This window comes from Uloborus diversus, chromosome 8 (genome assembly GCF_026930045.1).
Source record: "Uloborus diversus isolate 005 chromosome 8, Udiv.v.3.1, whole genome shotgun sequence".
Taxonomy (NCBI): domain Eukaryota; kingdom Metazoa; phylum Arthropoda; class Arachnida; order Araneae; family Uloboridae; genus Uloborus; species Uloborus diversus.
In genome coordinates this window covers 38,598,672-38,670,760 of record NC_072738.1, presented here as the reverse complement: position 1 = coordinate 38,670,760, position 72,089 = coordinate 38,598,672, and the positions used below count along the sequence as shown (strand labels likewise).

Below are 72,089 nucleotides of genomic sequence, written 5' to 3'. Positions count from 1 at the left end.
CCGTTATTGGGAGGTGTCCGCTATTAGGAGGAACTACTTAATTTACCTTTTTCAAAATGGGCTGTTGTTCCCTTTGTAGAACACAATCAAAACAATTGCGAAAGGTTTACTACATTTTACGTCAAGTGTAATTAATCTGTTTTTTTTTAAATAAAGGTATACTGACAGCACACACTTGTCTTAAAAAGCATTTAATCAATTAAAGTAACCAGTTAAAACAATTTGACATCTCTTTTCTGCATTACCAACGGCGGCGATTCGGCGAAGCAACCCCCCTCCCCCCCCACACACTTTTTATGGTTAATTTATTTTATCTCAAGTATCACTATTGCATGATTGACAGTTGGCAATATGACCTTGAATATGGGCAAATCTTTTTCATGTATAAAAATTAAACAACCCAACGAAACCACTGCGCCGTAAAGCCAACTACTACCGGCGCAGGGTCTGCTCAATTGCATCTCCGGAGAGCCCCAGTTAGAAAAAGCGCCCAGTTTCCTCTTTTTTATCTTAACTTTTAAATAGTTATTGTGTACTAAATTCATTAAAATCTTAAGAAAAACGTACGTTAATTGTTTGACTGACATCAGTTTCCACGTATCTGCTTCAATACTTTCAAAACTAGCCGTTACAAAATTATGACTTTTTTTTTCCTTTTTCATTTTTTGCTGCCCGCAAAAAGTACCATGCCTTTTAGTTCTTTTTTTTTTCTGCCCCCAACTTTTAAGACCCAATCGCTGCCTCTGCCCATTACCACTCTTTTAATTCCAAGAAACAATGATAAGGAAATGACGGGGGGGGGGGATATCAGTTGTGGAGGATGAAAAGCTTTGTAAGTAAGGCAAGCAGTTACTAAGATATTCTGTGAAAAGAAAAAAAAAACGGAAGTGCTACGATTGCAAGGGAATTTTTTTGTGAAATAACTGTCCGTTATTCGGAGTGTTCGTTATTCTGAGTGAATTACATGGAATGTCCTATATTGAGAGACTGGGACTTGCAAAAATCTCCGTTAATTAGAGGTGTCTGTTATTCGGGAGTGTCCGTTAAGGGAGGTTTCACTGTAGTTATTTTCTAGCAAGAATTTTCATTTTATTAACATGTTTCTTTTTCATACAGATCGGGATACTAATGTATGGAATCTTGCCAAGAAAGCGCAAGTAGAATATGATGCAGAAACAACAGTTTAATATTATATGTGTTTTATTTTATATATATTTCCTATTGCTTTCTGTGATCTTAGGTGTGCATGACTAGCTTTTATTATTGTAATATTTAATTTCATAGCATTTTTAAAATATGATTTATTTAATTTGTTAATGTTACTTAATTTTTTTTAATATTTGTACTAAGTACAGAATCTCATTTTGCCAAAAATGTTATAGAAAGTATTTTTCTTGTCAAATTTATGAATAAAATTTTCTTTTATACACAAACTTCTTTGTTCAAGGTTCCTCAATTACATACGGACACCAGGGCTGGAAGGTGTAGGAATTTCTACATACTTTTATTTGCTTGTTTAAATTTTACAAATTACCTACGAGATATAAAACTATGTATTATGCCAGATTATGGCCGTAACCAGACTTTTTGTTTGGGGGGTTTTACCAAGCACATTTCTTGTGGAATTGATATTATCAATCAAAGTTGGTTTCCATTCCTGCATTTAATTTGCTATTTTTCTTTCAATAGAGTATTTAAATGAGGGGAGATATTTCTGCTTTAGGGCATTAAGATGAGCAAATGTAGCCGATGGTGATTATTTTGAATGGATATAAAAACAAATACACTTTATGAAAATTAAGAAACCACACTCAGAGTCTCCTCATTTTGCAAAATGATGAATGAGTCACAGTTAGGGGGGGGGGGGGAAGGTCAGCAATGGAAAATTTTGTGCTTTTGTTAAAATTTAGATGTTCTTCTGACGATTTGGAAAACAAAAACTTCTTAAGTCCACTTCAGAAAATGTACATTGTGCAAATTCATTAATTACAAAAATCATTTAATTTATATTTGTGAAAATAGCAATAAGGAAAAATTAAAAAGAAAATGCTGTTTCACAATGATGGCTGATGCCAATTATGGCAACTGCCCATATCTCTAAATGAAGATACAGATACAGCAATAGTTTATATATGAGTTTTCAATAGCAATAATTTCATTTTTTAAATAAAAATAAAAATTTTAATAATATTCTGTTCAGGTTTTTTTTTAAAAAAAATAGTTATGAAAAATTTTGGAGGGGATTTGAACCTTAAAAACCAGGGCTGTGGAGTCGGACTGGTTCTGGGATAAAGTTGTTGAGATAAAACATTCCTATCCCAAGCTTCTTTTCTTCTTAAATTAAAGGGCTACTAATAAGAAAATAACTGCCATTGGCAACCAGTTGACTTGATTGTTTATCAAATTTTCTGTAGCCGTCCCCTAGTTCGCTTGTTTTATAACTTTAAGACTGTCCCATTTTATGAAAAAAACTTCCTTTACCCAATAGATGGCGCAAAATGTTGCACCCTGGTTGTGACGAAAGCATCATGCTCGTTGTACGTTTTAGCCGCAAACTAGTTTTACAACTGACAGGATTTACGCGACATCCAGAAAAGGGGACAAACCGGAATTTGTGTGGAGGAGATATTGTTCTTCAGAGGAGTCAGTGAGGAATGTCTTTCATTGTTCGAAACACACCCCTCAAGTGCCTTCAGGCATTGACAGCGCGAAGGAATCGGAAAAGCAAACAAAACCGCTGCAGAGAAATGAGATGAGAGCATTTTTGCTTCGATTTGAAGTTTAGATCAGAAATGATTTCGTTATACTAAGGGTTCATCTTTTTAACCGCGGAAACTTCGGTAAATTTATCGCAACATATTTTAGAAATGTCTTCTTTTTGGCTATTAAATCTACTAATAAAAGTTGTCAATCTAATGTATTTTTTTTTTTTTAAATATTAATCTTTAGAAGCTTTGTTTCCTTCATGCTGCATTTATAGAAATTGCTAAATAGTAATAGAAAAGACTGGAAAGTTTGTTAAATCAGACTTGGACAGTTTAAAAGAAAATTGTGTTTGAAAGGTCACATTTTTTTAATCTTTACGAGGAATTTTACCTTTTGTTCATGACAAAGGTCCACAAAAATTACCATGGAATTACAGAGAAAACTTGGTGGTACGAATCTTTTAAAATTTTGAAGAAGAAAACATAGTTTTTTACGGCATTTAACAGGGCCCAGTCGTGCAAAGAGGGGGAGGAACAGCCCCCGCCCCCCCGAGATCGATCTTAGTTTTCGCCTAACTTGGAAATAGTCGGGGGGCTACGGAGGAAGAAACTGCAAATTGTGATAAAATTATGAAACTCGGCATGCTTGTAGACATTGTATAAACAAAAATTTTACAAAGGGGAGGCATTTCAAAATCCCCCCCCCCCCCTGGCTGCCATTTTTGGTCCAGAACCAAAAACGGCGATTCTTTTTAAATTTTCGTTATTATAATTTTTTTAATCATTGGTTTGTGTCATTCCATGGATGTTTATTACATTTTTTATTATTTAAAACTCCAAAAAAAATCTAATTTCAGAAATAACTTCACAAAAAATGGTTTTTTAAAAATAAAATCAACATTTTTAAATTATGAGTTCTCTGAAGTGAATTTTTCCCCCATAACAGAATTACAGGTTTCTGAGTTTGAAGATACATTACATTTGTGTTATATCAAAGTAGGATTCCAGTTATCCAAACTCTAATTGCCCGAACTGTCCAATTATCCGGTCATGATGCCCCTCGTTTTAAATGACTGAGCACGCATAATTGAAAACTATTTGAGAAGGGTATAATAGAATAAGGGACTTGAAGAAAAAAGAGAGAAAAAAAATTAATTTTCAGACAACATAATTCTAATAGAAAGAAATTTAAAGTTAATTTTAAATTTCTGTTCATTATTATTATCACTATTGTTGCTGTTTTTAATTCTCCGTCACCCAATTGATCATCAGTAAGTTTTTCTCATTTTATAATTAAAAAAAACAAAAACTCATATATATATATAAACAAATTCAAGTTTTGGAGCACCGTATCAAAGCTGGTGCTTTTAAAATTAAAGTTTATTAGATCATAGATTTCAACTAACTTTAGTAATCGTTACTGAAACTTTGAAGGAGTTGATTTTGTGTGTGTGTTATATACAAATATACGTGTACAATATACGAATTTTGTATTAACTTATCCAATTATTTAAGACATTTTTAAACACCCTTTTAACTGTTCCAGACCATTTCTTAACAATATATTACCGTTTCTTGCATAAACAGCTGAATTTTTACCGTATTTTAAAAAAAAACAGCAGTATTCAAACGATGCACAATATCAATTATCAATGGGAGAGAGAGACATGAAAAAAAAAAAAAAAAAACAGTACGGTACATATACAGTATGCAGTAATAATAAAGCACTACACTGTAATAGTACTATACAGTATTGCTGTGCTATCTTCGATCAGTGGCGGATTTACATTCTTTTCAAGGGGGGGTGGCGGTTGAAAAACGTGGAAGCCATATTTCTCCCCTCAACCCACTATGTAGGGGGGGGAGGGAATCAATTGCCCCCTTTTAGCCTGTATTTTAAATTTTAATCACCCCCTATCGCCCCTCACAAACTTATCGCTCCCCTCAAGAGTTAAATCTCCCTTTTGGTGGCTATCACCCCCAGGTTTAGAAACCACTGTTCTAAATCATAGCAAAATGTATCATCATACCAGTATAGTGTAGTCCATGGAAGAAAAAAGGTTGGAAGATACATATAGAAATATAAAAATTATTAATGTTCAAAAAAGAGGGGAGGGGCGAGCTTCGGTTTCAAATTAAAAAGTGGGTAATGCTGTCCATCTTCGACTACACTGTCTCAACTTAATTTAAAGCAAATTTGTGGAATGTACTTGATTGAAATTAATAGCGAAAGCTAGTAATTCCTTTAATTCTATATTATTTGTTTTCGAAGATGACAGTTACGGAGGGGGGCGGTCGTCTCCACCACCCCCCTGGTAAATCCGCCACTGCCTTCGAACCATTTTTTAGAGTTTCAAGCGTTCAAGAATTCCTTATCTTGTCACAAATTTTCACTTTTTCTTTCTATCTTCACAAACATAGCATGAAACAGCGTGCTTTGGTGCAGAATATTTCATCACCTTTCATATTTAGAATTTAAAATATTAAAAGAAAATTGTGGAGTTGTTATTTATACACACTAACAAAGCGATGTTTTGACTAGCGCTGGGTGGGAACTAGAGCAGTTAGTGATGCTAAAAGGATGAAAGTATATTCACGAAACTAATATTTAGTAGTAAATAGCGAAGCCGTCATTTTGCGCCACGATTCCTTTCCAAAAGTTTTCGTGTTGTGGGTGAGAAATTTGCGTTAGCTCTAACATTCGTTACTCGAGAAAAACTCGCGTTATAGGCATTTGGCGTAAGTTGAATTGCTTTGGAGCGGAAGCCGACTGTATATGAGAGATATAAATGTTCAATTTTGATTGGGGAAAATGTAAATTTATCATACATTTCACGACAGTATATTTTTGAGTATTATAGTTTAAAGTTGGTTGTATTCAAAACGTTGATCAGAATAAAACATGCGTCTTGTTTTGCCACAATGACTTGAGCAGAAAACGGACAACCAAGTTAGAAAAGTTACTTATTGGATTTAGTTCAAGCACTTCTCTGCTTCCCAAACGTGATGAAATTTTAACTAAATACTGATTTTTTTTCCTTTTGTTTTAGCAAGATTAGTGAACTCCCCCCCCACCCTTCGATGATGAGTAGTCATTTGATTGTCATCATTTTTATTTGGAGGAGAATGGAATATATACTATGACTACGAGCATTCTTCGGAAGGGCTAGAGAGGTGAAAACCAGGAAAATATGTAGCAAAAAGAGAGATCCAATGGGGTATTCCCCCAAAAATATTTTAAAAATCAATAAAACGATCCATCCTTCCTGGATTTCGTTTCAAAGTTTATTTCAGGTCCGTCATTTGGGAAATCAGGGTGAGGAGGGGCCATTGGAACCCCCTGGATTTTAGAAATATTTTTAAAAAAAGTAGTCTTTTTGTTCGTATTTTTTGTTTGTTCCTTTAAATATTAGGCAAATGTTTGGATAGGTAGCCTCTCCCCCGGAATTTTTCCGGAATTGAAGTTACCAAAACGTATTTTAATCAAGTTTTAGTGATTGGGGGGGGGGGGAGAAATGATTGGGGGTAATATGAAGGAAACTTTGGAAATTTAAGTTTCAGAAATAGAATAGTAGATTATCTTTGATGGCAAGGCGAAACGATCGGAGACCCTCACCCGGAATTTTTTTTTAAATTTAAATCCTGAAAAGGAATGTTTGTACGGTCTTTAATTATGCAAAAGGAATAGAAGGCACTCCTGTGAAATATTTCCGAAATTGAAAGCTTAAAAATCCATTTCTTTGCTATTTTTAGGGAATGGGATAGGGTTCTAGGAACTTCTCGAAATATTTCCAAAATTAAGTCCTGAAAACGCAATTACATGACATCTTTCAGGATGAGGGTTGGGGTTAAGAGACTGTCTCACAAAAAAATTCGATATTGAAGTTCCAAAAACGAACTTTCAGACAATTTTAGATAATGTTATAGGGAGGTTTTTTTCGACTCTTTCGCGGCAATTTGTAGGGATGCAAGTCCGTAAACCAAAATGTAATAATGCTGAGGGATCATCAGGCTCTTTAAATTCGCCACTACGCTCAAGTATTGATGCTTCTCTAAAATGATTTTTTTCCTCTACATATTTTAGTTTTTAAACTGTTTAATGATATGTTTTTGAATGTGTTCTCTTATAAGAAATTCTTCGCGACTCCCTTGGAAGTCACAACATGCTGGTTGGGAACCGCTGATCTGGAGCATTAGTAATTAACCAAGCTAGTCAATTAATGGTTAAAATATTTTTTTTCTCAATAAAAGTTGTACTGTACACATTCATATCTTTAGCATAAAAATGTTTGTAATTACTTTGGTATAAAGAAAAAAGCTTTAAAACTAGCATTTAACTATGTCATTACTACAGGTAGATCGTGTTTGTTAATTACTGGCGTTGAAGGCATTTTAGATCAATGCATGTAATCGACCAACCTTCAATAACAAACAGCATAAATGGATAGTTATTAAATGCATTTTTTTTCCTTCACTGAGAATAAGCATTGATCAGCATATCTCAGTAAATGAACCTGTAAAATTAAATTTAACCTAGAAAAAGGTGATTCAACATTTTATCTGATAACAATTTGCACCAGTAAGAAAAGTGACTTCCTTGAAAACTTCTAGATGTCTCTGTAAGTATATCGTACGTAACCTTCATAATGGTCAAATCAAAACCTTTGTTACAAGTTAGTTCAACTTACTGGCTGATGGTCAGTAACTCGCGGATCACACTATAATACTTCCTGTGCAATTTAAATAAACGCTTATCAATATCATGTTTACTTAATCTGTTACTTTTCCGAGTCTAAAACTTTAAAGTATAAAATTGAGATGAAGATTTACTTAATCCATTTGCACAAATTTGACATTTTTATGCTTGTATTTGCAATTTATTCCCAGAATTTTAAGCTTTGTCTTAAAATTTTGATACATTCAAATATAAAAACCATTAAACGTTACATAATATACGAAGTACCTACTTTCTAAAAAAGTTTCGTGTCTACAAGGTAATGATTTGAGCCTATTACGCGTACGCACACAATATGTAAAAACCTTTACTTTTCAAGTTCAATTTTTTTTTTTTTTTGAAAGTTCATATATTATCATACATAATACTTTGCTCTTTGTTATAAAGGACAAATATATGCACAAAGATGTCACACCTGCGCAAATGGATTGAGCAAGGTTTTTTTAATTAAATAAGAACTATTTTCAGATCATCTTTGTCCTTCGTTAACATTAGAAAATATTAATTACTTCTTGAAAAATAGTTAAAATCGTTGTTGAAATAAAATATCACGAAATTTTAATGATCTCTGTTGCGTCAATTTAGAAAGATATTCATTGCGGATTAGGAAAGATTGTGTGGCGAGCACTCGTAGGCCAACCCTCCAATTCTAGTTCACCCACCTGTTTCTAACAACACGGAAAATACACACGGGGACGTCCTCCCACCCCCCTTTCTCTTTCCTTGACTACAATCACTGCCGCCTCGAGCCCAAGCTACAAGCACTGACATCCGATACCACTGGCCATCACTTCGGGCACACGCAAGGAAAGCCTCTCTTTTTCGCAAAATCTGCAAAACTGACTGATGGCGATATTTGTCCGGCGGGATCTCCACGCGATCACGAACAATTGGTTTTAGAGAAAAAAAAATCTAGACTGATTTATGAAGAATATGAAGGAATGAAACTTGTTACAGAAAGTTTATGGTCCATATGGAATCATTTATTAGCATAAAAATGAGAAAAAAGCCGAGCTATTAATAAAATAGACCTTAATTTCACGTATCCTTACTTATTCGAGTTTTTGACGCCATCTATTGGCACTTTAGGCAACTATAAGATTAGTGGACAGAATCGAGTAAGTTTCAGAACACGTGAGCATTGAAAATTTTTTTAATGATATTTACAAAATATTTCAATTGCAATGCGTCTACATTGTTTCTATGGTTCAGAGAAAAAAATCTCGAATCTCTGTGTTTAGATGATTTTTCATGAATGTGTTTAAGAGAAATATTTCATATTTGACAAAAAGTACTTTTTAATATCATTTTGTAATAAATGTAGGTAACTCAGCAGCAATTTACTTCATGCACGTTGTTTTTTACACATTCATCTGATATAGTAAAAAGTTTCATTGCAATCCGGCGCTTAGATTTTTTTTGTCGCTGTTCCCAAAGAGTCAAGTTTAGCATGTTTTTCTACCGGAACAGCCTTAACTAATAGCAACTGTGGGCAAACAGTTTTGTTGCCTACCAAATTTTCAAGTAATCACTTTCAAATAAAAATTGTTATGTTTTTTCCTTGGATCTCAGTTATAAAATAGAGAAAGGACTGTATCCCTTGGGGGGTGTTTGGGAAATTCAAATAAGTTTTGGCACAAATCCAAAAGATCTGACGAAAAATATCTATTGTTTTTTCTTTTTTTTAAATCTAAAGACTATTTCTATAAGCTTGGTTCTCACTAAAAAGTATGAAGTAAAAGTATGATTTCTTGGTTACAACACTCGATAATTGCAGTTAATCTTAAAATCTTCATATTAAGGTTAATTCTGTAGCAGCCAATAAAAATGAAATTAAAAATTGAATGAAGAAGAAATATTGATATAGTAAAAACTATTCATACAAAGCTGTATAGGTGCCGCATTTTGTGTAAAATTTGCTCTAGATGTGCCTGTACCTGGCCTCTCCCCACAATATAGTGCCCTATGTTTGTTGAAATTTTGTAGATGAAATGTAATTTAAGATTTATTGGGGAAAATTTTAAGAATTGAGTTATTTGTATTCTTTACAAACCCTGAAATTAACTTGGGGTGTCACCTACCAGATGGGGAGTTTACAAAAACTTTTTTTCTCTCAAGTTACGCTTTGAAAAATTAAAAGCACACAATTTGATCAACATTTATTTGTTAATCATTAAAAGAGGAGAAAATTAATCCTTTTTTTAAAGGGATTTTTAAGTCATCTCACTTTAAAACTTGCAAGTATTGAAAATTTGACTTTCAAATTGAATTTCTACAATTGTATGCATCTTAGGTTTACAATAAAATACAAACACGAAAATTTCATGAAAAGGAAGTAATATTTCTACCTCTTTTTAGGGGTTTTTGCCCCTTCCGATGTGGGCGGAATATTGCAATGAATGAATAAACAAAAATGAATTTAATAAAAGTTAATAAAATTTTGTTTATACTAATTTATGCTGCTATAAAAATAGTTATGGATATTAAAATTTTAATCCAGTTTTGGTATAAAATGTTTTTCAAATTGTTTAATAACTAAAGCAATTAGTAGGGTTTTTTGATTGATAAAGAACTTTTATGTCAGGATTATGTAAACAAAGTTAACCAGAACTCAATGATTCATTATTGATTATCTAGCTTTATTCGAAGATGCTATTTTTTTCTTTTGTAGTCAACTTTTTCTGTTAAATGATATGCATATTCTTTGCTCATAAATTAGCTAATATTTGCTTGAAACGAGAAGTGTCTAAGAACTTCTGAAACTGAATCTGGGCCATGTCCTGGAATTTGCATCTCAAGTTCAGGATGTCTCAGCAAATGCATGGTTGGAAAACCAATATAGTTTTTATGTATTTCAACATCAATTGAGAGGATTTTCTCCAATTTTGGATTGATCCTTAAAAAAAATAGAAATGAACTTGACATACAGAAAGCTTTAAAACTAGCATTTTGTTACTGCATGTTTGTGGGAAAAAAGATTTAGAATGGGACTAAATAAAATTGTTAATGTTAGCTAAAAATGTTTATTTTATTTACACTGCTGCATTGATGCGTTGCCCAGCCCTAGACAACGCTATTATGCTCCAGTTCCAAATCAAATTGCATCCGACTCGCTCATTGTTGTGTGCTTGACCAGAGTTCTCAAACTTTTCCAATCACTGGCGGCACTCTTTCAAGAATTGGAATTTTTTCATGGCTCCTTAGTCTATCTCCGTTATATACATAGACATATTAAAATTCCATCTGGGGTTTGGAACCTTTTAAAACAAGTATATTACCAATGCAGCAACAACGCTAACTTTGCTGGAAAGTGAAACTGCACAAATTTTGTTTCTAAAATGTTCGATGAATGTATGGATCTTTCGTACTGTGACAGACATCATGTCTAAAGACTAATTCTTGTTTCATTCAGTGTAACATGTCACGATCAGTGGCACAGTGAAGGGGGTCGGGGAATGAAAACACACCCCAGAGCCATTGGTTTTAACATAAATGCAAATTCTAATACAGTAGTTTATGCATCTGAAGGGGCTGTTTTGATTTAAAAAAAAAAAACCTTTCAGAAGGTATTTTCTTACCAAAAAAAAACCTCTCCAGAAGGTATTTTTGATTACAAAAAAAAAAAAAAAAAAAACCCTCCAGAAGGTATTGTTCATCAGAAAAACCCCTCCAGAAGGTATTTCTAGCTGTGTTAGTGGTCACGATTAGTCTTAGAAAATGCGTTTGTGATCATCTGGCATAAAACTTGCAAATCATGTGGCTAATTGAATCATAATTCATGACTTTTGCTCTTGGCGGGTCTTCAAAATATTTGGTGGGGCGAACGCCCTTGCTCATAGAGGGGGAACCCCTGATGTTAGGTGCCTCATCCTGTAGGGAATGAACAACTATTGATTGTAACATGTTAAGTTTGTGAAAATGAATTAGTCTTAAGACTTAATATCTGTCGCGTTATGTATCGACCATTTGGGAAATGAAACTTGCCAAGTTTCTTTCCCCAGTCTAGTCAACATTGTTGCTGCACTAGTAATGTTTCTTTAATAATCTGTCCAATCCCTGGGGCTGAACTGCCGCAAAACATGGATGCTTTGCGGCACCCAGTATAACAACCCCTGTGCTATGGGATTCTGGACTATTATTGTTTTTTTATTGCGGATAACTTGCACACTCATTTTAAAAACTTAATCCACGTTAACTCAAGCCAACAGCATTCACAAAATTTAGGTTCAATTTACCCAACGTATCATTTATAAAGATTTTAGTAAAATTCAATAACTATTAAAAACGTGTAAGATGTCAATAAATTTCTGAAGTCAAAGTATCTTTTGGAAAATATGGCTGGAACAGCTGAAAATTTGAGTTACTCAATTGCAAGGAATATTTTCAGCATTTCTAAAAGTTTTTGACATTTATGTTAGTTGTATCTAAAAACACGTTTTTTACTACCTTTGGTAAGAGGGAGGAGAAGCTCGAGGGAATCCCCAGGCAATTTTTTGAAATGGAAATCCCAGAAACTCGATTGCAGAAAAAGTGTCGATGTTTTTCTAACTAAGAGAAGCAAAATTTCTAATCTTTCGATGACCGCAAAGAACTGGTTAAAATGTCGATGATGACACAATGACAAAGAAACGACATTCGGCGATATTCAAGTGGTCCCGATTTTACACCGCCGTATATCGTGCTTTAATATTGCACTGATATAATGTTGGTGCGATAGAACACGATTCATTGCCTTTCTTGCTTCTTCAAATAATCGTGGAATGGAAAGTATAGTGCCTAGAAAGAGTTTCTAGGCACTGTAATGGAAAGAGAGAAGAAACTCTTGCGAAAACAATACTTCGACATTTCAGGAACCTTATCCCTTATTATTCGGGATTCAAACGTCGAACTATCGTTCCTACGTCGATTGATATTTTTGTGCTACGTACCACTGAGATTATTCACAGTGCGAATACCAATATAGTATTTTTTTAATTTATTATCAAGAGCGGAAGGTTGTGAACAAGGAAGGGGAGGTGGAGGGTTATCGCCCCTCCCTTGAGAGACCCCACTCCGACAATTTTTCGACATTGAATTTTATAAAAGGAAATTTTAAACAAGCTTCTGATGAAGGTTTGAGGGGGTGGGATTTCCTCTCGGAATTGTTTCGGTATTCAAGTTAAAAAAAAAAACTATTGTATTCCATATTGGATAAGGTCGGGGAAGGGGAATAATGTCTTTCACCGAAAAATTTTCGAAATTTAAAATCGAAAAATTGCAATTTTAGACGATTTATGATGCCTGCTGCTGCAGTGAGTGGTCATATTTGGACTCAAGAGGTCATTTTACATAACTTTAATAGGCAAAAATGGTTTCTAGTCGTTTAAAAGTTCTTTTGCAGTGTTTTTGTATATTACCCGTAAGATACGGATTTTTGATAAAAGTACGCGATATGGAAGTACTTCTACTTTCACCTTTTTCGGCAGCCAATGAACTTTGTCGGTGAGCTGGGTAAACGTTCAGGACTTCAATCTCTCATTTTACGGTGTCTTTTAAGCTTTGCGCCATTTTGTATTTTGAGTTACCGCAAAGCGAATTAATATGGCTGACAATATAAAAATTGAAGACTATCATGAAGAGGACATGAAAAATAACAGTAGAGATGGTGGTCGCAGACGTAATGACAACAGACAAGACCGCCGACAAATGGGACATGGACCAAGACAAGGCAATGATAACTGGCCCCGGAAAGATGTCGTAAAAGAAAGACTTGAATTCATGAGTGGACCAACAACCAATCTTGTCAGCAAGGAAGGAGTTTCTGTGAAGAAATTTACTGGACGTTGTCGTCTTTTTGTTGGAAATTTACCTACTAGCATCACAGATGACGAATTCCGGAAGATGTTTCAACAGTTTGGTGAAATAGCCGAGGAGTATCTGAACAAACAGAAAGGTTATGGATTTGTCAAGTTGGTAAGCTTTTTTTGAAATTTAAAAATATTTCATGAAAACTGTCCAGCAGTTTCAAATGTTATTTCTTTTAACCATGAACTTGTCTTACAAATCAGTAATTATCTTCAGGGCGATAGGCTCGAAATAATGTCCCATGCATGACACTATTTTTCTTATTTTTTCCGGTTGACCAAAGTCTTTAAAAAATAATGCTGTTGAGGAATAATACATGATTTAATACACTATCAAAGCGTAACAGTTAATCCCATTTTAATTATTAGTTACTTGAATTAAAAAAAAAAAAAACAGGTTATGCCCGGGACATTTTTTTGAGAATCGCCCTTCAGGTTGTGAACATCGTCTTTAGTTTAAATTGGATGCAGATGTATTTTCATTAATTTGTTACGTCTTGATTTCTGTCTTGGGGACTAGGACTGTCTTGAGAGCTCAGCTTCTTCACTTCTTTTTAAAACTTAAATGAACTTTCGCAAATTTGACTTTACGTGAGTTCAGACTGTTCACTTGTGAAAATAAAATCTGAAGACTAAGTGCTCCTGCACTTTTGTTAACCAATATGAAGCCTACATCTTCTCCTGAAACAAGAATTGGATGCTTTACTGGTTTACAATCTTATTATTTAAAAAAAAATATTTTCATTGTCATGTGTATAATAGGTTAAACTGTTGTTCAAAGCTCTCTTAAAGAAAACATTTGACCCTTTGACAGTCTTAAAGTTCCAAGAAACCCTAAAGCTTGTGATATGTTCGTCAAAGTATTTTTTCCATTGTCCATACTTGCAAAAATTAGTGTTCCCGCTAAGCCGTTTTTGAAGGGCGCAGCACCCTGCCCTTTTCCACATTAGCAGATTGCGCCCTGCCCTTTTTTTAGATCGCAAAATGCGCCCTGCCCTTTAAGAAAAAAGTAAATTGTACCCAGTGGCGTAGCTAGGGAGGGGCGGTCCGCCCTGGTTCAGGGGGCGGCAATTTCATACTTTTGATGCGAAAAAATTTAACGCGTTTTCCCAATAAGTAAATCATGCTTTTGATCTTTTTCTGGAGTTGAAAAAAAAAGTCTTTGAATTCTGAGGTTGTGGTATGATTATGATAATAAAATTACTCAAATTTCAAACATGTGTTGTTCTTGTAGACATCTCAGCACTATATTGCTTGTTTTCTTCCTTCGTCTGAAGCTACAGACTGAGGGCGGTGTCACATTTTTCAGGAAGAACAGCCGAACCTTCCTACCCCTTAACGTCACCAAACGGCCCCAAAGTGCAGTTTAAGGCCTTGAGTCTCGAAACATTTCCAAGGGATAACGTCCACCCCATTCCTTTGCATCTCATCTTTTAGCTTAATATTGAGTTCTTATAATTTCAATGCCAACAAATTCCTGAGGGCGATCAAGCCCTGACCCTTCCTGTAACGTGATTAAAGATAGACTAATATGTGTATTAAGGACATCAACTTCGAAATCCCCATCGCATACAATGTCTCCAAAAATAGCTTACAGTTAGGTTTTTGAAACTTAAATTTCAGAAAGATTCTAAGGTGGGACCCCAAATGTGCACGAAATCGCCAAACGTCATCTCAGTTGGCTCCAAATTAGAAATTTCTGAGGAAAGACCTCAAAGCCTTCATTTCTCAGTGATGAAGAGCTTAAAATGAGCAACAGTTTCGAAAAAGATTTCGGGTGGGAAACCCCCTCCCAACTCGCACTCTCTTGACGTTGTCCGTGAAACAACGGCTAAAGTCGCGTTTTTAGGACGTCATTTTCAAAACGTTTCACAGGGAGATGGGAAAACCATCTGACTTCCGAAATTTTTTGGAAACATTGGAAACTTATGGAGTCAAAGATAGCCTACAATTGCGTTTTTGAAACTTCGGAATCGAAAAATTTCTAGAGAGCTCCTGAACGTTCCGTATTCTTTTTAACGTCATGGATAGACTAAAATTGATTTCAAGTTTGAAAATATTTTGGGAGGAAAATCTAATCTTTGTTGGAGTTAGGGCCACTAGATACAGCCTACATTTACGTGTTTTTAAGTTTAGTTGAAAAGCTCTCGGACAGTGCCGCTGAACCTTCCCTAATACAGGGCTCATAGTCCTCCTATATCTCCTATATTTCCTATATTTTCACAATTGTCAGATATTCTCATATTTCCTATATTTTCTCACTAACTCCTATATCTTTTTTGTTCTATGTTAAATTGTTAAATGCTACCAAAAAACGCAAAAACATTTGTTCCATTTTTTTTCTTCTTTTTCCCCTGCACTGTGCACTCTTACGTCTTTATTGTTGGCATATGTTCTAAACTTCTGTTTGATTATTTTTATGAAACATGCAAAATATAGATGGCTTTACTTGCAACTTTTTACTTGTTTTCAATTAATTCTTTTTCTTTAAATGATTTTATTTTGTAATTTTAATATTATAACATGTTAAGTTAAGTGTGCTGCTGTAAAGATTTTAAAATCTTTTAATTTTGTGCACATAATCTTACATGTAGTTCAAATGACCGGTTGTAGCTTAAACGATTTTTTTTTTTGAAAATGCTGTGTTCAGATTTTGGTACCAATTCAACTTTGAGTACTTCAGATGTTTCAAAGCTTGTAGCTCTCTGAAAAGTGCTACTATTTCGATGAAAAAAGTGTCATTTTTGTAGGATTTTGTCTGCTTTTTTCAAACATGAACTTTGTGTGTAGATTTTCCAAGATTTTCAAAAATCGGTCTTCATCTCAGAATTTTTTTTCTTTTTTTTTTTTGGCTTTTTTTCTATCTAATCAGTTACGGTTACAAATTGAAGAGGATAATGGATGGTTCTATGCACCCAGGGCTGGCAAGTTTCTGCCGAGGCGGTTAAAACCACTGGTAGAAACCGGTTAAAACCGGCATGGCAAAAACCACTTTCTGCCACTTTGCAGCAAAAACTCACAAAATGAAAAATTAATTCTTGATATACAACAGAAAATGCATGGAAAAAATAATTAATTGTTAACCAAAGTACTGTAATTTTATTACAAAATTATCGCAATTCAAAATCAAATGTAACATTGTTTGGGCCCTGCAATTGCCTCTTAGAAAAGCTGGTTTCAAAAGACTAAACAGGTTTACTACGCACAAATGAGAAATTTTAGAATATTCTCAAAACAGAAGAGCTGCTAGCAGACAATGCATCAAGGAGCAAGCAATATTTGTGAAACTTGCATCTATTGTATAACTGGTCCACCATGTAGTAACTGGGGTTGTGGTAAACATTTGACTGGAAAAATAAGTTTTGAGAAATGGGGCCAATTTGTTCTGCAAAGCTGTGACATTAGGTACAAAATTTAGTCAAGTAAAATTCTGTCACTTTCTTCTTGAAGCACATGACATGATAATTTGAATCACAAACAATTTAGAGGAAGCATATAAGTGAGCAAATCAGTAATGCCTGTTTAATTCTGTATGTCGCTCCTCTTTCCTAAGCATCACTGTATGATTTTTTGTCCTTTGTTAAATTAATACAAATACTACGAGCCTCTGCAATTGGAAAGTTCCCTCTCTGAACTAAATCAAGGGCACTAGCATGGGATTTTATTTTGCTAAATGATGAAATGATGTTTAATTTTTTAGTTCACTTAAACAGACATCATTTACTAATTACTTGAGCTATTAAAGACATTTTTAAGTTTTTGCCAGTTTCTGCCGGTTTTTACCGGTTATAACCAATTTCTGCCACTGGCACGGCAAAAACTAGTTTCTGCCGGCAAAAAGCCAACCCTGTATGCACCTCTAGGGCTCTTCTAACACTCCCTTTTGTTTGGCAGATTAGGTCAAATTTACCCTTTATACATGTGTGTACATATATATGTACGCACATTAACTGTGAGTTATGGATAATGCCGTTACAGTGAGCGCCAGGTAATTGTATTAGCCACTTTAATGAATATATTCCTCAAAAACAAAACAAAACCCAGTTTTAACATTAAAAAATTGCAGAATATTCTAATCGAACATGCCGCTCAAATAAATAAAGCGTATGAGACTGACCATTTCTCTTTCCCCCACAAACGTGATGCCTTAGTGCATGGGCGGATTTATGGGGGGCAGAGGGGGGCAATGCCCCCCCAGTTTTGGAAGGACTATGTAGTAACAACACATCTTCCAAAAATTTAATATATATATATATATATATATATATATATATATATTTTTTTTTTTTGTTTTTTCTTTTTTGAATAGTTCAGAAGGACATGGGTGGATTTATAGAGGGGGAATAGGGGGCAATTCCCTCCAGTTTTGGGGGACTTTATGTAGTAACAACACATCTTCCAAAATCTTAAAACAAAAAATCACGACTTTTTCTTTTTTGAATGGTTTAATGAAAATGAAGAGAAAAGCAAATGTCCTTTTCTGATGGGAGAAAATAAAAGGAAAAAAAAACGAACATTAAATACAAATAGTACAGCTGTCACTGGGGTGCTGAAAATCGGTCTAAATTCACTATTTTGGACTGAAAACCATTTGGGCAAGTATATGAATGAAAATATAGGCTAAACGAGCTATACATTAAGCTGCAATACTTATAATAATTGACGATTATTTTAACAAGTTAGAACCTAAAGCAAAGGGGAAAAACTCCCCCCCCTCCCTCATTCGCGCTAAAAGAAGGATCTATTCGTTATGATGTGTCCACATTTCAAGTATATTTGTGCATAATATTTATTATGTTCTTAGCATATTAATTGGCCTTTTGAGAAAGTCTAAAAAACATAAGTTTTTTTCCTTCTCTCTTTTTTAAGAGAGAGAGAGAATAAATATTATCGCAAACTGAATAAATTTCAGTTATCTGAGTGTTCTGATTAAATGAATCTTTTTAGTTAGAAGGAGAGTACAATTTTACTTACTTTATAAATACTGTTTAAAAAGTAAGGTAAGTCATAATCATCTAAGTCTAAGTGAGTCAGTCCTTGTCATTATTGAAATCTAAATAATTGAGTCATCAAAAGTTTTGGAAAAATTTGCTGAAATTTAATAAAAGTCTATAAAACCTAACAAAGATTGGTAAAATCGTAAAAATCCTTTAACCGTAAAAAGTGACGAATTTTCGTAAAAATTACAAAAAATCAAGCAAAAATTTACAGGTAAGAGTAGAGTTAATTACAAACAGGGTCGAATTTGCCTATAAGATAAACAAGCTGTTTCTTAGGATGAAGCTCTTTGCTGCAAGCTTTGAAGTGGGTCCCTAACTCCCAAAAGAAATTCATGATTTGTTCCTTAAAAAATGGAAATTGCTTGAAAAAACTAATTTCATCTTTAAGTGCTTGAAAACCTTGAATATTTGGAAAGGTGTGGCTTGGCTACAAACCTTGAACTTTAAAATTTCTAACAAATGGAGAGGGGGAGGAATGCCAACATATGTCAAATTCAGCTCCTTGCCACATCCTGCATTAAAAATGTAAAAATCATGGTTCTCACGTTTGTAACATATTATTTGAAATAAATTTTTGTGACTCACATGTTTGATATCTTGCTATTTATTCAATCCTGAATGCAGTATTTTGGAAATTCTTGTGTATTGATTGCTTTTATCTTACTTCTTCTGCATATTGTCTATCTGTTTAGCACGGAAAAAAAAATACACACTACTTCTATTCCTTTTCGTTTTATGCCCCACTTGCAACTGATGAAAAGTTGTTGTCATGAGAAGTCTATGGTTTCTTTTTTCTCTTAAAGTTAAAATAGCTATTTCTCCCAAAGTTAGAACAGGACTGCAAAAATTTACAATCAAGTACTAAAATACTAGAGACTGGAAAGTACAAATAAAGTGCGTTAAATAATTTTATTTATTCTAGAGTCCTTGAAAATAATTAGATAAGTCTTTGAAAATCCTAAGCAAAGTAAGCTCCAATTACTTCTACTGCATATTGTTAATATGTTTAGCCAGGAAAAGAAATGATACACTACCTCTATTCCTTTTCGTTTTCTGCACTACTTATAATTAAAAAAAGGTTGTTGTAATGAGAAATCTAGTTTATTTTTTCTTTCAAACTTAAAATGGCTGTTTCTTGCAAAGTTTGAACAATACTGTACAACTGTATAATCTACGAGGCGTATTTTTAAAGTAAGTTCCGTTTTGATATAAAAAAAAGAACGAGTACAGATAGAGCATAGAAATTTATTGCACAAAAATCTACCATCCTTACGCTATTTTTTGACATTGCTCCCGTGATTTTCCAAACATTTGTCATAGCGTGGTACAGGTTTTTGTATACCTATTCATAGAAAATTGCTGCCTGTGTAGTCAGCCATGGGATAAATGTTCTCTGAGCTCATTATTGCTGTTGTGCCACAGACCACCTTGGAAAGACTTTAGATGCCGAAACAAATGAAAGATGCTGCGAGCGAGGTGAGGGCAGACCAGAGGATGTTCAAAAACGCCCCAGCCAAAGCCCTGTAAGAGTCCTCATGGTTGACTAAACGGGCGGTAACTTTGTACGAATAGGTATACAAAAACCTGTACCACGCTATGACAAATGCTTGGAAAATCACGGGAGCAATGTCGAAAAATAGCGCAAGGGTGGTAGATTTTTGTGCACTAAATTACTTAGCTCTATCTGTACTCGTTCCTTTTTTATATAAAAACGGAACTTACTTTAAAAACACGCCTCGTAGTTATCAATTTCTATGTCTATCCAATTAACCTTTATAAGGCTTCAAAATGCAGAATTTTATATCCATTTTACGAAATTTCCTCCGGGGGAGAAACCCCCGACCCCTAAAATTGGAGATATTCTATTTCCCACTTAAAAGGGCGCCCTGCGTCACTCTCTTGATACCAGCTCCCTCTCTTAAGGTAAATTCAAAAAGCACAGCATGAAAACACACATTAATGAAAACGACACACAAAAAAGTAAAGCATGGCCTTATGCATCACAGGAAACAGACAAAAACATAGAAGTGGGGGGCAATAAAAATGTTGCTAAAAAAAAAAAAATCCTGCCCTCCCAGGAACTCAGTCCTAAATCCGCCTATGCCTTAGTGCAGTCGTTTTTTCTTTACCTTCCTTTAGTAAAATATTTTTTTTTCTGTAAATAGTGAAACGAAGGTGAGGCAGAGTGTTGCACACTTTTTGTAAAGATTTTCTCATATGTCGAACAAAACCAGTGAGACGAGAGAGACATGGAGTCGACGGGACTTTTCATTGTTATAGTGTTAGCATTAAAACTATAAGATACCAATACCAAGGACTAAAGGTAGATTTGACATTGAAAAAAGAATGTCCAAATTAATTTTTACCTAGTTTTAGCAATCAAAAAGAGGTGCGTTTTTCGAAGCACATAAGACGAAATATGAATTTTGTAATTGCTTTTTCATACTGTTTTGTGATAAAATTATTTAAATAATCAGAGAATGGATATTTTTAGTTTGCTGTATATTTTTAAAGATATCTAATTTGATCAAAAGTTTAATAAAGTTCTCTGAAATTGTATGTAGAATGTTTTTCACGTTTAAAAAAAAAAGAAAAACATGCACTCATAATTTTGTTTAATTGAATCAAAATTGTCTTAAACAAATTTGATTCATATAAGCGACCATGGGTACAAAGATTCATTTGCTCTCACATCTGAGACTCTTCACATTGAAATGACTTCATACATTGTAGAATTGTATTGATATTGGCACTTTGTGTGTGTGTGTGGTTTTTTTTTTTTTTTGGTACAGTGCTCCAAACATACTAGATGCTATACTTTTTCAAAATTGCCATATATTTTCCTACTAAACTCCTATCTTTTTCCCTTAAACTCCTATATATTTTGCTATCAAACTTCTATATTTTTTCCTGTTAAACTCGTATATATTTTGCTATTAAACTCCTATATATTTTGCTATCAAACTCCTATATTTTTCCTTTTAAACTCCTATATATTTTCTTCCACTTGCTATGAGCCCTGTTAATATCTTCACGTATGCAAAGATAGCCTAAAAATGCTCCTTTAAGATTTCAATTTTACCAAATGTCCTTGAGAAGTCCCAACCCTGTAATGTCACCAAAGAAAGCATAAAACTGATTTTAATTTTAAAAGAAAAAATCTGGAGGGAGCTCAAAGCCTTTTCTCTAAGTGTTATCAAAAATTGCTTAAAATTCAAAATTTTGGTTAAACTTTTGGAATTTTTTGGTGGGGCTCTGAATTCTTTTTTTTTTCTTTTGTAAGAAAAATAAGAAGGGAAAAATTATTTTATTTTCTTCTTTACTAAAATCTAAGTAAAACACTTTTAACTCTTTATTGTATTAACTATTTCCCATTAAAAGGGCGGGGGCGGATTTTACTTGTCCAGCTCTTGGGTGATTTTCAAATTTAAGGCATTTTTAAAATTTAAGTGGTTTAAAAAAATATTAAAAAATTACACATTTTTGGTATTTAATATCAGTTCTTGGAAATGTCTTGAACATGTTTTCATAGCCAGCACCGATATTAACTTAAAATTTAGACTTGCAGGTCCCCTCTAACTTACTTAGAAACTAAAAAATGTCAGGTCTGTTACCGGACAAATATTTGAAGTTTTTATATGAAATAACCATTTTTTGAATTAGTAAATCATCCTAAATATAGAAAACTTGTCTCAAATAGGAAATTATTTCCTTGTTTTGCAAAAGGACAATATTTAATATTAATAAAAATATTTACAATGTCAGGTCTGTTACTTCAATTTAATATTAATGCATTAACTTTTGTCTCAAATGTATAAAAAATAATGCTGTGCTGTATACACTAAAATAATATCCAGAATAGGTTTCATAATTATCAGTTGCACACACATTGCAATTTTTAGTCAAGTATTTTGTTTTTAGCAGACATCTTTTTACAAGGTAACAGACCTGACTTAGGGTAACAGACTTGACATTGAGTAACAGATTTGACATGATGTGAGATCAGATGTTATATAAAAGATAACTAAAAATATTAAACTCTTCTACATGTGTTTCTAAAGCACACCAAACAATTATAATTTTTCACTAAAATATGCACAAGAATATATTGAATAACTCAGATACTAAAAAATGTTTGAAATTACTACATTAAAACTTAAAACAAGGCAATAATTAAATATTCATAAACAAGAAACAAACATAAAATGTATATATTAAACAAATTTATTATCTTCTAATGATGAAATTTTAATTTTACAAGTTATATTTTAGGAAATCACAAGAAAAATAGAGGCGCTCCCTTCGATCCATGTTTGGACATGGGAGTTTTAAAACTATGTCCTCAATATCAATGATACTGATATCGTCAACTTTTGGCCATGAGAATTTTTTTGTTCCCTTATCATATTTTAAGAACTTGACAGATATGGCTTCTGTATTTGTGTCAGTTGAAGCCTGTACCTGTCCCAAAAAGTGCTTAATGGTGCATTTCGTTGTAAATGCAACAAGAACATAAGATCCAGCTGAAATTTCTGGATCTTTCTCTGGTGGTTTGGAAAAATTATCAATATTTTCATCAGAACTGGTTGTATCATCAGAGTCTGATGATGATGTGTAAATTTGTGTCCTTGTTAAATTTACTTTTTTGAGCTCTGTAAAAAATGTTTTGGGAACAAAACACTTACAAAACCCTCTCTTCCCAGTTGATGAACAGAAACAGCTAACGTTTCTGTACATAAGCAAATTTTTCTTCTCTATTGCTATTTGGTGCATTTTTCGAGTTTCTGGCAACTGCGGAATGCAGTTGGTGCTTGGAAGGTTTTCTTCGATGAGTTTTATCTGATCTTTGTCAATGAAAAACAAATCAATGCTAGTACGGCACTTGAGTTTATGAAAAAAAGATTCAGCATCAGGTATATCTGTGCCTCGGGCAACTAAATCATCAGCACCTCGCTTTAATGCTGCACCAATGCCATCAGCAGCCCCCTTTCCATGGCCACTCTCAAAGAAGTTCCAAGTTCCTTTGGTGAAACCATGCTTGAACAATTGCTCGTTAAATAGGTAGAAATTTTTTTTCTGCCGATATTGTGAGCTAGGGCCGTCTGAAAAAATATGAAGCACATTTATGCGTGGACTCTTATTTTTGAGTATTTCAATTATTGGCTGTAAATGTGCCCATATTGCTGGTGGACTATGGTCGTTTATAGGCGAAATGGAGCAAAATGAAGTTGGCTTAACTTCATTGGCCATATATATCAAACCAGTGTGCAACGTCACCTGGTTTCGTGAGCTTCCAAAGTGAAAAGACTGAACTTCTTTAGAAAACTTACAAGAATAATTTTGGGAAAAATCAATGTGCACTGCTGCTTCATTAGACTTTAAATTATCTTTGCACATGTTAAATGCTTTGTATTGCTGTTTTATATTAAAAAAATGGATTTTAAAATTTTTCAATTCATCATTGAACTCATTAATTAAATTTTCAGCCTTCCCTTCTTTTCTTGTTTTAACAATTTTATACTGTATTTTGTTTTCAGATTGTGCATTCAAAGAATTATCTGCCTTTTCTATCTTTTTTCTTTCCCACATCCACCATTCTGTATTCATCTCTGAAGAAAAATCGCCTGCTACTTTGAAGTTGACGCATTTTTTGCATTTGTTGTACATGCATTTTAGAGAATTTATATCGCATGCTACTGTTTCCACTAAGTCACTCAAACTACTAGGTTTTAAAATTTTTAAACTAACAAGTCTCTGAAATTTTAGTATCAGATTAGAATGAACGATACACATGCAAGTATCCCTTTCCTTTACCATTGGACTTAACACATAAAATGGACGAAGACGAGTGAAAACAGTGTAAGATATTTTAAAGGTTGGATTCTCAATCAAAAACTTCTTGTGCAAATTCTTCATTGTATCTAGAAGATAGCGCTTTTGGTGTTTTACTTTCCTCCTTGTAATAGTCTCTTTTTTACCAGCTGTGGCTCGACTGACATCATCTCTCTTGAAAAAGATTGATACGAGTTTCCATTTGAGGAAAAAACTTTTACTATCCTTTTTCTGGCATATATTTTTTTTGAATCCTCCATAACATAATTTCTGACTTTTCTGGAGGAGTTTATATTTTTTAAGTTTTTCTTCTGGCACTATGTTTCTTATTATTCTTTTTTTCTCCTTTGAAGCATTTGTATACTGCTTATTCAGGGATTGAACAATCGAATTTTGAATGACTAATTTTTGTATGAGCGGGGATTTTTTAGGAGTCAGTGGCTCTCGAAAGTACTTGGATAGGGTTTGCTTAACCTTTGATTCAGGCGTCTGTGGCAAATAACATTCGATTTTATCGAGTTTCCTTCGGTGTTGTTTTCTTATCAGATTAACTTTCCTTTGCAGTTTTACTACCTGTTTTTTCAATTTTGCATTTTCCCTCACAACTTTGCTTCTGTCGCGTCTAACTTTCTTACGGCCTACTTTTGCAGCTGCATGGGTCTTCATAGGCTCTGGAATTACAGGTAATTCATGGGATGCTGGTGGGATTTGGCCTGGTGTATTTCTTTTTGCTCTCGACTTTTGTTGATCTTTCCTCCAGATAAGTCTCTGACGTCGTTGTGCTCTGGGTGTCAATTCCTTAACACTTTTCCGTGATGCCTTTCTCCTGAAAAATGTAGTTAATGTTAGAAATAAATAAATAAATAAATTTTTTGTCAACTGTAAGTCGTATAAACTTATTAAAAAGAGTTTAAATGTAAAATACCTTTCTCGGTCTTTCCTTTTGTTTTCTGCTTCTTTATCTGGGTCAGTCTTTCTTCTCTCTCTATAACGTCTCTGTTTTTCAGCAGCTGATAGTTTTGCCATATCTTTTATAAATCTAAAACATAGATAAAAAGGTGTCATTTAGAAATAAAGAAAGAATAGAAAATTTAGAAATATTTGGTCATTAAGAGAAATCAGGGTTTCGAATTAAAAACTTTTTTTTAAGTAAAGAGTTTTTAAAACTATTCAAGTATTTAGTTTTGAAGTTTCTTACAATGCTATTCTTTATTATTATAATTCTCAATTTTTGTTATTTACATATGCATATGACATCTTAAGATTGTTTATGAAAACATTTTAAATGTTTTATTATTTTTAAAAAATTATGTCAGGTCTGTTACCTTTACCAGGTAACAGACCTGACAAGTAACAGACCTGACAATTTTACACAATTGCTTTTTTTTTCATACCATGTGCTAAAAATTTCAGGCTTAAGCTATCATATCTCAAATATAATTCACTAAGTTACTTTGTTTATGGCAAGCAATTAATAAGACTACATTAATTTACTCTAAAAAGTTGGTAACAGATCTGACAGCAGAAAAAAATACTCACCTTGTGAAAATCCAAAAGTCCTTAAAAGTATCCTTTCAAGCCAAGATGAGCATTCAAGATGGTTCCTTCCTCATACTGAACTATGAAACCAATGTATAAATATGGTGGAGCCATCTACTGGATTTTTTTTTAATGTTTAACCTTGGTAACAGACCTGATAGTAACAGACCTGACATTTCTCTGGGACAACTCAAAACAATTTATATTAACTAAAAATATTTTAAAGAATTCAATGATATTTCATATATTTGTTCACTAATATATTTTTAAAAATATATAAGTTCTTTTAAGTTATTTTAAATTTTAGAAATAGATAAAATATTAAGCAGAAATTTCACTTTAGCATTTGGGACAGTCAATTTTTTAGGATTGTTCTTCATTAAATAGTTATACAAAAAAAAGTTTAAGACATATTCTTATAATATTGTGCATCATAACTCTTGATGGTATGTATTCCTTAAAAAAGAATGCAGTTAACCATATTGGTAATTCAATTTTGAAATAAAAAATAGTCTTTTGTTGGACATCAAAAATGCCTCAAATTTGAAAATCACCCTCTTATCATTATTCCCAGAATTTCACCCTGAAAACGGCCCCATAAATGAAGGGGGAAGCAAACACCAAGGCAAAGAGGGGAAGGGGATGAGATTCTAGGAATTCTAACAGGCTTATCAGTAGGAAACAAAGGCATGATTCAAAATTATTGCACTTAAAAAGGCAATAGTGGGTAACACAAAGGGTTAGACATTTTTTTGCAGGCAAGAAGTCATTTATGCCAGGACAGTGGAAAAAATAGCAAAAACAGAATTAGAGAAAGTTGAATAGAGTTCTGTTAACTTAACAAAGATGAAATTTTTTAGCTATCAATTTTATTATTTATTATATTTATTTATAATTTGCAAAATTTGTGTTTAATGTTAAAAGTAATCCCTTTAAACCTCTACCACAGCATGTTGCAATATAATGCAGTAAAATTTTTCTATGAACCTAATTCTTTTAAACATAAAATTTCAGAGAAGTAAATTTTTAAAAAAAAAATTAGGTTTGGCACATTTCTGCCAAAGGTAGGAAAAAGAAAAATTCTAAAAGTGTCTTGGCAAAACTATTTTTTGCCCATATTTGCCAAAGTGGCAAAACTAGATTTGCTTCATTTATGGGGATTGGATATAACGTGTTTAGTATCATAGTAATTTTAACTGCATTCTAATAATTTTCCTGTTTTTGTGCCTAAAATATTAAATTGCATCAGTGGAACAGTAATCCATTATTTTAGTCAAATGCTTTCCTTTTTTATTTTATGAATACAGAAAGTGGAGAGTAAAAAAATAAAATAAAAATCAACTCACTGACTTTGGTATAAAATATTAAACTGTCCTAACTATTAAATAAGAAATTCTCATCTTTTAATTTTTAGCAGGGAAGTAGTGCAAATTTTGCAATGCCAACAGAGTAATAAAAATTATAAGAGGTCAACTATGATTATATAGTGTGAAATATAAATGTGATAAAAATGTACAATTCATACTAAATGAAATTTTATTATTGACAATTACTCCTAAAAATAGTCAAACCTCATTCAAATTCAGTTGGATCCGGTATATCAGGATATTTTTTTAAACATTGCATCGCAATATGCAAGTTTTAGATCATTATCTATTTCCCCTAGTATACTTTAAATTGTTTTAATTATACATTTATATAAATGAAGAACCTAGTCTTAGTCTGCTTTAATTTAAGTTTCAATTGGATTCAGGGCCCGATCAAGACAAACTGGTGCCCATGTCCTGAGTAAAAATTGGTGCCCCCCCCCCCTGCGAAAATCAGCACAATTTCAAAGTCAATGTTTTATACTAGAAACCTAATACACTAGAAACCTACACATTACTGCAGAAACCTGGGATTTGAATACCAAACACTTGATAGTCACCAGTGTTCGCGCTCAACTATCCGTAACCTGGGTCCCAGGGACCCATTAATGAAATAGATTTGGGTCCTTTGGTGGAAAAAATGAGTCCCTTAAATTTTAAACAGGAAATCTTAGCTTATAAACGAATAATATACAACTATTTATACTTAGGGAAAAGAAACTATCCACATAGTTATTTAAAGGTATGAAATAAATTAAATTGGTTAATTTTGTCCTTTTTTCTGTGATTATCATATTTTCAAATAATACACTTGCAAGACTTAGTTATTTGAGAAACTATTTAATCAATTACAAAAAGATAAACTCAAAATTTACTTTAAAGTTGGATTTTACCATGAAACAAAAAACAAATGCCCTTGATTGATCAAGCAGAAAGCACTCCCTTAACCTTTGCTTTTATAAAAAAAATCCTAGGTGTAAAAAAGCGAACAGCCCCCCCCCCCTCCATGAATTATCAAATATCATTGGCAATTTCATAGAAATAGAAAAAATTTGCAAGCGAATTAACCCAACGCAAAAATCGTGATCGCAAAAACGAAACATTTTCTGACATGAGTATGAAAATTGCTCATTTGCAATCTTAAATTAGTATATTTGACTTCATTTTGACTATTTCAAAACATCTGTGTTGGCTTTCGTGTTATTTTTAAAATTTCGCCATTTTCAAAATGGTGTGATTTTAATTGAAAATTTGCAAGTCCAAATAAAAATAGCCCATCAGAAATAGGTGAATTACTAGAAAGTGAACATGATCCAAGTGCTTTTGTGTAAAATTCAAGTATTCATAAGCAATTTCACAAGAAAAATGTGAAGTTCAGAACTTTGTGTTTAGCGCGATCGGGAAAATGTTCGCCATTTTTTTTCACCCCTGCTTTTATTGAGGATGCAAGATAATGATTTTCAAAAGTCATTCTGGTTAGATGAATGCAAAATATCCAAGCGTTAACTTTAGAGTTGTCCTGTATTAATCCTGAAGATTGCATTGAAACCACTCTTACGTTTAGTCTTTATTGCTGTTTTTAGGAATTTCCCAAGATAAAAGTTGAGGGAGAACTTATTCTTAGAATACAGTACAATGGGCTATTTATGAACATGCAATATTTTGCTCCCTGAGCTCTGCCCAGGAGGTCACTGTAAGCTCCAGTCTTATCACTAAAATTCCATTGACTGATCAACAGTAGGGGGTGTGTTTGAATAGCTGATAAAGGAATAGGGTCATTTTAATCCTTTTCTATTGATTCTCCTGGTTGTTTAAAAGCATTCACTAGATAGATCTTCAGCATTTTCCCCATTTTTTTTCTCTTCTGGCTTTTATCTTTTGGGTGTTCTGGGTCCCCAGGACCCGAATTTTCGCGGAAGTTGCGTCCGTTTCCCGCAATTTTGCGTAAAAAACCCGCTATAGCGCGTAAACGCGAACCCTGGTCACCATACTAATCATAGTTAAATTGCCGTACCTTAAGGTAACAATGAATTAAAAAACAATTTAAAACTGCAAAAATAGCAAAAAAAAAAAAAAAAGAAAGAAAAAAAAACTAACTAATTCTGACATTAAGTTTTAAAAAGGCTTCTTTCTGGCTTTAACAGATGCAAATGTGTCGATCACATCATCGAAATCTAATTTTGATGTCACGGAATTTTCAATGGTCAATAAGAAAAACGCCTGTAAATTATCCTGAGAAGCGCATCTTCTCAAACGATTTTTGATTGTTTTCAAAGCTGAGAAGGAACTTTCCCTTTAACAGAGAAAAAAGGAAGTAATTTAATTTAGTCTATTTTAGTGCCCCTAAATTTGTGGTGCCCAGGTCCACGGACCCGCCGGACCGTGCGTTAATCAGGCCCTGATTGGATTATTCAAATTGTACAATTGTTGTACTTGTTTTCCTAGTTTTTGCCACTATCCTGAAAAAAATAACCCTTTGCTGGCAGGACGACCAACCTCATCAAAAATTTAAACTGTTTTTCTTTTTCCAGATTTCATTTAGATTTTCAAGCTATATAATTTTGACAGAAAATAGTCAAATAATATAGAAAGTTATCTTTTTTCTCTAAAGAAATAATACGTTTTTTTCTCCTGAATGGGGAAATTGATACCCGAGGAAAACAAGTTGAGAACTGGTAATGTCTAGTCCTTTTAGACAATCATCTTTTGCATTTATTTTCCTGTCTCAAATACGAATTCAATTTTTATTAAAAAAAATAATAACAATCTTTGGAAGCATTCATTTAAGCAAGTTTAATATTACATTTATTTTAAGCTAGATGTCAAAGAAAACCAAAACTAAAATTTAATTAAAGCATGTTTAATATCTTTTATTAATTTACTAAGGGCAAAATTAAAAAAAACTACATAAATAAGTTGTCTGTAAAAATTCCATTTTTTGTTCCCTTTTGAATACTGGCAAAACTATTTTTGCTGGAAGGGGAAAACCGTGTTTTTTTTTCCACCCGTGGCGAAATATTTGCCAACCCTGGCAACACAACTTGAATAACTCATTTCTTGTTCGAAATATCTCTACTAGAACCATAGAAAAAAGAGGATAGGGCACATATTTTTCAATGCATGAAAACTATAAATTTGCTACATCATTTTATGATACATAATGATGATTCATCATATTTTAACTGTCATAATTAAAAACAAGTTTAATATTCCAGAAATAGTGCGTAAAAATGTCTCATTTGTGCAAATGGCTTAAGCAATACATAAATTTTGAACTACAAGGCAGATTTTTTTTTTTTTTAACTAAACTTATTGAAGAGAGCTCTTGACAAAGAAAATGTAATTGAAAAATTGTTTAAATTTTTGGCTATTTTAAGGGTATTTTTTAAGAAATTTAAATTTTCGTCATACATTTGTGTTTTACTTTCAATGTGTCAATATTTGTTGTGTATAATAAAGACATTTTCTGAACTTGGTACATTCTTTAGTTCTTTCAAACAATGTTTAAAATTTAAGATTGAAGGCATCTACATTTTTTAGTATAATTTATTTCTTAAGTGTTTATACTCTAATTCTAACTAAGCACAGTTTTAGACATACTTTTTCATTAATTAAGTGCGTTCAAGCTTCTGAAATTGTGTGATAATCGGGGGAAATAAATAACTACTCTACATTCCAAAAATGCATTCACTAACAACAAAAATGAATAAAAATAAGAAAAAAAAATCTCAAAGAAATAAGCTTTTTTTATTGTTGTATGTGATAAATAAGGCATTTTTTTTTGCTCCGACAATAAAAATTATAAAAGTGCCGCACATTTATTTCTCTTTCTGAACGTTTTCCCTATTACTATAGTGCCTAGAAAGAATAGTGTGCCGATCGGCGCTTTTTCCCCTTCGATTCTTGAAGACAAAATATACGAAAACCGCTAGAGGGCAGTGCGGTCGAGGTGTACGTTCAATTTCGCGATGTTTACATTAGTAGACGCGGGATTTTGTTACAATTTAGTTCCGCGTTTCTCTTTTTTACCTTTATTTCGTTAATATTTCATGAAACAGCGTTTAAGGCTTTTAATGGAGGCATCAAAGTTTAATATTAGAAGAAGTAAAGCTTTATCTTGTTTCGTACCAGGGTGCAAAAGTGGATACAAAACATGCAAAGAAAAAGTTTCGCTTTTTAAAGCTCCAGCAGATTAAGAAAAACTAAAGAAGTGGAACTCGTTAATTCCCAGGTTAAATAAAGTTTTTGATAAATATTGCTCAATTTGTGCTCTGCATTTCGAAAAACATTTTATTGAAACGCATAATGAGCATATTATAAATGGTGAGGAAGTTTTGATTCCCCGGGGAAAACTTTTTTTAAAAAACGAGGCAATTATGACAATTTTTCCAAATCTGCCAACATACTTTACTAAAAAAATACCAAAGCAAAGGTCCATCAGGAATTATGCAGTTAAGAAAAATGTTCCCTGTTTGAAAAAAATAAAACTTGATCTTTCCGCAGATGAAACTGAAATAACCACGTATAAATCTATTATAGATGAAATTGTTCATATTAATTTGCCTAAAGAATATTGGGTTTGTATGAAATTTAAAAAATCTCCAAATATTGTAGTTTTTGTATATAATGAAAATTATGTGGAAAATAATATTGACGATAAAAAGATCATTATTGAAGTAGAAGAAAATTTACAAATCAATGCTACTATTTTGGTCAAAGGTGTAAAAGTAGATTATCCTGTTCTTCAACTCAGACAGAAGCCCTGATAATTTTAATTAGCGTCAAGAATTTAGAAGCAGTTTTATTTTGTAACTAGCGGTACCCGCACGACTTTGTCCGAAGGAGAAAATTAAAAGGTCATTTGATTAGCCTGTATATTTACAAATAATGGATGATGAATTTCTCGCCAATTGGCTATGTTCATTCGCTCTTCCCATGTTACGATTCCACGTCAGGATAATTTCGTAATTTACTCGTCCATCTTATGATAATTCTGCTTCGGAAACTGTTTTTAAAATTTAAAAATAAAAAAAGAACAAAATCGAATTTTCGAAAATTCGCTTCGAGATGCACATCCCCATGCTACAAACTAACTTTGTACTAAATTTCATGAAAATCGGCCGAACGGTATAGGCGCTGTGCGCGTCACAGGGATCCAGACAGAAATCCAGACAGAGAGACTCGGCTTTATTATTAGTACAGAAATAAGAGACGCTCTGTTATTGAATACTTAGGGGCCATTCATTAATTACGTAAGGATGATTTTGGCAATTTTTGACCCTCCCTCCCCCATGTAAGGGTACGTAAGAATTTTCACCCCCCCCCATTCTTATGTAAGATTCCATTTCGTTTTTCAAAATGATAAAATAACAAATCTTGAATCGTTACATCACTGGAATCGTTATTAAGTTCACATTATTAAATTAAACCTTTTGCGTAAAGAAATAGTTACTGAAAAGAATCTAAACTGAATGTTTTTTCGACTTTTTTTTTTTTTTTGATGTAATATTAATTACAAATAAAACATGCCGTACGGAATGCGACTCCTTTATTATATTTTACACTATAAATTCTTTGTAAAACGAATAAAAAAACATCTTATCCTAACACGTTTCTTACCTTCCAGACGCAAATGGAACATAATCTCTGCCAAATCACTTGACCGCGCAATGTCTAATGTGAAATAACGACTTGGAAAATATTATGTAAGAATGAGTTTGACCCTCCCCCCAAGTAAGGGTACGTAGAGGCTTTTCCAACCCCCCTCCCCCTTGGGACCCTTACGTATTTAATGAATGGGCCCTTATAGTCTACTATTTTCATTGAAGTAAGGTAGTTTTATAATAAGGTAATAAGGTAATTTTATATGCTTCAAAAAATAAACGAACACCCATGTAACAATTAGCACTTATTGCAGAATTTGTCTTTTGCGCAGAAATAAGTTTAATCCGAAAAACGGGGTTTTTAAACTGCGAAATCAGCATGCAATCGCTGATTTAAAACGAGTCTGATTGAGGAGCATAACGTACTACTCGAGTGCAGCGCCACCTGGATTTTCCTCAGATCTGACCTCACTTTTTCCCCGCCGATCGGCACACTATTTCTAGGCACTATACTATTACTTTACATTGAATACCATTGCTTTCTTGGGTAGAGTTTTCCCCTTCCCCTCTTCCTTACCCGCTCTGTCCACGGCTTCAGTACGCGCAGCAAGTTTACGGCTTTGGGTGTCTCCCCTTCCTTCTATCCTTGTTTCATTCATCCCCATCCTTGATCTGAGAATCAACAATGAGAGAGGGAACAGAAAATTTTCCTAGCATTTCAGCCCTTTGTGTCCGTTTTTCGTTTGCACGTGGAAATTAGGCTTAGCAATTTTAGCGCATTGCTAGTGATTGTGTAGCAATCTTTTCACATCTGTTTCTGGAAAGTTAACTTTCTGATTGTTTCCTAAGTAGAAAATAGTACAAAGCTTACAGAGCTAAAATACAAGGGTATTTTTTAGCCCCTTGGATTTTTAATCCCCTTCCCCAGTTCAAAAAAAAAAAAAAGACGTTTGAAATAGAAACATCGCTTTTCCAAGGAAATTTTCTGCTGCAAAATAATCATTTTTTTCATTCCTTTGTGCTAAGTATTTTCATTATCTTTGAATATGATTCGTATAACAAATTATTTAAAAAAATTATTGACATAATTTTCACAAATTGTCTGAGATAAAAATTTTGGATTGGCCTGAGCTGCTTATTTTTGTTTTGCACCTTGCTACGACTGCATTTTTGAAGCACTACACACAGTATTTTAATTTAATTATTCTATTTGAAGTGTAATATATTTAAAAAGGAGAATTAACATTCATCATGATTTTGATGTCTACTAAAATATGTAATGGCACAATGCACATTACTAGGCAGTTTTTTTAGGTTGGAAGGGAAGATCAGTAATTAAATACTTTCCTCGGGGGGTAAATTGAAATTCATAGGGTTTTGAAATGCCTAAAATTTATAGGCTAGGTAGTAAAAACTAAGGCTTAAAAAGTGTTGAAAAAGACCAAAGCCAAGTTTCAGCATTATCTAAATGTTCCCTTGGAGTGTGGAAAACATTTGTTTGAGGGGGGGGGGCTAATTTTTTTCTAAAGACATTTTCCGTATGAAATAATGATATTCAATACTGAAGTCAGTGATGGCGGCGATGGGGGGGGGGGGGGGGGGGGGGGGGGGGGGGGGTTATAGTGCAGACTACACTGTTTGAATTTTTGCAAGGTGTTTCAAGATGTTATTTCTCCTCGTTATTTTTTTGGAGAAGGGGGACTTAGTACTCTTTGAGGGGTGCATCATTGGTCTTGGCTGGGGGGACACCGTGCTGAAAAAGTGCCCTTTTTATAACAAATAGTGCCCCTTTCAAAGACCAGCACCCTGCCCTTTTTTTTTCCTAGAGTGAACACTAGCAATGATATGAGCAAAAAAAAAAAAAAAAAACTCCTTTCATGCAGCTATTAAAGGCTATGATAACGGGCTCAAAGCTATTGGTCTGCTGGACCTGACCATTGAACCAGCAAAATGTAAATTTTAATGGTCCATAAGCTCAGTGAAATTGTGTTCCTTTTTCTTTTTTAAAAGTTTAACAAAAAAAAGAGAAAAAAAAAATACGGATCAGTGGAGAAGAAGGTTGCATTTTTTTTTAACAAAGTTTAAGTTCACTTTGGTAGAAAGGTATGCAGAGAAAATTATTTGACATAATAAGTTATTGGTTTGGCCACCCAATTTTCTCTCTCCGCATTATAGACCACAACGTAGTAAGAAACGAAGAAAGATGAAATTTTCTTGGCTGAGCCCCCTGGTAGCAGTTAGTGGTGTTATTGAAAGATGCTCTTCCTATTCCCCAGTCACTTGGCCATGTCCGTGAATAATGCCTGATTTTGAATCGGTTTGTGACAATTAATGTTTTGTATAGTTTTGTCCTTAGCTTTATCGTATTATTCACAACCATATGTAATGTTTTATTGTTGCAAAACTGTTAGACTTAAATTTCTGTGTTTTGAGGATTTGCCTTAAGAGGATTATCAGATTGGAAAATTTTTAACCTTTATTTTAAACACTGTTTGTTTATTATTGTTAAATAAGCTAAGTTTATCTGTTGAGGTAAATTTTTCGATGCATGTTTAGTATAGGTTTTACAAAATAAAATGATCTTAAATTTCAGCATTTGAAATGAGCAATTGTTAGTCTCATGTTGCGACCAAAAATTTTGATTTGTCACTTATAGTTAGAGCAAACCTAACAGCATCATAATACTGCGATAAAGATCTCCATAGCCTTCACAATGCTGCCAAGTTAAGTTTGTCCCAACTATAGGATAGGTTTTCAGCCCTAGGTGGCAAATTTATAGCAAAAGTTTTGTATTACATTAAAGCTTTTCTTTCCAGGCTCATTGTGGTGAAGAATCATGATTGTCCCGATGGGAAAATTTATAGAAGTAATTTTCAAATACAATCAATTTTGTCTTTAAAAAATCATTTTCTGTTGTATATTTTAAGAATTTGATATCTGCAGTAAATTTTAGATGTTAAAAGGTACATACCTTTGATTCACCAAAACCAACACCTAGAGTGTTTGTTTTGATAACTAGAAGTTTATGCTAGGTGCTGTGATTGGGCCTAGATTTAAATTCTTATTTCTAACTCTTATAATTCTTCAAACACAGGAAATGTCTGTATCATCATTTACTTTAATTATGTTTCAGGATACCCGTCAAAATGCTGAAAATGCCAAAGCTGCTTTGGATTTTACAGTAAAAGATGGAAAATCGTTACGTGTAAGATTCGCTACTCATGGAGCTGCTTTAAAAGTGAAAAATCTCTCACCCTGGGTTTCAAATGAACTCCTTGAAGCATCATTTTCAGTTTTCGGTGATGTAGAAAGGGCAGTTGTTATTGTTGATGACAGAGGAAGGCCTGTTGGAGAGGGTATAGTTGAATATGCAAGAAAACAGTCCGCACAATTAGCTATCAAGAGATGCAATGAAGGATGTTATTTGCTTACTAGGTTAGTAATTATATTTTTAGTCTGTTTTTATTTCCTTTTACAAAGTAGAAGAAGTATTGTATTCGCGGAAAAATCTTCACCAAAAAGATGTAAAAGACCCCCTTTGGAGCATCCGAATGCAACCAAAAGGGGAGATGCACAACTAGACCCCACTAGAAGTCTACGTACCAAATTTCAACTTTCTAGGACATACCGTTTTTAAGTTATGCAAGATACATACAGACATGGGAAAACTCATTGTAATTAATTCAAGTATCACCAAAATGGATATTTCGGGTGTCTCTACGTTCTTAGACATATATATCCACGTGTGGTCGGGTTGAAGAAAAAAAGTCAACATTCATTCGGGGGCGAGCAAAATGGAAATTAAGGCCTCTTTTTGGGTCAAATTTTTTTCATGAATACAATACTTCCTTTATTTCCTTTACTATTTAAAAGGAAGTAAAAGTGAATAAAGACCCTGTCTATTTTTTTACTCTTGCAAGGGCTAAAATATTTTCTTAAACGTTGTTCCTTTTTTAACATTGCAAAGGGGTGGGATTATAATGTTTTTTTTTAATCTGAAAAATAAAAAAGCTTGACAGCAAATGTTCTGAAAAATTCTGAAAATGAGCCAAATATATCATACACAATATTTTTACTTTCTTCTATATCTAATATATAGAAGAAAGTATTGGATTCGTGCAAATTTTCGAATTTCGAAAGATTCGAACGTTTTAAGGTCTGCTGAGTCCATTTCGACTATTTTTAGAAAATGTCTGTCTGTCTCTGTGTGTGTGTGTATGTATGTGTGTATGTGTGTGTGTGTGTGTGTCACGTCTGTGTGTGACCAGTTTTTTGTGGCTGCTCTACAGCAAAAACTACCGCATGAAATTGAACGAAATTTGGTACACATAGTGCCCCTATGTGAACTTGTGCCCATTGGTTTTTGGCGCGAATTCCTCCAAGTGGGGTGGAGCAATGGGACGTTTTTTGAGTTACGCGTGCTTGCTATTCCTCAGGAAGTAACTGGCGGAATCAAACAAAATTTGGTCCATATGTTGCCCCTAAGAGGAGCAGGTGCTGATTCAATTTTGGTGTCAATAGCTCAAACGGGGGTTGAATTATAGAACGTTTTTTGTCGTCAATTGTGACTGCTGTATCTCAAGAAATAACTAACGGAATCAAACAAAAATTTTTTGACAAGTAGCCCTTAGTGGGTATAAGAGCTGATTTTATTTTGGTGTCAACAGCTAAAAAGGGGGGTAGCGCAATCGCCCGTTCTTTTTTTCCATTGTGAGTGCCCTATCTCAAGAAGTAATGCTACGTTCTGGTTGAAATTTGGAATATATGTGAATCCATACGTAAACAGGCTTTGGTTCAATTTTGACTCCAATCGCTCCAAGAGGTGTTGATTTTTTTTTTTTCGAATAAAAATAGTTTTATTAATGCAACAATAAGAAAGATAAATCGTAATAGATTGTCGTCTGCGTATTTCTCGTGATTTTAATTGTATGGAAATGATCGGAAATATTATCTCAATGATTTAAAATTTTTAACTGTTGCCATCTTATGTTTGTTAATAAATAAAATATTTGTAATTAATTCAAGTAAGGCTTTTAAAGTAACTTTCAATTTTCGCTCTTTGTTTTGTTTTTACAATAATTCAGACATTGGGATGGTCGTCAAGTTTTTGCATGTGTAATTTTGTTTTTGTTAGGAATATTGCTTCCTCGTCAAGCATGGGGAGGGATCAGAAAAAGGAAAAATATAGAAGAAAGTTTCGTGATGGCCACAACATACTAGTTAATTTTGTAGTGAAGACCTAAAATATAGAAAGTTGAGAAATTCAAAACAATAACGGTTCTAAAAGCTCTGGGTTGGATGTCCTATACTAGTTATAATGTTTGATGTGCAGATATTGATACAGTACTATAAGTATAAATTTTGAAATTTTACACAGTATTTGAGTTTTCACCAAGAAGTTTGATTTTTCATAAAATTGTCTCATTACAAAATTTTTCAATTTTTCAGAAAATGTTTCATAAAAAGAATAAAAAAAAGATCAATAAAAATCTTGTATAGATCCTTGGTATTATTACGTACCATAAAAAGTTCACATAGGGATTTTTTTTATTTTTATAGATAAAACTTAGCTATGTGAAGGTTTATAGGAATTTATCAATGAAGGAATGGTAGGGATTAGTTATTTTGCTAAATTATGATAAAATAATCAAAATGAAATTTTTTTAGTTCCCCAAGGCCTGTTGTTGTGGAGCCATTAGAACAAAGAGATGAAGAAGATGGGTTGCCCGAAAAGAATTTCCAGAAAGGTAATAAACAGTACCTTAAGGAGAGAGAGATTGGACCTCGTCTTACCGAGCCTGGTACTTTCGAACATGAATTTGCTAATCGATGGAAAAAGTTGTACGAACTAGAACAGAAAAAGAGGGAACATTTAGAAAAAGAAATTGAAGAGGGTAGGAGGCAGCTAGATGAGCAGATGGAATATGCAATTTATGATCATGAGGCAAACCTGTTAAGAGAGAGTAAGTGTAGTTGAAAAATGTATACTTTTCGGTCCATATTGTAGCTTGTCGTTAATTTTTTCTTCTCTCTTTAGGATTACGCCACATGGAAGAGCAAAGTAACATGATTCAAAGAGAAAGAGAGTTGAGGTAACTAAGTAATGTTCTTGTTTTGATTTTGTTTCATGGATTTTTTTACTTGAAATTAACTTAACTTTAAATATTTTTTTTCAAATATATTGCATTAATATATTTGGAGGAGGGGTCTGCCTAGAAAAGTTTTTGAAACTGCAGTTTCAGAATTATAAATTTGAGCTGTTTTTGAGGGTTTTCAACACACCAACATACTTCAGAAATAAACTTGGGATTTTTTTTTAAATATTTCATGTATTTATGTAGTAGTTTTATTAAGTGCAACAGAAATTTTCATTTAAATATTTATATGTAATTTTATCAAAGTAAGCACATTTTTTTCTTAGTATTTCTTAGAACAGTGGTGCCCTGCCTTTTTTATTTGAAAAGCTGCATCTCATGTTAAGATTGATCTCCCAGGCCAGAATACATAATTGGATACCATAATCGGACCAGCCATTTATTCAGACCAAATCTTAAAGAACCAAAACGTAACCCATTTCACAAGCCTTATATCCTTTGCTTATAGGGACCAAAAATCCGTTTAATCGGACCAAAGAACAGGAGAACAAATTGGAAATAAATTAAAAATCGCCTGCTTGAAGTGAGTTTAAAGGGGGTCAACAAACTTAGTAGTTAGTGAAAAAAAAACTAAATAATGGTTCCTTGTAACTTTTAATTAAATCCAGAAATATTTGCAGGAAATAAATGGTTAATGGACTGTTCCAGCATAGATCAAAATTTTAGTGAAATTTCAAATTTCTTCAGTTTAGTTAGCACGTTCAATAACATAAAAATTTGTTTGAAAAATGTTTCGTTGTATAACATGTAATTTATACTTCATTGGAAGTCTTAATGACTGATTAATACTTTTTAGCACTTTTTTTTTCCAATCTCACATTTTTAGTACTTCTGGTTGCTGAATTGAATCAATACTGACTGGAAAGAATAACTAAAATCGTATTGGTCTGAATAGTGTAAAAAGATTGTTTGATTTATTTCAATTTATTTTTAATGGAAAATTTTGGTAAACAGCAATTTTTCTTCTTCAGGGTTTTTACTTCCTTAAAAAGCTCTGAAGAAACTATTAATTTCATCAAGTAAAATTAAGGTCCCTAAAAAACCCTTAAAAAATCCTTAATTTTCTGAGAATTTCATTAATTTTTTTAAAAGTATATAAAGTTTGCCCCCTGTTTTCTTATTTTTTCTATTTTACCCCTTTAAATCTTCATCTTCTGCAATATCTGCCGAAAATGTATGTTTGGGGGACCTGCTAATGACGTCAAACACGTGCTTCACCGAAAATTGCAATCCTTATTTGAGATTTAAATTTTCTTGCATCCTGCAAATATTTCAATCATTTTAAATATTGGAAGTTTTGTTTACCATATGCTACTTTAAATCTGCTTGTTCTATTTATTATTTCAATCATATTTTTTATTTCTTAAATTTATTTAAGAAAAAATGAAAAAGACAATTAAAAAAATGAAGGCCAACTCCCGCAGTCTTGGATTGTATTGAAACATGGCATGGTTACTTTTTTAACGTATTTAAAAAGGAGCTCAAAATATTTAGTGTGACGCTCTTAACAGTTTAGGTTAGACTTTACAGCTTACATAATTAAATGAAGCAACTTCAAGTTGTTTTTTTTTTTTTTGATGCTGAAATAGATTTGTTGTTTTTTAAAACAAATTAGGACTTCCAGTGCAAGGAAGAAGGATAACCTATTATATACTTATTTATTTTCAATTCGTGCTGTGAAAAGTATGTTCTACCACATAAGAAAAACTTAAATTTTTTACTCTGCTGTAAATTTTTACTTTACAAACAAACCTTATTTTAAAATTCATGTTGTTCTCATTTTTAAAACCTTAAATTCAAATGATTTTTGTTAAAAAAAAAGATTTTTCTCTAAAAAATATTAAAAAAAATGATATTATTGAGATGCAGCTAAGATTGAAATCTGGCTCCATCAACCCCTTTATTCGAGGACTCAGGAGTTTGAAATTGCTGCTTCTCTTTCAAAGTTTAAATTTATATAGAAATAAAAAAAAATGAGAGAAATGGTGCAATATAGCAAACTTGTACAAAATGGGATTTTAGTAACAATAACAAATAAAAAGCAATAATAATAAAACCAGTTTAAATATCTTGAAGAAAAGATATTTTAGTTCTTCTCCTTCAATTTGCCTCTCACTCCAATAATGTATGCTGAAAAGTTATCTCCAGTTTCCTGATTTTTTTATAACTGAAATTTGAGAAATAAATACAATGCTTTAAGGACAATATAGTAAAACCTGTCTGCAGCAATACTGTTGGGACCTAAAAAAAAATATCGTAATAGACAGGTTATCGTTATAGACAGTTTATCGTTATAGACAGTTTGATTATTCATGCTAACATTTTGCTGGGGCCAAAAAAAAAAGTTATAGACAGGTTATCGTTATAGACAGTATCGTTATACCCAGATTTCACTGTATGTGCTGTATTGTATTAATTACTACCCAATCATTTCAAACTGATTAGTTTAGTAGACCATTTTTTTTTTGATGAATTTTGGAATGTCATGGACTCAAGGGGCTATTTTGATCTCTTCCCTTTTCTGCTAAGAAAGTTCTTCTGTTCCTCCTTTTTGCTCTCTGACCACTCTCATTCGTCATCCCTGTGATGTATGAAATTTTAAAATTTTATTCACTGGTAATGGGACATCTCAATCAATTGCGCCTCTCCCTGCTTTTTGGAAACTATGTTATTCATTTGGGTATGTGTATATATAATATGTATCAAGTAATCCCCCCCTGGAAATCTTTGAGATGATTTAAATGATGTAGCTAAAGTTATCTAATCGTTTCCGATGAGTCCTTAAATTTTTTTGAGATACCTTAAAAATTCCTTAATTTTCACTTTTAAAAATGAGTATGAACCCTGCTCTTTGAATGTTCACCATACAATGGGTTTCACAATAATCATAAGGGCATTTAAATGTTTTGTGTATAGCATGTCCGGTCTAGCTACACAGGTCCTGTTCACTTAATCGGACCAACTGGTTATTAGAACTGTTGGCCGAGAGTCCTACTTGTGTGGAATGGTCGGTCTGGGAAAAATGAAAACTTATTTTTTTAAATAACAACAATTTATTCAAAACTAGTGTAAAAATGTAAATAGGAAAAACAATTAAACATTTATAAAAATCACATTCCCTATTACATACCTGCCAACTCTACTGGATTTTCCGGGAGACTCCCGGATTTTTGACATTTCTCCCGGTCTCCCGATTTTTATTGAAAATCTCCCGGTTTTTATTAATCTCTAAAAAAAATCCTTCCATTTAGGGATTTTCTTGAAAATGAAAACACCAAACCCCTTTAAAATAAATTTTTACATCATTTTAGCGCTTTTACTCCATGGTTTGAAAGTTTCCCACTCAATTTCAAACTTTAGCACATTGGAATCTGGCAACATCAGTTCTTGTTTACATTTGCGATCTCGCTTCGCGCACTCATCGCTAAGCCTATGTTGCTTAATTACAACATTTCTTCCTGTACACAAAACGACCGCTATTATCGGGAACTTTGCGGCCGAAAAAAGTAGATTAAATCTTGTTGAAGACCTGAAAAAAACCTGTCTATGATTGAATTTTTACAGATAATTGAAATTCTTTTTTTCCCTAAATAACTTTTCATTGAAAAAGTATTACTTTAACTTTTATTCTTCCATTTAATAATTTCATTAATTAAACTCTGTATATGACTCAAGGAACTTGCATATGATTGTACTTTAAGAGATGGTATAACTTTGATATACCCCCCCCCCAAAAAAAAAAAAAAAAAAAAATTACGCGCAAAATCTGGCACTCCCTACGGACTTTTTAGGGTTGCTGTTTCTTATTTTTGTGTTGCCCATTTAGGTTTTTTCAGCTTTTAGGTTTTTGCTGTTGCAAAATTTAGTATTTTCTTGTATTTTGTACCATAAGTGAGAAAAAAAGCGGCCAAATTTCCGATTTGGGGGGAGTATATCAAAGTAGTTCCTAAGAGATAATAAAAAATCCCCATTTTCCCCTCAATAACATGGAAAAAAGCGATATTGCGCTACATTGAAAAAATCTACTGGATTTTTTTCTTTGGATGTTGGCAGGTATGCTATTAACAATTCAAATAAAATAATACCCCCAACAAACAAACATCACTGAGAAATATCACAAGATTCAAGATTTCATTACTTAAAAGCATCAGTTCTAAAACGTTCCTAATACTCTTAAAAAGTTCATCCTACACAATGCCCCAACAATGTTCAGATGAGTTGAAAACCTCCACTCGTGGACGCCAGACCAAATCCATGGTCATTCAATCCCAGGCAAACCCGTGCCACAAAAGAGGCAGCACAGGTAATTATTAACCTGACTTCCAGGCAAGACAGGAAACATTCAGTAGTAGAGGACACCTCACCATATACTGAATTCTGTATAGTCCATTCGACGTCAAAACCTGATACGAGCCGTAACCAGACCATCCGGACCCGTTATGCCTAGCTCGTATACACATCAACTCTTTAAACTTTAAATTTCTTATAAAACTTCCTTCGAAGCTGTAAGGGTGTAGTTTTAGAACTTCCTGCACTTTTAGCAGGCAAACAAATCTTGTTATCATATATCTCAAGAAAAACTTCCACGTGCTCTACGTGGATAAATCAATCTATTGAGCCCACATGCTCACATTAAAACACATTGTCTGCAGAACGGAACCAAATGATAGATCGATTGATTGAATTGCTATTTAAGCAGTCTCAGTTACTCCCTATGTAATGACGTGACATCGTTGAAAGTTTGCATATGTTTGCAACTCAGCTCAGTTAACCTTTTAACCCCCCATTTTTTTAATTTACTTTCTGCGATGTTGTCTGCAAAAAGATCCTCAATTCTTGAGGTCTGACGTCACAACTGCCGATGGGCAAAACACTTGATCAATCTGTTGGGTGGTTAGACAGAGGATTTTCGCTCGCCAGTTATGACATTTAAAACGGCAATCCCTTTCTAGGATAGTTTGAATTAACAAATAAGTTTAAACATTTCAAAAACTTTCTAGCTTTTTATGAAATTGCTCCAAGAACATTAAATTAAAGCCTTAGCTAACAAGAACCAAAATGGCTTCGTCCCAATGTGGACCTATTAACCGTAGTCGACTGTATATTTAATTTTTTTCTAGATACATAACATGGGGAAATGCAAGAAAATTTCAAACCAAGAATTGTTACTATTACTGTAAACTAATTTTATTCATACAAAATTCCCACCTGCTTTTAATAAACTAATGTCTGTCCCAGAATTGCAATTTTCAGAATGAAGAGGATCTGTTTTGGAAAGTTGATTTGAAACATTGAACGTTATAACGGGCATTTATCAGCTTTGCAGGCCATGAGTTGGGCACCACTGTCTTAGAATATGTTTTCAACCATTAATTTCTTAGTTCTGTCTTTAATATTTTTGTTGAACAAAGAAATAAACATATCTTTAACAGAGCAGCATGTCTGTTTTTAGAATATGTCATTTTGCAGATTAACAATTCAAGTCAATTCAGGCACAAATTGGGTCTGCTTTGCGGCGCCCTCAACAAAATTCTATATCCTGAAAGCTGCCCCTTCACGAAATTCTGTGTTGAAAAAACAGCAACTTCACAAAAATTTCATGTATGAAAATAAGACCTTTCCATTAATCTCATTTGTAAAAACAATTTTATCATTCTTGAACTCGGTCAATTCATCTGAAATCAAACCGGCGGCAAAGAATTTTTTTTCCAAAATAATCAGCTTCCGAATCATTTCCAGTAAAATACTTTCTTCTGGCAAAAGAATTTCTGATAAAATTTTTGATAGCTAAACATGCTTTGATATGGTATGACCAGATTTTTTAAAAAATAAATTGAAGCGAAATGGCCAAAAAAAAGTTTTTTTTATCACACAGTTCAACAAATTCTCTTTTGTTACAAAATGCAAACTTAAAAATAAAAACTACTAATCAACAACTGGCAGTTCGAGTAAAATTCTATCTTAACAGCAGGGCTCAAATAATATTTTGCCAACATACCCAGGGCATGTAAAAATTCCGATTGGGCGTGAATCTTTTACCCTTACGTGCCCGTCTGAATGGGTATGTAATTATTATAATTTTTAAATTGAGTATTGGTAATTTTAATGGCAACTTATGTACTATTTATTTAAACTTCTATTTGTTTTATATTGAAATTTTGATTCAGATATAATTTTTTGTCTGATTAATGCTATACGACAAATTCAAATATTTTTGTTACTATGCAATAAAAAAACCGAGCATATAAAATTTTTATTGGGGCATGTATTTTCTAGACAAACATGCCCAGTGGGGCATGTAAAATTTAAGATTTTTCTAGCCCTGGTTAGCAGGCTATTTAACGAAGCATAAAGGATGAGTAAGTCGATCGGGAGGAAAATAGTTTTGGTATTCTATTGATGAATTTTTGTGAAAAATTGAAAGCTTCTGCAATAGTATTCTATCTAGTAATTGTAGGAAGAACAAAACTTGGTGCTTGCATGTAATCTGACATTCAAAACTTAGTTGGTTTGTCCTGTATATTTACATGCCTTACTAGAAAAGTTGCATTAATAAGAAATATTAAGTTGATTTGAAAAAGATTTAGGAAATTTGCGTTTAATTAGTAATTGCAATTTTTGTTTAAAATAGCCACTGAGATTTTGGTTAATTTGTATTAATGAGATTTTATTTTAAGTTTTATGTGAAATCAAGACTTTCAAGGGAAGAAAATTGAATGCTTTAATTGAAAAAAAAAAAAAAAAGAGTTCAACTCAAAAAACTGCTGTAAATTTTGAAGCAAATGGTGAAAAGCTGGGGAATGTATTTTGTAAAACAGCAATGTTTTTCTGTTTATACTTTTGAAGATATTCTTTTATCATTTTTTCTATTTTAATCACGTTTGACCTGAAACTCTGATTTTATATTTTTTGACTCCAAAATATTTTTTTTTTTTTGAGTAAAAGTAAAACCTTTTGTCTGATAAGAATAGTGTTTATATTCTTCTGTCTTTGCTAAGGTTATAATAATTTAATCTAAAATAATTTTTTTTATGTAATGTAACTTTGTATTGTTCTTTGGAATTTTCGATTACTTCATGTTTTATTATAAAACTTTGCTTTATTCTAGGCGTGAAGAAGAAATTAGAAGGGAAGAAGCAAGGCGTCAACAAGAAATGCTACTTCGCCAGCAGCAAGAAGAGCTTTTGCGTAATGATATGAGAAGGATGCAAGATGAATCCATGATGATGCAGGTAAGAAAGATTAAAAATTAAGAGCTCAACTACTACTCTGCTTCAAAGTATAAATTTCAAAGTAAAAAATTACATTCTCTTAATTTCAGGCATCTGGATATGGAGACATGATGGATAGGGTAAGTTGAGCCTAAACAATTTATATAACTAGTGTTTTTGTCTTTGTTTGTGCATGGGCTATTCTGAGTCGTTTTCCTTTCATTTTACTCTTAACTGTGTTTATGAATTTCCTTTTTTCTTATTAATTTTGCTGCTTTTTTTTTTGTTGTCATTTAAGTATTTTTTGCTGTTTTCTCTTGGAACTAATTTAAGTACTAAGTAGTTGCAAAGTTTAATAGGTTTAAGTGCTACAATACTGTATTTAATTATGGGATATACTGATGCATGGCTGTAAGTTAATCTTGGCTTAGGTGGTATGTTATAGTATACAAGCTCTCATGTGCTGTAATCTAGTTATTTAGTGGAAACAATTTTAAAAAAAGAAATAAAAAGTAATTATAAAGAATTGCGTGTTGAATTATAGCAAAATTTTCTATGCTAAATTGTTATTTTATGCAAAAGATTTTTTTGTATTTCTTTTTTTTTTTTTTTCAATTTTATTTTTTCAAGTTCAGTTTTCATTCCACAATACTGTTGAAACTTTTCTTGCAGTTGATGTACACTTATAAATTTACACTTTTATAAATAGGTCGGAAATTGAGAAAAAAATCATAAAAAAAATTGCATAATTTATATATATTTAATTTTTTTAAAAAAAGTGATGCATCCAGTTATTACTTAGGCCTGTAGCCTTCATTTCCTGTTGCCTGTTTCAACAGGATCCAGGCTTGCGTCAAATGCAGAGTGGCCCTATGTCACCAGGAATGAATGTTGATCCTTTATCCGCATCTGCTCCTGGTTATGGCCCTAATGGCATGATGCAAGGAGCTGGTATTGGAATGCCACCACCGGTAAGGTTACTGCTAAAATATATAGCAATAATCTTTTTTTCTTCTTAGCTTAGGAATAGTTCCTCTTAATGATAATCATGTTTTTTATAATTATTATTGAGTAGAAGTGAACATTTTAGACCTTTAGAGTGAAGTTCAACCACTTGGGTTTTTAGAGTGACATTTAAATATTTTAAAGAAAGCAAGTGGAGTCATAGGTTTAAGTATTCAAAACATATTCTAGTACAACATCCCCATATGAAGTAAAACAGTAACCAAGTTGCTCCAAACTGACTAGTGTGTTCCTGTGTGACTTTTGAAAATTGTTTAGCAATATTTACTGCGTTTTTTTAAAAGAAATATTTTATACATTCTATAAGTAAAAGTGTATTTGCTTTTATAACATTTCAGTTAAATGCGAATCAATGTTAATATGCTAATAACTTCAATCATTTTCCAATCATTTTTTCAATTATTTTGATTTGCTGTAGAATTGATAAATTTCAAATCCAAAAAAACCTTTTGCATTTATTTTTGGAGATTTCTATTTTTTTTCTGCTTTAAAATTCCTGATTAATATGATTCTTCTTAGGCATTGCAACTTTGCATTCTATATAAAAAAAAAGGGTTGGGATGACTCATTTTCTTTATAACTGTTCTCTTTACATGTATCAACTCAATACTGTTTTTAAACAGCATCATTATTTAATATTCAGCTTTAGATTTTTACTGATGAAATCAAATATTTTCATTCTACATCAGATCAGCTTTGTTCTGCAATGTTTTTTTTATTAATGTTTTTAAATTAATATTTCAATCTTGGTATTTTGTGTGGGCTAAAAAGGTTTTTTATAGTTCGGGCAGGGGAATGCACAAAAGTTTTGGTTCCCGTCACAAATGACTTTTACAGGACCCCCTCCCCTGCATTTCACCTCTCATTAAAAAAAATTTTGGACCCCCTTCAGGCCCAGGCCAACAGGTATCCCTTCACCCTCTCTCTCTCTCTCCCCCCCCCCCCCTTCCTTGTGCATGCCCCTGAGTTTGGTCCTATGTTTTTATGGTATTGTTGGAATAAGACTTACTAGGCATTTAATAGTGATTAATTTTGAGATATTTCTGACTAAATTCTCAAACCAGTTTTCTGAATAATTATATAAAATCGCAATTTTTCTTGTAAATGAAGCACACTATTTGTTCGTTACATAGTCTACATAACTAAAATTCTCAATTAGATAGCTTTCCACTCTATTTTAAAGCCTTACGGTGGTTGTTAAGACTGAGTAAATAAATTGCTCAGCTAGCTTCGGCTATTATTGTAAGATGTGTTAAGTAATTTTTTTCAAAATTAAGCCAATTTTCAATGGACAAGATCAATATTCTGCATGTTGTTTCTGTGAGACGATTCTACTGTTTTTGTGTGTAATTTTGTTTCTACTTGCGATTTGTAATCTCCTGCTGTTCCATTTGAATTTCTCAGTGAGATTCCTTAGTTCCAATGCAATACTATAAGCTTCGGGAATCTTCGGTAGTAAACTTGTGGTAGTTACTTATTTTTGAAAAATAAAATAAGCATTGAATGACTTTGTGTTTTTCATTTTTTCCCCCAAGACAAACCATTTTTATAAGGTTAAGATATTAAAATTAATTTATTTTTCTTTAAAAATTTTTTTAGCAACATCAATAATATATACTTTCTAAATCTGCTTTTGCGATAGTTTCCTACTTTTTTCGGGCTGTTATCCTGATTTTTAAAACAATGTAGCTGTAATAATAAAAAAATCGTGAGGAATTTCAGCGTTATAAGAACTAAGATATTTATAATTTTAGGCTTTTTTAATTGTTTCAATTTCATCCTTCAGTTCCAATGATCATGTCATTGAAAATGTTGATTGCCATTACCTTATACAATTTTTTATTGAATAATTTTCTTTTTTTCAAAAGATATTAAAGCTTCTGATGTCTAAATTTTCAAATATTCATCCATTCTAAATAATGTTTATTCCTTTTCGATGATTATTCACCCTCCGTGTATGACTCTGTTTTTATACTTTCCAATAGCTTTATATATCAGTTCTTTTAAAATAGTGTAAGAGATCAAGTAACTTTTACGTCTACAAATTTAAGCCATTTATTTCGTAAAAAGAGACATTTTGTAAAAAAGTAGAAAAATTAAGACAAGAATATCAGTTTACTTTTTTAGAATACACATATAAATAAAAAATAAATTCAGTTTATTTTTCCCACATAAATACGCTGAGAGTCCATATTGGTCAGAAATGCTTGTCGCACAAAATACTAGCAAAAAGCAAGGCTATGAAAGGCTTACTGACAAATAGCAGAAATTTTTTAAAAATTAAAGCAAGAAAACATATTTCTGAACCCTCCAGTGCCATCTAGCAGCAAAAATAAGCATCAACGTGTTTTTTAATCTACACAGAGGAATAGCGAGATCCGTATTCGAATAAGAGGGTGGGGGGGGGGGGGATTGTTTGCTCGCGATTTAAACGTGACCCATAGTTGGGGATGAGACTGATTCCGTGAGCCTTACGCGGAGGGTTAATAATAGTAATAATAAACTGTTTATTTTGTTTTGAGCCTTAGTTTGAAATTTCAAAATTCTTTAAACTTTATTAAGAGTGCAAGCTTTCAAAAGTCGGAGTAAAATGTGGAATTGTTTATTTTTATTTTGGTTTTAATTTCCAAGTTTTTAATACTTGCATATTTGTTTAATTATTGAAAATCAATTGAAACAATAAAACTATTACAGTAACTGCTATGAAAGGCAAAAGCAAAAATTGGTGATTACGCTTAATTTACTGTTTTATCAGCCATTTATTTATAATGACCTGATTGAGTAGTTAAAAGATACATTAAATATCAAAATAATCAAGAAAAAAAGGTGTAATGTACACAACTTGAAGTTATATCAATATCAAGAAATGTATATATCAATATCATAAAATTAGTTTTACTGTATTCATAGTTGTTATTGAACATTTAACGAGGGAGGAACATAAGATGCACTTATGCCAAACTAAAATGTCAAATAAAATTTCTAGCATGTGTATTAGATATATCTGATTTAAATCAAATAAGAGGCTAAAAGTTGCTAGATCTACTGGAGAGGCTAGAAATAATTTTTCATTTTATTTTGGCATAAATGTCACAGCCCCAACTCTCTCCCTCCTCACTCAAGGTAGAAAGGTGTGGAATAATTTTTTCGATGAATTGTATTTCTGTTGTCATGTGTTCTTTTAGTGGTTGGACATTTGTTTTCCAATTTCATTTCTATATTTTTATTTAATTATTTTTATTGAGTCTTTATTTTTTTCCCCTTTTGCGCAGCCCTTTTGTTTATAAGAAATTTTTAGTGTTTCACAAGCTGCTTTTTCTTTTAATCAGGGATGAGATTTTTCCGGCTTTTTCTGTTAGCTTTTAAAATTTTTCCTCTTTTTTTGCCTCTTTCAGGCCTTATTTTTCTCAAAAATGAGAAAAGAATAAGATTTTTTCTAATTTAAGGTCTCTGATTTCTATTTTAATAACTGATCTAAGTTTAAAATTTATGTTCTCACTCATTTAACACTATAAACTCAAATATGAATGAAAAAAAGTATTTTTCTCTAAAAATTATGAAAAGTTGAAAGGTAAAATTATGAAAAGCTGGGGGAGCAAGATTGACCTCTGGCTCCCCCAACCCTTTGTTTGAGGACTCAGGGGATAAAAATTGTTGCCTCTTTTTCAAAATTTAGATATTTTTAGGAATAAACACTTGCAAGAAATTTTATAATGCAGCAAATTGTACAAAATTATAACTTATACTTTATTAAATACGTATTACCTTTAAAACTTGTAAATTAGCTATTTTTTGTTAAATTTTTGAATATCATGGCTTCCAGTTTCTATTTTGATGCGGTTTTGGATATCATCCCTTTTACAAAATTGTTTTGGATTTTCTCCTTTTTGCTCTCTGACCACTCTCATCCCTGTTTAATTCGCTTATTTAGTATTGATCAAGTTTTTCTGTTTCATTCTTTGCTAATATATGTCCTTTGAAAGTATAGCGAAAGTTAAGAAAAGGTAGTTGGCAAAGCTCATTCTTTGAATTTCTGTTTTTGGTGTTATGTTTTTCTTCTGTTTTTCATAATAAAGTTTTCTGAAGGAAGTATGATAATCTGATACCATGAAACTGAACCTGCACATTCAACTTTAAAAGTTATTTACTAAAAGCTCCAAAGTTTTTGTTTTTATTACCAATTTAAACGTTTATCTTATGACAGATACTTGCAATTTCAATTCTTCAACCACACTGTGGAGCAATAAAAAGTTTTTGATGTAATGTGTTTCAAAGAAAATATTTTTTTTTCTAATTGGGACTAATGTAAACACCTTTTTAGTTGATGACAAAAGAAGGAATTTTAAATTCTTTTGGCGCCATAGTTGTACTCAATTTTCATCATCATCATCATAGTTGGCTCGACAGCCCAGGGTGGGCCAAGGCCTTCCTTTGGAGAATCTTCCAAGACGTGCTACTTTTTGCCTGGGTTTTCCAATTTTTAACTTTGAGAATATCGAAGTCAGATTCAACAGAATCCAACCATCTCATTTTTGGTCGTCCCCTTCCTCGAATTGTCACAGGTTTTGCAGCAAAAACTTTTTTTACTGGGTTTTCTTCGTTCATTCGAGAGACATGGGCCGCCCAGTTCATTCTCCTAATTTTTATGCATTTTATTATGTCAGGTTCTCTAAACAATCTGTAAATTTCAAAATTGAATCCATTTTCATTTACGTTAAAATTTTACATGCCATTCATCTCAAATTGATATATGCTCCCCTTTCTGAACTAAAGTGATCAATGAAACGTATCTTAGATCTTAAAAATGATGATAGTTTCAAACTTGATGAATTTTATTTTCGAAAATAAACTATTTGAAATATTTACATGTGTGAAACGTTTTAATGTATCGAGATTGTTTAATATTCATAACTACTTTAGCTATGAGCAATACTTTGACGTTGATGGCGTTTGAATTAAATAATTGTCTTGTGTTTCTACAAAATTACTGGTGGAATTGATAAAAAAAAAATGCGTGAAATTTATGATAGGCAGTAGAAATGGTTGCCTCCGGTGGCCTAAAAATGATGTTACTTTCTTACCAATTATTTTTAGTAAACCAAATTTGGTTTATTGAGACTCTATTGTAATTAGAAGGAAGAACATTGTGTATATAGCGAACTTATATATATATGTGTTTGAATAATGACTTGTCAAATTATTTCGCAGTTTGTTAGATTCAACTTTTAAAGTTGAGGATTTTTTATTGCCTATATTCAACCTAAATTTCTTGTGCCATTTTGAAAATGTGTTGCTTGAAAAGTTTGAAAAACTGATTTTTATGCATTTATAGTGGTGGTTATGATCACAGTTTGTAATGTTTTCGAGATTGCAATTTACTACTTCCCAAGAAACATTTGTCACTATACCTATTTCCGTTTTTATGCATTGTGGTGTGTTTTTGCTACAGATTTTTATTTCCTAGGTTCACTTCATCCCTTTACTCTTTAACTCGACTGGTTTTTCTCGAAATTGCTTTTGATGTATTAATATTTCTATGAAAATATCCCAACTCTAAAACTGATGATGAAACTTGTTGGTTTTAAATCAATACATTCGGGATCTCTGTCTGTCAGGATCTCCGTGACGCGCATAGCGCCTTGACCGTTCGGCCGATTTTCATCAAATTTGGCACAAAGTTAGTTTGTAGCATGGGGGTGTGCACCTTGAAGCGATTTTTCGAAAATTCAATGTGGTTCTTTTTCTATTCCAATTTTAAGAACAAAATTATCTGAAGATGGACGAGTAAATTACGAAATTATCATAACATGGAACCGTAACATGGGCACAAGCCAATTGGCGAGAAAATTCACCATACATTATTTGTAAATATACAGACGAACCAAAAGAGCTTTAAATTTTCTATTACGGGCAAAGCCGTGCGGGTACCACTAGTAAATACATAAATAAAATAACCGGTTACGCTATTTTGTGAAAGTATGTCGTGAGGCTTACCTATTTTATACAGTAGCCAAATGTTTACAATCTGATTAAGAAAAAAATTTGTGTATTCATACAGAAAGCCATAATGTGCCTGGATTTTGTTGCGTTAATTTTTTTTTTCAGAACCTAAGTTTTTAAAACTTTCGTTTAAGAGGATGATAATCTCTAGGATGTATGTTAACTTTGCTTTACAGACTGATTTTGTTAGACTGATTGGTTGTTCATCAAGTATTCAGTTTATTACTGTTTCAAATTTAAAAAAACTTAAGAATATTGAACGTTTAAAGAAAAAAATTGGGAATTGTTAATGATGCTGAGAATTTATTTGTTTTTGATGTTAACGTATTTTACTGACCATACGAAATTTCTCCGTTAAAACCATATGAATGTTTTAAATCGCACGTTTTCGCTTTAAGGGAAAAAAAAGTTCTTAGTTATCACGAAAAATGGTTGCATTATGACAATGTTGCTTTATAACATTGTTATTAATAATAGATTCTCTCTATTCTAAACACCCATGAGATCAAACAAAAGTAATCAATGTTTCATTTCTAAGCCTTGTGTTTAGGGGTGAAACTTTTCTGCAGCGCTCTTCTTTATTCTATAGTACGGTAAACCCTCGTTTTACGTGGGTTTATTTTAGGTGGTTTTTTGATTATATGTGGTTTAAGATTGGCACCTTTATTTTACTGGGATGACTTTTGATTTTCCCTTGATGCAGCAATGCTAACAGATAAAATTTTCCTAGTCTTCAAGCTGTGCCTTTGTAAATAAGATTATAATGTTTGTAATGCTAAAGACCCTGCAATAAGTTTGTTCAACCAGTGTCTTACTGTGGCATCTTACAATAATCATTTTTTTTTTTTTAATTTTATGACAGTTAATTTCTGCAGAAAATCTTATTTGATGGATTTTGAATAAGGATTTTTTTTTGGGGGGGGGGGATACCAAGTTCTATTATTTACGGATTCTTTGTTCCATTGTCTGAATCCCGAACAGTTCATCATTTCTTATTTCAGAATGTTTTTGTTTTCCTTTAAGATAATTGTTTTACGAGAGACGGATATTCTTTGCATGCTTGAAAATGGAAACAATTCTATGTTTATTTAAATTTAAAAAAAAAGAAAAAATATGAAACAAAAATTTAGAACATTCTGAAACTTAGGCCTTTTTTTTTTTTAATTTGAATACTAAAACCACCTAGACTGAGTCGTTAGTCTAAACTAGATGCAACCTTTTCATAATGATTTCATATTGTAATAAGTTTGAAAGTTTGTTTTAGCTCTATGTCGACTATAAATTATAAAATCAACAACCTTAAATCTTAGCTTATGCCTTAGATGGCTTTAGGCACTTTGGGCATAGATTTTGTTTTGTTCTTTATCACAATGGAATTTTGTTATTTCTTTGTAATGTACCCAAGTACTAATTTTAAAGATGCCAATCCAAAAGTATATGGATCTTCAAACAGTTGCAGCTTGTTAGGAAATATATTTGAATTTCAAACTTATTTTTATTCATTAGCTATATTCATCTAATCCATTAGCTATGATGCTTCAGTTCAATACTTTTTGAAAGATAATAGTTTTTGGCTTAATGCCACTTGTTACATTGGTTTTTAGATGATTAAGAGGGATGTAACTGCTGGTGGATTAACTTTGTGTGCTAATTTTTACTTACCAGTAATTTTGTATTGCACAAGGAATTAATCAGTAGTCTGTCTTCATATTGCTGGATGGTTTCTACCTGATGGAGTGCTTTTCTATCATGTTTCTAGTAAAAATCTACTTTCATTTTCAGTCTTTTTTCTGTGAAGTGGAATAATTATTTTAATGCTATGTGTTTCAATTTTTTTTTTTAACATTTGTATTTGTGTAATCATTACATTGTAGCTTCTGCTCAGAAAAAGACAATTTTCTTATTTTCATACATAATTCCGCTGCTAATATTCCTTGATAATTGATAAATTCTTAAATATTGAATTGAACGTTACCAATATGTTTTAAAATGTGTATTTGCTTTTATTTTCTGCATTTTAGTTTTGAAAAGTCATATTTGGAAAAGATAGCAAAAATTTTTTGCTTTATTTTGCTTCTATTTTTTTTTGTGAAGTATAATTTTTTCATCATATCTTCAGCAGAAGCAATGGGGTAGTTTCCAAAATTTTAAAAGTATTTTTTTCTGAAAGAGCATGTTTAAAAACATTGGATCTGCCCATTTTTTGATAAATTTGTTTACGTTAGATATTTAAAAAAAAATTAAATCAGAGCGCTTTCATTGTTCACGGCTTCTGCCGATGACATCACAGATAATGAAGTGCCGTTCAGTGTTGCTATTCACAGTGCAAAATATTTAATTCATCGTGTATCGGAAAAGAAATGGTTGATAGCAAGCATAGAGTGCAATATTTAATTCGCTGCTTGATTATCATAACATGGAAACATAGTAGAAAGATGCTGCAAAGTGCATCATTTGTGACATCATCAAGACCACGCCTTGTTTGAAAAATGAGACATTTTAAAAAATTATAAAAAAAAAAAACTGTTGGGAAAATGAAAGTATTTTCTGGGTCCATGTTTTTTTTTTTTTTTTTTTTTTTGCTCATTCTGTCCATTTCTATGACTAAAAATAGTACTTTTGACTGAAGGAAACCACCCCATTATTGTTTATCACGTGTGATAATTTGAAATATATTTCTCGAACAATGAAACCTGTGTCAAGTAGTGAAATTCTCAGAGTTTTTGATTTACCGAACGCTGTTTTTGTGTTAAATTCATTGTCTTATGCGTACTGATTGATTTTTTTTATGCGTTTGAATTACGCTTTTAACCAGTGGAATATGTTTTGTGTAGCGCTTCTATAATTGCAGAATTCACGATTGTTAAATTAAAGCTGTCCTGATTTAAGAGTGGATCCAGGCACAAATTGGGTCCACTTTACTGCCCCTTAGTGGGCAATAGTCCTAGAAGAGCGAGTCCCTTAACACAAAAATTCATATTACAAAATTATCATTTGTATACATATAACAATCATTAAAAACAAAACATAAATACAAAAAAAAAAGAAAAAAATTAATACTTTTCGAGTCATTGCTAGCCAAGTATTCTGGACAAATGCAATTTCAGATTAGAATAGTGAAAAATGCTCTTTGTGATATGATAAGATTTGATTCACCAATATAGAAGTAGTAATAATAAAGAAATAGAAAAGGGAAGTACCAAAAGGCTTCTTCACGAATTATTTATTGCAAAATACGGACCTAAAAATAAGCACCTGGATCAACCTCTAAAACCATTCTGATTGAACACCACCATTTCCACTGTTGTTCATGTAATCCATTTTCAACTGAACCTCTACTGAATTTTTTAAATTAAAAACTGATTTTATATTAATATCAGTTTTAAGTTTTGCTTTTATTGCATGATTTACTTACGCATTAAACACTGTTTTTGTTGGAGGCAAACTGATGGATCTTTTCAAAGACACTAATTGTGTCAAATTCATCTCCTGTAGTCAACTCTAAGTGCACTTAGAGCGTGGATAATAGTTTGACTTGAGAGAAGGCAAGCTTTTTTTGATAATGTTTGAAATTTTGAAGTTGTCTAGTTACCTGAACACCATTGTTTTTATATTACACGGGTGAATGTTTTTCTTTTGGCAGAAAACCTTCGGTTTAAAAAAAATGGAAAAGATAAAAGGTAAATAAGTTAAATATGGGATGTTGATATAATTTTGCTTTATCATTTAATTTGTGTTATAGTTAAGAAAAAACTACAAGATCCCATTTTTGGGTTCAAAAGTTGGATTTGGAAGTAATTTTTGTTATACTGCTATTCATAAGCATTAAAGAGAACAAAATTTTTTAACTGGTGTTTTTTTTTTCCTTTTTTTGTGACTACCGCACCTGAAAGATTTAAGTGATTTTCTACTGCTTTTAAAAATTTGGTTATTTAAATTAAAAAAAAAAAGCTTCAGACCCTCTTGAAAGTTGAGCCCAACAAAATGTGACAAAATTTCTTCTTAAGTCGGAGGTTTTTCTTTCTGTCATTTTTTAAATTACCCCAAAATAATGTCATTACACAGTAAAAAAACTCTAGAAATGCTTCTGACACCATTCTTGCTGATTCTTATATAAAATGGCTGCCTCAATCCTACCATCGTTTATCCCCACTGCATCCAACTTTCTGGGACTGATCCCCTCCCCCCAGGTTTTTTCAGTTTTCACCAGCTTTTTTTTTTTGGAAAGAAAATAGAACATTATATTAACTGATGCTCTTTTGAGGGACTAGATAGGGTGAAAATTTCAAAATCATAAACATCTGGTGCAAGTTAGACTCAATTGGTATTCCCCTCTAAAAAAGAAATAGACTTATCTTTTATTTTTTCTCCAGGGGTCTGTTTTGCAAGTTTTTTCACTTATTTTTCGAAATAAAAATGCTTGTAATAATTATGGGGATTATTCACCTTCCTCATCAATTTTCACTATTAGGAAGTGTTACAGTGGTGACATGTGACTCTGACTGTTTGGAAGGTTTATTTTTCTTTGTAAAAAACACTTATTTTATAAATTTCCTTCAGAGGTTTGTTAGATTCACTTCTTCCAATGGCAACTTTTTGGTCTTAATGTTGCATACCTGCCACCCTTTCCGGATTTCCCAGAAGGTTTACAAATTTTCATGTCCTTTTCTGGTTATGAGCAAAATCTTCTGGAATTTTCATGTTTTGTAGGAAAAAAATGTATATCACCAATTTGGCGCTAATGATACTTTTGAGGAATGTGGGACCGCATTTTAGGTCAAGTAGCCAAGGAAAGGTTGCCGTAGGAGAATCGCACAAAAAGATGTGAGGCAAGATTATGACGTCACAGTGATACATGGCATGACTTCATCGGGATCCAATTGAAGCGAGCCTCGCAGCGGACAACTACGGGCACGATTTCGGCGCCATTAATCATTTTCTCGTTCGTTCAGCTTGTGCTGTTTTTGTTCCGTTCTTTTTTAAAGATGAGTAAACGTTATTTCCGAACTTTTAAAGAAATAAATGCAAGTACTTTTTACTAAACAAAAGTAAGTTCAATTGATATAAAATTCATAATTAATTTCATATTGTTAAACATAAAGAGGGTAGGTGTCATGTTTGATTTCATTTTGCACTAAAATCTTCTGGTAAAGAAAAAATCTCCGGATTTTTTTTCTTAACCCCTTGAGGACCAGCGCATGGAAAACGAAGCGCAGCTACGAGACCGAACGTTCCGAAATGGAACGCCGCCATCGGCCCGAGCATTTACAGCAGTTAAGCCTAACTGAACAAAAATATTCATATAAAATCAGCATTTCAAAATAATCACTTGAAATTTTAAATTTGCTTCAACAATCTACTACTGATTTCTAATTATTAATATAAAGACTATTACATTATTAGAAGGGAGTGAAATAAGTAGAATACTAAAACTTTAACTATGTGCACAAAAAAAAAGTGCACAAAAACAAAGTTAGAGTTAGACATCGTGAGTGTGCAATCGAAGAAAAAGAAATGTAGCAAAAAAATATGTTCCTTATGTAATTTTAATTAAAACAACTTAGGTCAACAAATTTAAACTAGTTAAATTCCCACGCAACAAGTCTCAAAACTGCTTCATAATTCTCTCGAAAACATTCCCTTTCACTCACTTCGCTAACCATTTTTATTGCAATTTTCCAGTCTCCAAATGAAAAAGAATAAATAAAGAAGAACAATATCAGAAAGGATTCAAAAATGATCATAAACTTCAGTGTCGCTTGAAATAATTACTGTACTCTCATCGAACAGGGAATCCCAAAAGTCTGCAACACATACGCAAAAATATTTTAACCTTCCTCCCCTCCTCCATGATTTATTCAGCTAGATGTATATATCTTTCAATTACTCATAACAAAAAGAGAAGCAAAGATATAAACAAGAGCAATTGAGACCTCATAAATCATATGCGCAGAGCAGTGATTCACTGTTGTTTACATAAAAGAAATCTATCCCATTGAGTGGCCCAAATAAAAATCTAAAGCCTGCACATGAAGGTCAAATACCATGTGACTCGAATATGATCCAAGTTATAGCCATTTAGCGCCATCTATTATCGTTTAAATATTCAATTCAATCGTTCCATTTCGAGAAAGCGTATATGTGACGCTGGGACGTCAGCGTCGATCAGAGCGCGTAGCGGTTACGTGCCGCTGGGCTGATAACAGAGGAATTGTTGCGTAGCGTCCGCGTGACGCTGGGTGCGAACGGGTTAAAGGTTGGCAGGCATGCTATTGGAGGGGGGGGGGGGTACGATTTATACTTACGGATTTGTATTAGTTAGGAAAATCTAAGGACGGTCATGTGTGTGAAATAAAATTTAACTTCTGGAAAATAAATATCCTTAATTCTCTATTCAGAAGATGGGGATCAGAATTTACTTTGGCTTGTGGAAGTTTTCGGCTCGTCGAAGTCGGTCTTAACGAAATTTCACTATATAAAACTATTATGTTCTCTAAGAAGTTATTTTTACTTTCTGTTTTCATACTTATAAAAGTGCAATATTTTTGCATCTGTGTTGAAATTTTATGTTTTCTTTTCCATTTCCGATTATTAAGCGTTGTTAAAATGCTAGAAATTAAAATTTAGTTTTTTTTCATTAAAACTTTAATCCGGAAATGTTTAAATGGAATTCTGTGGTCGTTTTGAGTACAAGTTTTATAATGTTGCGAGGTTAAATACTAAACCAAATAAAATTTTGCAATAACCATTTTTGTTAATTGTTTTTTTCTTTTCTGAATTAATTAAAAATACTGCTAAAATACTTCCTACTTTGTGTCTCATTACTTTCATTCACTTTTCTTGGAGTCACTTTTGTAGTTTTCTGACTATAGGATTTGAAACAAATTAGAGAATTTAGAAATGAAGGGTAAATAACTTGAATTATATAAAATGCAAATTAGGGCAAGTCTATTCAAATCAGACTGAATCTATGTATGTTTTTTGAGCTTCTTCAATGCCAGAAAATTGAGGATCGAACCTTTTATCAAAAGATTTAAAATTTATCAACGATCATGTTTAGTGAACTTACATATTTTTAAGACATTTATTAGCAGTGAAATAAAAATGTTAATATTCATCTATGTTTCACCCATTCAGAGCAAGGCAGAAGCTGGCAGCCTGCCAATAATGCCTGTTTCGAGCGAAAGTGAATTAACTAAAGCGTGTTGTCTGAAGCAATTATTTTTTCACGTTTTCATTTTTGGAACGTAGTTTAAGTCTCAAGTACAAGGAAAGTAATTTTAGTCTTATCTAACTTAAGCTGTCTTTGACGATAAGTCGGAGCAAACCCCTTGAAACATCGCCGAAACCGAAAAATAAGCCTTAGTACACCATCAAAGGGTGTGTGTTTGAGGGAATTTAAGGTAGTCAAGCCGAGGCTGATGGCAGTGTGGCTAGTTATTATATGAAAAGTTAATGGAATCATTTGCTTTCCATTGGGCATGGGCAATGTCATTCTTTTTAATGACACTTTCTTTCGAGTATCATTCACTGTTTTTGCACGTACGTTGAACTCCTTCCTCTGATTGACTTCTTTCTTTTATGAAAATTGTTTGAAGTAAAAAGATAAATAATCTGTAAATATTTATAAAATAATTTAATTGTAATTAAATAACCTGGACAGAATGCTAAAACTTTATTCACTTTTTTTCGTAAACTAGATGGTGACGAAAAGTTGAAGAGCAAGTATTGCCAAAATGCTTTATCAAATAAAAAGAGAAAAATTACAAAATGTTTTCTTTTAGCTTTAAAGACATTAATGTAAAAATGAATGGACAAACAAACTTGAACAAATGTACATCCAGCCCAATGTTCGAAATTATTCACCATTAAAATGAGCAAGCGATAGAAGATTGATAAGCGTACTATTAGGGCATCAGTAAGTACTATGTTCCAAATTCCAAACTATTTAAGAACGCTTTTTTATTTTTAAGAGATTGTTAGGCATCAATAGTTCTAAATATCTTGTCCCCTTTCGTTCATAAGGGATTCATCCCCACTAAATTTTATTGTGACTTTTTTGCATTATGGCTCATTAAAAATTGACATTCAGAATTCGTTGCATACTTAAAAAAAATTTCAAATGTTTACTGGTCCATGCCACAGATTTGAGAAATGCTGTCATAGTTTGTTTTTAACTGTTAAAACTGTAATGGACTTTACACTTTTCTGGTTTTCGTGCATAGTAACTTTTGATTTGTTTCAAAATGAAGTTTACTGGTATGGCTATGGGGCATCAATATAGACCTGGGAAAAACATTTGAAATTCATAACTTGAACAGGTTTCATTGTTTGTAAAAAGAAAAGGTAAATACTATATTTTTCATGTAATATTTTATGTTAAAAATAGCTTTCACTGTAGTCTAAAATTTCAAGTTTAATGATAGCGTACTAACTTGTGCTCCTTATTTTTTCCTTTTCCGTGGTGTTCCTGCTTTGCTGATGGTGATCTCTGATCGCGTTTGTGATGCTTCAAACAACATAATAAAATTGTCTATGCTGGAATACTTTGAAAATCTATAGCGTCAGTCACGTTTTGATCAGCCACCCATGGGTGCCAATTATTCTTCATCAAATGAGTTAAATGACATGGGGGGTCCACCTTCAGGTGGCGGCCCTGGTGGCAGGGGTGGTATGAGAGGTGCTCCTATTCCCCCTCATGAAATTATGGAAAATATGGATGAGTATGGCATGGATCCGAAGAGACGTCGTTATTAAAGATTATGGCAAAAAAGAACTTTTTTGCTGCTTCAATTTTTTTAAAAATATCGAATAGCACATTATCCTAATCAATGTTGTGGTTTAAACAAACACTCAGTAGTGTTAAGCTCTGGTAAATCAATGTCCCTTCCATTTATTTCATTATGAATTGTAACTTCATTACTGTAATTGGTGTAAGACAATAAATTTCTTTTTATCATATTTGTTTTTTGTTCTACGCTTGATTATTCCATTTGAATCGAGTTGGTTATTTTCTTAAAACTTTCAAAAGCTATTCTTATTCTGCTTTTTAAATATTCCAGTGGGCAGTTGTTAAAATGTTTGGAAACATATATTAAATCTAAAGCAACAAATCTACAAATAATTCTGAGAGCTTTTTTTAAAATTCGCATTTTAAATCAATACAAATGGTTGTGACATATAGATACAAGAACAGGATCATTTGAAAGCTTATTTCTTTAAAAGGCAATTTTTATTGCTGAAATCTTAAGATAAGCAGTTTGGTCATTTTTCTCATAAATATTTTTCCTTCTTAAATCATCGGCAAAAGTCAGCTTTATTTTGTGTGTAAGTTAGTTTTTCTTTTTTTTTTTAATAAGCTCTTATTTCTCCCGCAATCAATTGCATGTTCATCTGCATCAGTATTGTGACCCAGTTAGTACGAAATTCTTGTTTTAGGATATATTGTTTTTTATTTTGATTTTTCATTGCTGTATGCTGGGCAGTTGTACTGATTTTTGTGGGTTTCGAGGGAAATTTTTTGCTGTTTTGCCCTTCTTGTAAATCAACCCCTTCCCCCTGGTACTTTGCTTTTTTTATATTACATTTACGGGCGTTGGCTGTAGTCCATGTGGGGTGTGAAGCCAAAACTATCCTAGATAGGGCACAGTGTACAAGCTCAAGAAATAGTAATGTTTTTGGTGATATGATCAAAAATGTTTCATATCTAGAAAATTTTACTAATTTATGTTTTATATGTCATAATTTTTGGCCTTAAAATTGCATGGATAATATGTTAAACAAGTTGAAATTTTTGGAGTGCGTATTATACGTTTCCATTAATTGTCAATTTATTTTAAACAAAGTAGAGTTAGTCGCATTAATGTTGATTTTTAAGATCTACCAGAGATATCACTTGATGATGCTTTAAAAGCTCGTTTTCATGATTGCCATAACTTATGCATTTTTGTTGTATTCTATGCATTATTCTGGATTTGTACGCATTTCGAAGTCCGATTGCATCTTTCTTTCCTTTTGGTTTGCTGCATGCATGTATATCTACCTCATAGATGTTCGTGAAAATTGTGCTGACCGTTATTTTTAATTTTTCTTATCTTATATTCTATTAAAGTGGACTTGTGTAATTGCCATTTTGCCATGCCCACTCGGGAGTTTTATTAAAGATGTTTTGGAGGGCAATGAAATATAATTAGAGAATAAAACTGCTACATTAATCTGAAAATATTGCGAGTTACTTAAAATCCCAGGTTTTCTTTCATTATTTTTATACTTAAATTTTATTTAAATTTGGTTAATTTGAATGTTAAATATATCACTAATTAATCTTTAACACTGATACTTTTGCATCATCCTTAATTTTATGCTTTTTTCCTAATATTCTCGCAAGTTTTTAATCATATAAGATATTTGTGCGTAGAAAAGTTTACTAATGCTCATTTCAAAAAGTTAAGTGTGCTTTTTACAAAAAAGACGTGAAAAAATTAATAGTAACTAAATTGAATTTCAGAAAATATTGTTTTAAAATTTTAGTAATTGAAATGTTTCAGATGTTAGTTTTAAAAGAATTTGTTATCAAAAGTATTGTTTGTTAGGAGAAGACGCTTATATTTGCCTTTGTCACATGGTATCAGGCAATTCAAAGTTAAAGGGTCATCTTACATGCAGGGGAAAATTAGCAAAATATTTTCCCGAAAGAAACTTAAATCTGATATTTTCCCTATATTATACCAACTGAAAACTTCAGAAATATATATTGACGTATTCTAATGCAGTTTGTTAGTAAAGGCCATTAATTAAGCCGCTTAGAGCTGCTCTTGTGATTGTTTTAAATTATTAGCCTTGTAAGAAATTCTTTGTTATTTAGTATTTCAAAATTTATAAGCATTTCATAATTTTTATCATATTTTCATATTTATTACAATTTGTTCTAGTAATTTCAGTTTTATAAACAATGGGCAAACAGCATTTTTTTTTAGCGATCTGGGGAAAGTCATGTCCAGGATAGCGATGGTCCCGAACAATCTTCATAATTGCTTTTTTATTGTAGTAACCACTTTTCCAGCTTTTTTTTTAAATATAAACATTGGCATATGGAAACATCAGGGCTGCATGATACATCTTGGGAAAACTAAATTTGACGCCAATTAACTGGTTTAGAATTTTTCTCAAAATCAATTCATCAATATCATACCGACTAAAATCCAAGCACCGATGTACTGATAGTAGTCCATGACCGTTGCGGTTTTTTATCTCTAATTTTTCTCACACGGATGTTGAATTGTGTCAAGTCAATCCAGCTTAACAATAATGGTATAAAGGGCTAGTTATAGTTAACTTTTCTTATAAATTTGTAGCAGTTAAAACATTTATTTCTCTCTTGAACATGCAATGCAAAATTTTTTTTGAAACTTTTAACAAGAGCCCGAACAATCCAAAATGCTGCCTAGGTCCTGGTAAAATTTGGTGCTCCGCTCACAAGAAAATCCAATTCAGATTTTAAAAAAGGGAAGAATGAAATTTACCATATTTTAGTGCTTCTGAAATTTTAGTACACACAGTCAGCTTCTCTTAACCCGTTCGGGAGGGCAGGACGACAGCTGTTCTGCGTACAAGCCAGGGCAATATCTCCCGCTAAGCCTAGGCGCAATTTCGTAAAGTATGCATTACATAATCATACTTGCCAACTCGACTGTTTTTAACAGGAGACTCCCGTTTTTTGCTTCTATCTCCCGATCTCCTGTTTTTCTACGATTTTCTCCCATTTTTTTTCAGTCAATCATAGAAACATTTCATTTTCTTAATAGATGGCGCCCTTTTCTAGTCGACCAATATCAGGGAATAAGAATTTTTCCAATTAATAACTCATTTAGTAAAAATTAATGTTTTCGTAGCTTTCCACATTGAATGTCCAACGAAGCATGTGCATTGCCGAAAATTGCAGCCGATTTCAATCCTTTTGCATCTTGAAAATATTTAAATTATTTAGAAAATTTGAAGTTATTTTAACATGTGCTACCTTATACCTACTAATTTTATATTTAATTTTCATATATTGATTTTTTTTTTTTTGGGTTTTAGTTATTAAATTTTTGTAGCTACTTTTTTGGTAGATATTGGAGAATGTAAGAAACTTCAAGCAAATTCACTCCTTATTATTTAGTTTTTCCTTTGCAGTATATTTTTTCTTGCTACTACCAATTTGCTTACATCTGTGAAAAATCCCCATTTCACTTTAAATTTAGTATTCATGTTATTTAACAGCAATGATTTAATAATTCTGTTGTGAAGAGATGTCGCTGGTGAATCACCTATGTACCTCTAGTGGAATCTCCTGTTTTTTTACCTTCTAAGGTTGGCAAGTATGCATAGTAATGGATAAAATGGATACTTTGGGTAGAAATGAAGCTGTTTTTTAACAAATGATAAAATATAACATAATTTAAACCATAAAAAAAAAAAATTGTTAAAATATTTTGTTTTTTACTATAACTAAAATTACTAAAATTAAACAATGTTTTGTACAAAACAGGAAAAATATTTGCTCTCAATATTATGAAATACTTGAAGAATACTGTAACAATTAATATTTTAAAGCCACATGAAAAATTTCAAAGCACTGATCAATGCGGATTTTACACTCATAGGTACTGTTACGTCTTTTATTGTGCTTCGAATAAAAGACACGTCTCTATCTCGGTTCTTTGTCTTCTTTTTCAGCATATGATTTTAGAAAGTTACTATTGTATGAAGAACTCCAATAAAAATAATTTATGGTTGTTTCAATGTCGCCCAAAAGACAAATGGATCTGTACTAAATTTAGATATTTCCTCCGTGGAAAGATGAGGTATTCACCATGGCTACACAGATGAACCTAAAAGTAAAACATATCCCCCTGCTAGAATATCTCCCATGAAATCAGAGTATAAATGGAATTGAAAATAGAAACAGCCATTTTAAAATGAGTGTGCTTTTCACTTACTAGCACATGTTTATACTTTCTTTCACAAAATCCAATAAATCAGCACTTGACGGACCCCATTCTGACGTCAGAGAGAGAAATACTATTATTGGAGACCAATCATTTGGACGGAACATGAATAATTAACACCATCTGATAGTAAACGGTTAGTTCCGAAACCAAGACGCACACGAGCGTTGTTCGGATTCTTGGGTAGAATACGCCATAACACACATAAGCCTAATTCGGACTGGACGAGCAGCCGCCTCTGATGCAAACGTACGTCATTAGTCTCGAACGAATAAAACGAATATCAGTGGTTTCGACATGCCTTATTCGATTAAGCAGAGTATTTGAGCGCATTTGAATATCAGAATTTTATGAGAATCACCTAGAAGGGAAAGTGGGGCACATGTGAAGTTTTTTTTTTCCATTTCTTTATTTTTCAAAGAATATTATCAATTTCTCGGCACAAAAATGGGTTCACAATTGAGTAGTCGTTTCACAAAAAAAATAAATTTCATGAAAAAATGATTCCAGGAAGAAGCAACTTCAAAGCCTTCCAATTAATTTTGTTGAGAGTGGTTTGAGGTTCAAACTTCAATAAAACAAAAAATATTCGTTAGAAGATTTCTTGCAAAATCCGATTTGAGGGCATCTGTTACTGGGCTGAGTCTCTCTTTTCAACAAATCACACTCAGGCCCCAAAGGAGAACGCTACTAAATTTGCGACGTATGTCGAAGAAAAGAATCCTGAGCTCCAGAACAATCCTGTTCAAATGTGAGAAGAAAACTCGAATTTTCTGCTGAAATTCTACACATTTCTGTGAAATTTCTGCAGAAACTGCAGATTTTCTGCTAATATCTTCCATTTCAAGATAGAATTTTGCAAATTCTGCAAATTTCTTTAAATTAGAAGAAAATCTAAAATTCTTGGAAAGCAATAATTCGATGGAAAGCTCGCAAAAAAAAAAAAAAAATTCGATTCTATCTTAGTGGGAAGGTATTTGTCAAAAATAGACTGTTTCTGCAGAAATTTCAGTCTAAATCTGAAAAGATTCTGATTTTTCTAGTGTGTTTGGTCCCTCTATTCTTTATCCTTCCCAGTTGATCTTCACCCACTGCGATTTCCTCTATAAACGTATGTTTTGGAAACATGCCAACATTGAAACACATCCACTGCTGTGTGTCTTGTTTGAGATTTCAATTCTTTGGATCCAGAAAATATTTCAATTACAATTATTTAGAAAGTTTTGAAGTGTTCTATTGTACAGTACCCTAACTCGACTCATCTTATTTATTATTTTAATAATTTATTAGGATTTTTATAAAATTTTGTAACTTTGCTCTTCCTATTCATTTTAGAAAGCATATATGAAATATTTTTGTACAATCTCAATCGGTTTAGGTTCCACAGAAAGGCATAGCAACAGTAAAGTTTTAAAAACTGGAAAAAAAAAAAAAAAATCCGGCATGAAACCATTTTGATTTAAGGCTCCTGATTTGTGGAAAAGGTCTCTTGGTTGCTTGTGTATACCATGCTTGAAATACTTTTTGAACAATTTTGGTCAAATGATTTTACATTGCAGAATGTGGTCAAGTATTCTGCTTTCGGGCACCCAAGCAAGGAAAGTGATACAACTCAAAAAAAAAAAAAAAGCATTGGAGAAAATCAAGATTTTATGCAATAGTTTTAAACAATTTTGTCTCAAATATTACATACAAAAAGTTTAGAGTGATATTTACTGGTTTGTTTTTGTTGTCTAAATTAACAATACAAACTTAAAGTTAGAATTATTTTCTTCTAAATTATGAAATTTGAATGATGTGCCACGATTGATTAAATTGTTTTTTCGCCACCACGCACCATTTACGTTAGCTAACTTTGTGCAAGTTTTCTGGCAAGAACAAAGCATTAAATTTAGCATACTGTAGTTACATGGTATGTTTTCCCCAAATTTCGAGTTGCTTCACTTTCCTTGACAGGGTGCAATATATTGGACTCCCTCTGATAGGAAATCCTGACTACACTACTTATTGTTGACATTCATATTTGAACTTCAAGAGAAGGGTCTGGACCCCCTGCTACTTTCCTCATAAGATAAAATAAACACATCATTCAACTGTACCAAAAAATCATTGAAAATAACAAATATTTGTTATCGAATTTAATCATATAAATGTATTCATAATCAATCTCTAAATAAAAAGGCAACAGTAAAGAACTATAAAAAAAACTCATCTGATGCTACTTATCAACTATCTGGTACATAAAACATAACTGAGAATACTAAACTTACTTCTGTGTGCAAATTTTCAAAATATTTTAAAAAAAGTTTAAGTAAATTCTGTTTTTTTTTTGGAAACCATAACATGCATACTTATTTTGCAATCGAAGAAATTATGAAAATGTCAATATTTTTAATCCCAAAGGTATTTTTGTTTTTGCACTTACTTAAAAAAATATTGTTTGCTAAACAATCAGAATAATCATCTCTAAAAATCTGCATTCATTGCATATTAGAAAAATTTCTGTTATGTGAAAAATCGTAATTTAAAAAAAATTGTTTTTAAAGGTATAACATGCTCTAAAGTTTTGAGTAATTTATAAAATATTAATCCAATGCGCAGTTTTGTTAAATATATTATCCTGATACAAGAAGTATTACTTTAAAGCTGTATCTTTAATAGAAAAAAAAACATCCTTAAGGATTCTAATGAAATGAAAACACAAAAAAACATTTAAAAAAAGAAAAAGCAATTTAAAGGGGTTTTTTTTTGCGTAAGAACACATAGCAAGCATGACCTAAAACCGCTCATAATTTTTTGTATAGTTGAACTAAAGTGATGAAACTTCTCCCCTGTGTTTGAAATAATTTTTATTTTTGAAGTAAACATATTTTTTTTTTTTGATAGTTTGATCATTGTTAACCCCTTAAAGGAAGGCAATGACTTCAAAACGGAAAGCTTTTTGTTTGACAGGCAAAGTTATTACGTAATACAAAAAATCCCATTTTTAATGTTTCTCTATCCCACTATTGTGGTAAGCATTATACGTTGCAGCTCAATAAGATTGTTTCTATATTTAATGAAAATAAACAGTTTATTACGTTGAAAGTAACAGCAGTATCTGCAGAAATTGGTTTTTGCTATATTTGAAGGAACAAGCTTTGGATTCAATACTGACAATAAGAAAATGTGGGAATTAGATAGGGTTCGTACGCTTCGGGAAAACCTGGAACTGTCTTGGAAATTTCCAATTTTGCCCCGAATTTTTTTTTTTTTCCAATTTTTTCCCTGGGAATTTTGTACCATGAGATCTAATCTTTTTTATCGATTTTTCTTGAAAAATATTGTAAAAGTTTTGAGGCAAATTGACATTGGCATTAAAAAAAAAGGTAACCCAAAAAAACTTCCTCAGACCCCATTTTTGCCCCTCAACAGTTTCCAAGAAAAAAATTCCTAGGGTGAACAGAAATTGTGCACAAACTCAACAGGGGAGAAGACAATTTACTGCTCCTTAAGCTCAGGCCTGGGGATGGTAGGGAAATTCTTTCTTTTTAAATCTAAAAGTCTTTTCAGCTACGTGTGAAATGTAGTTGCCATCTGTGGTCATTCATAAGATAGAAGTAGACACGATGCTAAAATGCCCAAGTTTCCAAAAATAAAGCAGAATTGGATGTTTTCTCTAACTGCAAACTAATGAAAATAACACAAAATGTACTTTTTTTTTAAATTTGATTTTAAACATGTAATTTTCTTGAGAAATAAAAAAATTTGTTCTTAAAACTTAATCTTATCCTCATTGCTTTGGACACAAATGTGCTAAGAACTTTTCAACTGAATTGTAGTTTCACAAAAACTTATTATTTTAAAATTGTTTTCATGCTACAAATTCAAAAAATTATTTCTTAATTTTTGTCGTAGCCACCATATTTGTTCATTCCCAAGATGGCAAAACACAAGACTTGTGCCTAAGTTTCCAAAAATAGCATTGGATGTTTTTTGCAATTCAAACTATTGATAACAACGCAAAATGTGCCCTTTTTTTTCCGGATAATTCGTAATTATTTTCTGGAAAAATGCGAAATTTTATCTCCAGAACATTTTTTTTATTCTAATTGATTTTGACGCTTATGTGCTAAAAACTGACTGTTTTGTCAAAATTGTAGTTTTTTAAGGATTATTAATTATTTATAACTACTTTTATGTTGGTAATTCAAAAATCTATTATCTTAAATTTTTTACTTAGTCGCCGTATTTGGTCGTTTGCAAGATGGGAGTCAACATAAATTTACAAAAACATAATTGGATGTTTATTTCAATGTAAACTATTGAAAGTAAATGCAATTAATTATGAATTTAAAAAAAAAAATCCAGAAAAGAAAATTTTTTAATTTTTATGTAAGCATCCTTTAAATGCAAAAGAAGGAAAACTGCTGATTATTGGCATTGGGCTATGATCAACGGATGTTGATTTTTGTTATGCATTTATATCAGGGTTGGCAAAAACCTGGGGTTTTTTTAAAAAAGCCCATGGACCCAGGGTTTTTTGGGTTTTTTAAATAAAACCCAAAAAAACCCAACTAAAGTTGGGTTTTTTAAAAGAAATATGTTTTTTGTCTTTTTTTAGGGAAAATGTGGGATACTTATAGCATATTGTAGCGCAAGTATATGGACAAAATGCAAAAATTGTCTTCGGGTAAAAAAAGCTGGGAAACTAGTTAAAATTCAGCGTTTTCACAAGAAAAGTATAAAAGACGAAAAAACCCACGAATGGTGAAGTTTCTGATTTTTTAATTTTCATTATTACCAACAGTTAGGGCAAAGTTACTTCTCGAGTGATAAAATCTATTGTTCGTTTTTAATTACTACATTTTTTTTTTTTGCATTTTACTTTAATGTATTGCATTTTGTTATGCAAAATTACTGTAGAACCTCAAGTAGTTTAAATCCCTTTTTACTGAATTCCAGCTTAATAAAAACATTTCTTTGAATTTTATGTTGGCTGTTTTTCTATTTTTGTACAGAGTGAGAAATATTAAACTTTTTCGTAAGATAATGAAAATACTGTACATGTTCTGTTTTCTATCAACCGTTTGAAAAATCCGTTTATTTCTAAAAAATATACCTTGTGTTTATTCGCGATTTGTGACGTGTTGGTTAGCAGAAAATAATTCAAATGAAAGCCTTTTAACTAGATTAGTTTCCTCTGTACAATCTACATATATTGAGAAAATCAGACGTGACAGGACTTGGTCAAGATAATTTGAGTTATTTTTTGACCAGTTAAAGAAAAAAAAAGTTAAATACATTTAAAATTTTTTAAGTATTTTTTTAATGCCGTTAAGAGTTAAGAAATGCTATTAAAGTTCAAAATTCATTTTTTATATTCATTGTCTGTGGTGAAGAACAAATAAAAAAGAAGTTTAAATTGTAAAAGTATTTAAATTAATTAATTTTTTTTAAAACTTTCTTAAAAAAACCCAAAAGTGGGCTAAATAATGGGTTTCTTAAATGGGTTTTTTCAAAAAAACCCATTGGGTCCAACCCAATTGGGTCCAATTCGGCCAACCCTGATTTATATGGTTGGCCCATCGATGCACTAAGTTAATTATATCTATACTGATAAACAGCTTTGTACTTCGCTCAATATGTTTTGTGTTACATTGTTACATTATAAGAAAATAAAATGAAGAATTGTAAACCAAAAGCAGAAAAAGATTGCTGCATGATTTCAGCAAAATGCTAATATGCATGATGTGATATAAAAAAACCGCTGAAGTAAGTTGAAAGTACTTTGTTTTCAACATGTAGTAAACAAATGAAAGCAATTTTGAACAAAATGTCAAAAAAAAAAAAAAAAAAAAACTTATGAAAGAAAATTAAAAAAAAAAAAATCAAAGATTTTTCTTTTTTATTTTTAAATTTACAAGTGGAAAAGTTTCGGTTCTTAAGCATTGCTACTTTCAACAATTTTGATTATTTTGAAAATATTGTTACTCAAACTTAATTTTGAATGAAACGAGTAAACTGGAGTTTTCAAAAAATTAACCTGGAAAAGTCGTGGAATTTTTTCTAGCCACAAGTGATTAGATAGAAATATTATAATCTTGG

General features: G+C 32.2%; 2 protein-coding genes across 3 annotated transcripts in view; both read left to right on the top strand.

Annotated features, from left to right (window-relative positions):
• The window catches only part of LOC129227584 (popeye domain-containing protein 3-like), a 23,129-nt gene extending 21,705 nt beyond the window's left edge, over window positions 1-1,424 (top strand). Inside the window, exon 4 of the mRNA XM_054862169.1 lies at window positions 1,117-1,424. Coding sequence (XP_054718144.1) covers window positions 1,117-1,187 — 71 coding nt within the window. The 3' untranslated portion in view covers window positions 1,188-1,424. The remainder of the gene's footprint in view (window positions 1-1,116) is intronic.
• Window positions 1,425-12,908: 11,484 nt separating this feature from the next.
• Window positions 12,909-61,974, top strand: LOC129227288 (splicing factor, proline- and glutamine-rich-like). 2 transcript variants are annotated; one of them, XM_054861824.1, is made up of 8 exons: window positions 12,909-13,392; window positions 35,758-36,059; window positions 38,292-38,587; window positions 38,662-38,716; window positions 45,888-46,011; window positions 46,101-46,130; window positions 46,830-46,961; window positions 61,576-61,974. In XM_054861824.1, exons 1-8 carry the CDS (start codon window positions 13,021-13,023, stop codon window positions 61,768-61,770), a joined length of 1,506 nt encoding a protein of 501 aa, XP_054717799.1. In that variant the 5' UTR covers window positions 12,909-13,020; the 3' UTR covers window positions 61,771-61,974. The 2 variants fall into 2 exon arrangements, with proteins under 2 accessions (XP_054717799.1, XP_054717800.1); XM_054861825.1 differs by lacking the exon at window positions 46,830-46,961.
• The last annotated feature ends 10,115 nt before the right edge of the window (window positions 61,975-72,089 follow it).

Excerpts from the sequence above, each read along its gene's own strand:
- LOC129227288 (XM_054861824.1), top strand. The coding sequence starts at position 13,021 with ATGGCTGACAATATAAAAATTGAAGACTATCATGAAGAGGACATGAAA. Across the intron at positions 38,717-45,887 it reads CAAAGAGAAAGAGAGTTGAG|GCGTGAAGAAGAAATTAGAA; the intron begins GTAACTAAGTAA and ends GCTTTATTCTAG. Across the intron at positions 46,012-46,100 it reads ATGAATCCATGATGATGCAG|GCATCTGGATATGGAGACAT; the intron begins GTAAGAAAGATT and ends TCTTAATTTCAG.